Raw genomic sequence first — 72,089 nt, 5'->3', positions numbered from 1 at the left:
TGTTTTACTAACCAAAATACCAAAATATTGCCTTGTGCTTTTGTATGTTTGTGTTTTGTAGGTACCAAGTCAAAGTATCCATCAAAAGGGGCATTTTTCAACAATTTCACTGTGCAAATCGATTTGCATAAGGTGTAAATCGATTTACACAACTGATTCTGCACCAGATTTTGCTTCTGCCATCAGTGCAAATCGATTTGCATAAGACAGCAATCGATTTACATAACTGTTTTTTCCCCAGATTTTGCCTTTTTCAGCTATGTAAATAGATTTGCATAAGATGCAAATCGATTGCACCAGTGCGAATTTGGAAAAATGAAGGCAAATTTCAGCTTTTGAAAGTGTTGACATCATTTGCAAGCATGGGAAGCATGACTTAGTTCTCACATTGGATTTCCTACATCATTTTATCATGAGCCCTCATGTGATTGCATCAAGACCATTGGATTTCATTTTTGGCTCCAAAACCTTTCTCCAAGCCTAATTCTATTTTCCAATCCTAACTCCAAGCCACAAAAATTCCCAAGCCTAACTCCTATAAATTGAGGCATTCCCCTCTTCATTTTTCAAGCTTTGATAGCCAAGAAACTTATTGCAAATTCTCTCCTCACCTCTTCCAAACCCATCACTCAAAGCTCTTTTTCTTCCACACAAATTAGTGAGTCACATCTTGAACCTCACTAATTTAGAGCTAAACCTCAACATAAACACTACTTTTCTTCATCAATTGTGATAGATCAAGGCTTGTGGTTGTGTGTTCTTGAAGAAGATTCAAAGTTTGTGAAAGATTTGGTAAAATTCTAGATCCAATCCATAATTCAAGATGTGATCCATTGTTGTTTATGCTTGATGCACCTTTGGTGCTACATTGATGAGATTTGCTTGCTTAATTGATACATTTTCGTGCACAAATTGATCCAAGATCACAAGGTGTTTGGTTTTATGTTTAAACAAGTTTTCTTCTCTTTATTTGCTGTTTTTTTGAAAACTGTGTTGTGCAAATCGATTTACATCTTGTGCAAATCGATTTACATAACTGAAAACTGCGCAGATTTTGAAAACAGAGTTATGCAAATCGATTTACACTCTGTGCAAATCGATTTACATCTGGGCAGAATGCTTATTTTTGTGGTTTTTGACTTGTTTTTGGTTCTAACTCATCTTCTACTCCATTCTTTTGATATTTTCTTTGAATCACAAGTTAGAGGCCTAATTTCTCTCTAATTTCAATGGACTTAGGGCGTTGATAGGATGAGAATCCAAATCCGCAATATTAAGTGATTGAAATTATGGATGAAAGGAGCTTTTAATGTGGTTCCATCTTTTACTTCTCTTTTATTTTGGTCGATGAAAGTCTTAATGCCTTGAGAATTCTTATGGATTCTTGGTAAAGACTAGATCACTCACCTATTTTCTTTTCGTGCGGTATTGCTTTCGGAAGGCGATCTACATATCGTTCTTCTCGCATGCATTAGCACATAAAGTTTTGACCGGCCTCGTTGTAGGGTGATTTCTATATAAATCACTTGGCGATCTGCTTAACATAGCGCAATATTTCGTGTCCCGAATAAAAAAGATCAAATATGGAAGAGAATTGTATGCGGTTGATTTAAGACTTGTGGAGGTTTTTATCGTGTAGTCGCTATGATTTTATCAAGCTTCTGATAAGCCCCATTGACTTTAAATCCGAGTACATCATTCACTCACCATTGATCTCCTACTAACTTTGATAACATACTTGACAAGCTTCAAGATGGTTATCTTTAACATTTAACAACTAACTTTAATTTCCGCACCTTTACTATATCGTTCTTTATATTACCGCTCTTTATATTACCGCTCTTTATATTTCTCGCTTTATCGCTTTACTTTATCATTTCATCATATTTACTTTCTGTCATTTTCTCTTTGTCCACTTGGACCATACTCTATTTTTTCGCTAAAACACTAATAAATAATCAAAATCTAAAAAATACATAAGGCTCTCTTTGGACTATCAGTTACTATCCCTAGCAATTTGGAGATTCGGACTTATGGACCTAGTACCTTTGGACTCATTCTATTACTATCCTGTGATTGTTCTGTCTGTCTGGCATTGTTCTGTTGTATGTTTATGTGTGCAGGTATTTCCTTGAAAGCCCTTGATGGTTAATTCCAAGGCATTGAGATAAGGATTTTACCCAAAAACAGCCGTTACTCTGCCCAATTTTTGTCAGAATCTTAATGTGCTTAATGAAAAATGGCGCTAAGACAATAAGTTCATCTGGATCCCCAAGTGTTAATGTGTTGGTATTGATAAATCCAAAGGATGGGAAAATTACCTTGGCTCTTAATGTCAAGTGTTGGCTTCTTATTCGGTTAGACCGTTTCTTTCCTTAGCTTTTATTTTATGCATTAGGTTAGCCTCTTCATCTCCTCCCATTCTTAAATTTTCAAAATCTTCTCCCTTTTTCCAAAATATTCTTATGTTTGCAAACCTTTTCAAAACTTTTTTTCATAAAAAATATCTTTCGCCCTTAGTGGCTTTTCTTCAAAAGTTTAGACACCGTTAACTGTCGAAACGAGTGGTTATACCCCACGATTTTGAAATTGATTGATAATAACGAGATCTTTTCCGCGTGAGAGAGCTAGTGGCATACTCGTTGATTTTATCCGAGTTGGAGCCCTTCTTTCATTTGCGATGCAAAGAACTTGTTTGTTCTCATGCTCAAAATCAATGGCTGAGTATTTCTCTCTAACGACACCAAAGTGTTTATTCGTTTTTAAAACGTTTTTCCCAAAAGCGGAACTACATTAGCTCTGACTTCTCCATTGCACCGAGGAGGTATGTAGGCCCAAAGCTTAACGCTTTGCCGAGCTTATTTTGAAAATAAAACAAACCGTTTTTTAGCACACACACAACACAGATTTTCAAAAAGGTTCCCGTGGAGTACCACGGATATGAGGGGTGCTTTAAACCTTCCCCTCATATAATCAACACCCGTACCTGAGATCTCTTTCTTGTTTTAAAAACAAAACTTTGGGTTTTACGTTCTTTTCCCTTTTCCTTTGAAAAAATAAAGCGCGGTGGCGATTTCAAAACGGAATATTGATTCGAGTCAATCCCATGGCTTCGATGTCAGATTTTCCCCGCTACAGAAAAATGGCGACTTCACTGGGGATCCAGTTTTAAGTGTGTTAAGCCTATTTTTGTTTGTCTGTGTGTTTTTATCTGTATATATTGTTGTGTGCTTTGTTTGTTATTTTCTTTTTTTTTTTTGGTGCTCGATGGTTCCTCTGTGATGAGACAAAGTTCTAACCCGAACTTTGGTGAGTAACTTGAGATAGGAGGTGGTAAGACCAATAGTCGCATGTCAGGAGCAATCCTTAACATGAGCGTCATATGGTGGAACCCCAATCAGTGGAGGCCTCATGGAAGGTAGTAGAGGTTGTTACGAACCATCGTGATAACGCTATTACTTTCAATAGTGAGTGTCCGTAGAAGCTGAATGACCTAGAACCCTTTTAACCCATCTAAGCCTTTTTAGGATGTAGTGCAGAAACAAGATCAAGTACCAATTTGAGCTTGTTGTCATGCGATACTACGCTCAGACGAGGTCTTTTTAGGCATATTATTGGCGCCCATGAGCAATTGTGCGTGCTGGTAATATCCGATAGAAGATTGAAAACTCTGGGAACCTTTGTAGAACCCGTTCGGCAGGTACAAAATTCCCTAGTTCATACCTTTGTGGGTGGTTCTTAACTTTGACTCCATGCTCGTGACGTCGAACCTTTGAACCCTGTTTGTGCGACCATGTGTGATCTTGATTGTGATTGATGCATAAACCATGCATCCATGCATTCATTTGAATTCCTTGAAAATCAAATAAATAAAAAGAGACAAAAACCATTGCATCATTTGCATACATACATCCAGGTTGTCCAGAAAACTTATCCTTGTCTGTCTCCATCTTCAGAGTTTGTCTGTCTACTGTCAAGCTGATTCCTCCACACAAGTACGGAACTAGAGCTGCTGTTAGACAAAGAATGGCAGATCAAGAGAAACATAACATGGAAGTCAGAATGGAAATTGATGAGTTGAAATCAGGCATGATTAAGCTTACCGAGATGATGCAAGTGTTGATGGCTAGGACTGATCCCCCTCAGAGGACTGTTATTTCCGAAGTCTCCACTGCTGTTGTTGATCCTTTACAGGTTCAGAAGCCACCTTCTACTTGGCCAGAATTTGGGTTACCTGAGAATTTCTCTCCGACATATGTCAATGCTTCTATGGTGGGTCAAACTTCGAGGCAGATATTCCAACCTCCGGTCTTTTCTGAACCTCCACCTGTTGTTCATACTACTGCTCAAGCTGTTCCAGTTCGCTATGACAATCCTCTCTATGACTACCGTTCTGTTGGTTCTCGAAGTGTTAGTCAAGGAGATTGTGGTGAAGTTGAAGAAGTCCGTGAGCAATATCAGGCATTGGAAAAGAGGCTAAGAGCCATGGAAGGAAGCAATTTCTTTAGTGTGAATGCTGATAATATGGGTCTTGTTTCAAATCTTGTCATGCCGTCCAAGTTCAAAGTTCCCGAGTTTGAGAAGTACAAGGGGCATACTTGTCCAAGGAGTCATTTGACCATGTACTACAGAAAGATGACTGCTTACACCAACAATCAGAATTTGCTCGTTCACTGCTTTCAAGACAGTTTAAGTGGAGCTTCGTTGAAGTGGTACATGAGTTTGGAAAAGGGTTGTGTTCAAAACTTCCAAGATTTAGCTGATGCATTCATGAAACAATACAAGTATAATCTGGATATGGCACCTGACCGTCGTCAACTTCAGAACATGGCTCAGAAGGAAAAGGAATCTTTCAAAGAATATGCTCAACGTTGGAGAGAATTGGCTTCCCAAGTTGAACCACCATTGGCTGAGAAAGAATTGACTGGAATGTTCATGGATACTCTCTCCCCTTTCTACTGGGAGAAAATGATTGGAAGTGTGTCTTCAAACTTCACAGACTTGGTTACTATTGGCCAGAGACTCGAAGAGGGAATCAAGAAAGGGAAAGTTGCTAATGTTGCTGAATCCTCTGGTGGATCGAAGAAACCTTATGGAAACTTCCACAAGAAGAAGGAGAATGAGACTAATGCTGTGTCAGATGACAGAAGGGGATCTCGTCGTAGACCTCAAAATGGTGATCAACCTTATGTAGCTGCTGTTGCTCCTGTGCAAGTTCAAGCTGTTAAACGGAATCAAATTCGTAATAGGGTCGACTTTGATCCTATCCCCATGACTTATACAGAACTGTACCCTGCTTTGGTCCAGAAAGGGTTGATTACAACAAGAGCTATGCCGCCTCCTCGAAATCCTCTCCCTGATGGTTTCAGATCTGATCTCCACTGTCCTTTCCATCAAGGTGCGGCAGGCCATGATTTAGAAAGATGTTTCCCTCTGAAGGAAAAGGTTCAAGAGTTGGTGAGATCAAAGATGCTCTCTTTCAAGGATATGGGTCCCAATGTTGTCACTAATCCTTTGCCAGATCAAAGTGGCTGAAGATAAGTCAAAGCCCAATTTTCCTAAAGCCAAGTGTTTCAGACGAGATAGCTCATCTTTGTTGCTGATTAGTCACTAGGCCTTGTTTCTGTACTGTTTGTATTTCCTTTATTGTGCTGTTTACTTTTAGATCTTGTTTGTTTCTGAATGGTGATTTTAATGAAATGAGCATCGCATATTTTGAATTCATTCACATCTGCTATGTTTATGCTTATGCTTTCTCTTACAAAACTTTTTCTTCCATTTGCTTTCTCTATCAAACTTGTGTTTTATGCAAAGATTGGAGGGAGGATGATGACAACGAAATACCCAAGTTGTTGAACTGTATGCTTTCGAATAAAACTTTGCTGATGATGTACAGGCATTGTTTCAATTCCCAAACACTGGAGAAATAAGGAAGTTAATCCCTTGTCAACCCCTCTGAGCCTTCGAAGTAGGAGTTTCTTTCTGTGTGAAAAAACCCGCATTTTAAACCTGGGGCAGGGTAGTTCTCAGTTAATTTGGCTGTGCATTCTATTTTAAGAGAATCATTCAGTACACCTTTCAACAAGTGCTTCAATCGCAAGCTTTCCTCCGCATACATCAAAGAAATGTTGGAGATGTCAATTAAAAGCCAATGATGGTTCATCTTAATCATTAAGCAAGGCGGTCACTATCTTTCAAAAAAATGAGTATAAAAAAATATGTAATCAAAGAAAAGCCTGCTAAGTCAAAAACAAAAAAAAAAAAAACGACTTAGGCAAGAATCAAGGCATCCCGCTGACTGTAAGTTCAAAAATAAACAGTTCAGGCAAAAGTTAGGGATATATAAAAAGAAAAGATGAAAAAGAGAAGTCAATAATTCCTGAACAACAAAATGTTGAGTCTACCAAAAGGAAGAAGTGACTGCAATCTCAAAAGTTCTCTTTGCTTGTGAAATATCATCATTATCAAAGGTGCAATTCCAGAAGTCTCTTGGAACCTGAATGCATAAGTTGAATTAACTGAGTTTTAGGACTGGAGATCATCACGAAGATGGGGTGGGTTACAAATTTTTTTAGCCTTATATCCTTTGTTTCTAAAACCGTGAACCAGGCCACGTTACAACCTTTGAAAGACCTAATTGAGGCAAGGTTTGTTTGAAAGCATACTACAACAAGGTTGCGTAAGCTGACTCCCATGTGATTTGCCAATCATTTGTTTTGATATCATGCCTTTGCTTTATCTTTCACTTTGAATGTCTTAACCTTTATGTTTTGACCAGTGATTCCATTTGTTTTACATCAATAACATCATTCCAATAATGATTTTGATTTCAAAAATATTCTTTGAGCATTGCATTAAAATTACCATTCTTGAATGAACATTTTATCTGCAAGTAAGCACTCATTTTTCAGGAAGTTCAAACAGTCGAGAAACTTGATCAGTGATCCTATCAGGGGCACGTTACTTCAAGATCCGGTTGTTCAGATGTTCATTCAAGATTTGTTGATCAGAATATCATTTCAATACTTGTACTGGGGCAAGCCATCCCAACATGCATTTCAAGAACTGAAGCCATGATCAGTTAACTTGCAACAATTAGTGAATCAGGGGCAATCTTCTTCAGCAATCCCTAAGCAGTTTTATCAGCCCTTCTTAAAGGATCATCGTTTTGATACAGTTACCGGTGTAATAGAAGTGTGTTTAAGCATCTTCTTCCCAAGCAGAATTGGCAGAGTTCCCGTGTTTAGGAATCGAGTTCCTATCATGCCTCACAAAAGAGTCTCCCTCAGTTGTAACAAACAATTGCATTGCATTGATCATTCATCATGCATAGAAAAATTCAACATCATGCAAATTTCATACTCATTTGCATTTTTCGAGGTCCTGTTGCTATCAACATCTTCACCTTGAGATCAAAACAGATACTTGTTTGTCTTATCTGTCTATTATTGTTCCTTGATGTATCCTTTCTTCATTCAGTGCCATTCCTGGATGTTATGATTTCTCTCTCTTCTTTCAGTGTTATTCCTGAAAGATTTACACCATGTTTTATCTTGTTTCCCTTCAATCATGTTTTATCTTGATTGTCTCTCATCATGCTTTATCTTGATCGCTTTCAACCGTGTTTTATCTTGGTTACCTCCAATCATGTTTTACCTTGATTGTCATTTGATGTTATCCAATCATGTTTTACCTTGATGTTATCCAATCATGTTTTACCTTGATTATCCCTTAATGACATCCAATCATGTTTTACCTTGATGGACCTGTGATGATTATCCAATCATGTTTTACCTTGATTGTCCGTTGATGATTATCCAATCATGTTTTACCTTGATTATCCTTTGACGATATCCAATCATGTTTTACCTTGGTTGTCATTTGATGTTGTCCAATCATGTTTTACCTTGATATTCATTTTGATGTAGCCACATTCATGTAGGCCTCAGATATTCTCTTCTCGAAGTGCAATCATGTTTTATCTTGAAAGCTTCTGTTGACTGTCTCTTTCTCCTGTGGAATCCAAGTTTTATCCCTGGATGACACATACCTTTTCCCCCAGTGGAATCCTTTCTTATCTCCTCAGTGGTGTTATACTCCTCTCTATTCCATAATCATACTTGATGCATTCATTAGCATCGCATTATACCTTAGGTTCAAAAATTGTGTGTTTTATATTTAAGTCTCTTCAATTACGTCGAGCTGAGGATTTTAACCCTCACATCTCCGGAAAGAAGAAACTTAAATAGGGGCATCTGTCATACCCCAATTTTTGACCCTAAGGTCATACATCATTTGCATTTCAATCATCAATCAAGAGTTTCATCTTAAAGCTCTGCTCTCGGTGTTATGCTCACTTCATCTGTAAGAGGGATCATCAAACACCAATGTTTTTCTACTTGTATATGTTTTACTAACCAAAATACCAAAATATTGCCTTGTGCTTTTGTATGTTTGTGTTTTGTAGGTACCAAGTCAAAGTATCCATCAAAAGGGGCATTTTTCAACAATTTCACTGTGCAAATCGATTTGCATAAGGTGTAAATCGATTTACACAACTGATTCTGCACCAGATTTTGCTTCTGCCATCAGTGCAAATCGATTTGCATAAGACAGCAATCGATTTACATAACTGTTTTTTCCCCAGATTTTGCCTTTTTCAGCTATGTAAATAGATTTGCATAAGATGCAAATCGATTGCACCAGTGCGAATTTGGAAAAATGAAGGCAAATTTCAGCTTTTGAAAGTGTTGACATCATTTGCAAGCATGGGAAGCATGACTTAGTTCTCACATTGGATTTCCTACATCATTTTATCATGAGCCCTCATGTGATTGCATCAAGACCATTGGATTTCATTTTTGGCTCCAAAACCTTTCTCCAAGCCTAATTCTATTTTCCAATCCTAACTCCAAGCCACAAAAATTCCCAAGCCTAACTCCTATAAATTGAGGCATTCCCCTCTTCATTTTTCAAGCTTTGATAGCCAAGAAACTTATTGCAAATTCTCTCCTCACCTCTTCCAAACCCATCACTCAAAGCTCTTTTTCTTCCACACAAATTAGTGAGTCACATCTTGAACCTCACTAATTTAGAGCTAAACCTCAACATAAACACTACTTTTCTTCATCAATTGTGATAGATCAAGGCTTGTGGTTGTGTGTTCTTGAAGAAGATTCAAAGTTTGTGAAAGATTTGGTAAAATTCTAGATCCAATCCATAATTCAAGATGTGATCCATTGTTGTTTATGCTTGATGCACCTTTGGTGCTACATTGATGAGATTTGCTTGCTTAATTGATACATTTTCGTGCACAAATTGATCCAAGATCACAAGGTGTTTGGTTTTATGTTTAAACAAGTTTTCTTCTCTTTATTTGCTGTTTTTTTGAAAACTGTGTTGTGCAAATCGATTTACATCTTGTGCAAATCGATTTACATAACTGAAAACTGCGCAGATTTTGAAAACAGAGTTATGCAAATCGATTTACACTCTGTGCAAATCGATTTACATCTGGGCAGAATGCTTATTTTTGTGGTTTTTGACTTGTTTTTGGTTCTAACTCATCTTCTACTCCATTCTTTTGATATTTTCTTTGAATCACAAGTTAGAGGCCTAATTTCTCTCTAATTTCAATGGACTTAGGGCGTTGATAGGATGAGAATCCAAATCCGCAATATTAAGTGATTGAAATTATGGATGAAAGGAGCTTTTAATGTGGTTCCATCTTTTACTTCTCTTTTATTTTGGTCGATGAAAGTCTTAATGCCTTGAGAATTCTTATGGATTCTTGGTAAAGACTAGATCACTCACCTATTTTCTTTTCGTGCGGTATTGCTTTCGGAAGGCGATCTACATATCGTTCTTCTCGCATGCATTAGCACATAAAGTTTTGACCGGCCTCGTTGTAGGGTGATTTCTATATAAATCACTTGGCGATCTGCTTAACATAGCGCAATATTTCGTGTCCCGAATAAAAAAGATCAAATATGGAAGAGAATTGTATGCGGTTGATTTAAGACTTGTGGAGGTTTTTATCGTGTAGTCGCTATGATTTTATCAAGCTTCTGATAAGCCCCATTGACTTTAAATCCGAGTACATCATTCACTCACCATTGATCTCCTACTAACTTTGATAACATACTTGACAAGCTTCAAGATGGTTATCTTTAACATTTAACAACTAACTTTAATTTCCGCACCTTTACTATATCGTTCTTTATATTACCGCTCTTTATATTACCGCTCTTTATATTTCTCGCTTTATCGCTTTACTTTATCATTTCATCATATTTACTTTCTGTCATTTTCTCTTTGTCCACTTGGACCATACTCTATTTTTTCGCTAAAACACTAATAAATAATCAAAATCTAAAAAATACATAAGGCTCTCTTTGGACTATCAGTTACTATCCCTAGCAATTTGGAGATTCGGACTTATGGACCTAGTACCTTTGGACTCATTCTATTACTATCCTGTGATTGTTCTGTCTGTCTGGCATTGTTCTGTTGTATGTTTATGTGTGCAGGTATTTCCTTGAAAGCCCTTGATGGTTAATTCCAAGGCATTGAGATAAGGATTTTACCCAAAAACAGCCGTTACTCTGCCCAATTTTTGTCAGAATCTTAATGTGCTTAATGAAAAATGGCGCTAAGACAATAAGTTCATCTGGATCCCCAAGTGTTAATGTGTTGGTATTGATAAATCCAAAGGATGGGAAAATTACCTTGGCTCTTAATGTCAAGTGTTGGCTTCTTATTCGGTTAGACCGTTTCTTTCCTTAGCTTTTATTTTATGCATTAGGTTAGCCTCTTCATCTCCTCCCATTCTTAAATTTTCAAAATCTTCTCCCTTTTTCCAAAATATTCTTATGTTTGCAAACCTTTTCAAAACTTTTTTTCATAAAAAATATCTTTCGCCCTTAGTGGCTTTTCTTCAAAAGTTTAGACACCGTTAACTGTCGAAACGAGTGGTTATACCCCACGATTTTGAAATTGATTGATAATAACGAGATCTTTTCCGCGTGAGAGAGCTAGTGGCATACTCGTTGATTTTATCCGAGTTGGAGCCCTTCTTTCATTTGCGATGCAAAGAACTTGTTTGTTCTCATGCTCAAAATCAATGGCTGAGTATTTCTCTCTAACGACACCAAAGTGTTTATTCGTTTTTAAAACGTTTTTCCCAAAAGCGGAACTACATTAGCTCTGACTTCTCCATTGCACCGAGGAGGTATGTAGGCCCAAAGCTTAACGCTTTGCCGAGCTTATTTTGAAAATAAAACAAACCGTTTTTTAGCACACACACAACACAGATTTTCAAAAAGGTTCCCGTGGAGTACCACGGATATGAGGGGTGCTTTAAACCTTCCCCTCATATAATCAACACCCGTACCTGAGATCTCTTTCTTGTTTTAAAAACAAAACTTTGGGTTTTACGTTCTTTTCCCTTTTCCTTTGAAAAAATAAAGCGCGGTGGCGATTTCAAAACGGAATATTGATTCGAGTCAATCCCATGGCTTCGATGTCAGATTTTCCCCGCTACAAGTTGGTCTATACAGCTGGGGGTCTGCAGTTCTGGCTACGGTGTACCAATCACTGTGCAAGAACTCAAGAGCTGATTCTTGCACATTCTATGGGTGCGCCCTGTTGGTGCAGGTGTGGGGGTGGTGGAGGATGCCCATACTGGCCCCGGTTAACAATGGAGGTTGGGCCTTTCCGTATGCGCTGAGGTAAGTTTTTAGTATACCGTTTTTTTCGTACACATTCTACTCCATTCTTACTAAATCATAATATTTTCGTTGTAGATTTTGTGTGAAAAAAATGGACTTCACACTTAATCCGCGGTCAAATATCACAATGTACCGCACGCTAATTGATCACCTTGGACCCCATCAAGTATTATCTCTAATCCTTTTTTTTTTTTTTTGCGTATTTTTTATAAATAATTTTTCCCGAGGTAATGTATAAATCTCATGCATGCAGTTCATATGGCGACCGTATCTCGAATGCGAGTATGAGCCTAGAGCCCAGGATGCAGAAATTTGGACGACAAAGTGTTGCCTAATCCGATACAACATCATAGAAATGCATCAAAGTGACCGAGTAATGCTTCAGTTTGGGATGCGTCAACGGATACCCGACCCTCCAGTTGACTTGGGAGTGTGGCACCTCAAAAGAGTTAACCATCAATGGACACACCAAAACTGGAAGGATTTTGCACCCGATCACCGCCAGATGTGGAAGGACCGTCGCCAGTATGTCCTGAACTTCCCCGTCAGTGACCATGAAATGAAACCTTCTCCTGAATACATGAGTTGGTATCGTATAGCTATATCCCCTAACTTGTTTCTTGCAGCTCCATTCTATTTAATTGATCCCCGTGCACAGAACTACATCTTGCCACAACAACAACAACCGGAAGAGGAACAACAACAACAACAACAACTCCGGCAACAACATCGACAACAACAACGACAACAACAACGCCTACAACAACGCCAACAACAACTCCAACAACAGCAACAACAACAACTCCAGGAACAACAACAACTCCAGCAACAACAACAAAATCTTTTCAGTACTCCATCCCGTTCCGGACGCAACTACCGCCAATCAAATATTTTCCAATCCCAATCTCAACCATTACAAGAATATGAAGACCACCATCATTCCTCGGACCAATATCAGACCCATTCACAACCATTCGGATTTGCAGCATTTGCAGGGTCCACAAGGGGATTCGGCCAAAACCTAACTCCCGGTTCATCTAGCCTTCATCTTAGTCCCGACGATGGTCCTCATGGTGAATCCTCTTACCGTGGAACCCCCTCCGGCTTCGCAACACCTTCAAACCAATTCGACTTTAATCAGGGTAGTTCTAGTGTTGCTGGATGCCATGAACCCGAAGTCTTTTCCCAACCCACTCCACCACCACGACTTAACACGTTTAAGGGGATGGGTAACCGACTTTACAACAGCGGTTTTCCGGATAATTATGGGGGCGTCGACGAATTCATAGACAGCGATCCACGAGACATCCCAATTCCGGGCCCAGTGACACAAACCCAGCAAGAAGCACAAAGGGGCAGAGGTAGGGGTAGAGCTAGGGAAAGGGGTGGTGCCAATATTCGCGGCGGGATCAACGATCGCGGCAAACGTGTCATAACAAGACGAAATTGCGGAACGGATGGCTATCTTGGCGATGGACGCCATTGATCATTTTGTTGTATTTTCTTTAATCAATTGTATCGTTTCTCTAATTATTTGTAATCGATGTTTCGTTTCTTTATTATATTGAAGTCGATGTTACATTTTCGGTTTACAAAATGTCAACTTGCGTTTTGTGCACTGCATTTTTTAGGCTAAAAAATTTTTTTGAAAATTTACCTATACAGATATATTAGCAAATAAAATAAAAATGAATTTTTAAAAATAAAACTATTAACAAATCTTAACTAAAATAAATAAAAAAAAATTAAAAAAAAAAGAGCCTTGGCCTTATGCGCCAAATGGTTTGGCAGCTAGGGCAAAACCCTAAACTTATGCGCCATTCCATTTGGCGCAAACACCCTCCATTTTAGGGTTAGCCAAATGGTTTGGCGTATACACCTAAATTCAACACTTATACGCCATTTCAAATGGCGCATCCTCCTAACCGGTATCCCAAACCTAGACAGTTTGGTAAATACCCCGAAAAGTTGGTTTTTTCTGTATTTTATTTATTAAACATGGTTATTTAAATTTTTTTTCTTGTTTTTTAATATACTTTTAATATATCGTTTTAAAAATATATATAATATATTGTTTTTAATATATATTATAATATATATTCTATTTTGGTTAATCATATATTTTTAACTTTTTAACATTGTTTAAGAAAATTAATTTTTTTTATTATTGAGAGTGCAATTGTCATGCTATAATAAAGGGATATAAATGTTATTAGGTTTCTATAGGACAGTTGATTTGCAGAGTTATATTCAGTAAATACAATTGAAGAAAATATTCTTCAAAATCATACAAATGACGACTAATATAATTGACGATAGAAGGAAAAAAATCATGCTATTCTCTTATCCTTTTAGTTAGTTCTTGTTAGTTTCAATAATGTTTTATTTGAATTGGATTGTAAAAATAGGTGTAGATGCACTATTAGTTACAGAAATATAATATATATAAACTAGGATCAATTCTAAGTATATGTTTTGATATTTTGCATTCTTATCCAAACTAGAAGATATTCTTACCCAAACTAGAAGATAAATTTCGCTATAATTCATGTTAATAAGGTTTTTTCTATAGTTGGACCGATATGCCTCGAATCAGTGTGTCAAGCTGGAAGATCCTTTTACTATGAAAAAATTGAAGGAAACTATTTGGAGGTGTGATGGTAATAAAAGTTCTGAATCTGACAGTTTTAACTTGGAGTTTGTAAAAAAGAGTTGGCCTTTTATTAAGTATGATATTTTAGATTTCATTCAAGAGTTCCATAGAAATGTTGTTTTAGCCATTATCTCAGATTTTATTGTTAGAAATATCGGAAAGATCGAATGGATCCAGGCTGAATCGCGAATGGAATCACTTTCCTTAAAAGTATTTCAAGCACACTCTCGATTGTCTTAGAGATGGAACGGCCTGAATACCCAGGATAATTCAGCCTTACTCGAGTCTGCACAAGACCGGTGAAGAAACTCGAATGCAAGGAAGCTGTCTGGAAAATATATTAGAGGATAATTATTTTGTGTATTGATTCCGAAATGAGTTCAAACTTTAGGCAATAATCAAAATCTGGAGCGATAATAAAAACAAATTCGCAGTATTCCGGCCGATGGTCGGGCCGCCCGCCGGAGGCGGCTGGAGCGCCACCGGCGCCGCCTCATTAACGCCGCGAATAGCCCGATCGCTCCGATGCGTGCCTAAGTGCTCAAGTGTCGTCTACAAGCCACCACTAGCGGCTCTACGCCCATGCCCTCGGACCCGGTCCCGGAGTCGGAGCCGCCGGTGGCGACACCGACGAGGGTGTTTTTGGTAGAGACAAGTGGCATAAGGCTTGGGACCACCACATATGTCTATGTGGCACTTTATCCAAGCACTTTATAAATGCTTTTAAAGTTTACTCCACTTTCTATGTGGGACTATTTATGAAGCATTTATTGCCAATTAACACTATTTCACATTTGTCATTTTGGAACATAACTTGATGAAATTAATTATCATAATTTCCAACAATTCCCCACTTGTTCTAATAATGACAAAGTTATTAATTCCATAAATGAGATATAAAGAGTGTTAATACAGTTAGGTATCTTTCGATTTAAAACTTAACCTTAGTGAGGACAACACAAAGTTTAATCAGAATATTAGGTAGCAAAGCTTTTAAACCATGAATCCATATGATTAAACCGGTGTTGCCTTACACACACTCTTTAAAGGTTCTTCCTCTGCATAACTCGCTTAGCACTTATTTATGGCCATGTGCTATCCTGTTTCATGAATTTTTCATGAGAGAAACTCCAACTCTCACTTTGAGACGGCACCATCTCGAAATTCACATAGGTGAAGTTCATATTGTGTCCTTTTCCACAAGACACGTACCCCGGTATTGAACTTCATTAAGAGTTTAAAATAAAACTCAACCCTCGTTTAAGGTCAACATTATCACGAAATGTTCGACAATTATCCAAATCAACGACTTGTTGTTACCCATTGAAAATCTTGAAGTTAATGTTCTGTTAACGTAAGATTGGGTTGCCGCCGCTGTCGAAACTTTTACTCAAGGAGTTTCAACTCCATGCCTCTCGAGGTTGTTTTTACTAAGTCTCTGGCCTGTGGCTTAGTAAACGGATCAGCCAAATTATAGCTTGTTCGTATATACGTGAGTGAAATGATTCCATCCTTAATCAATTTTCTCACGAACGAATGTCTAAGCCCTATATGCCTAGACTTTCCATTATACACTTCGCTGAATGCTCTTGCTAGAGTGGCCTGGCTATCGCAGTGTATCATAACCTTTGAAACATTATCCTTAGCCAATGGAACTTCCAAAAGGAGATCCCTCAACCACTCTGCTTCTTGACCAGCGGAAGCGAGAGCCACAAACTCTGATTCCATGGTTGAAAGAGTAATGCATGTTTATTTCTTGCTCCTTCAAGAAATTGCTCCTCCAGCTAGTGTAAATATCCAACCAGTTGTTGATTTATGATCTCCAATATTTGATATCCAACTTGCATCGGTATATCCTTCTAATATGGCAGGAAACCTACCATAGTGAAGGCCAAGATCTTTGGTTTTCAGTAAATAGCCAAAAATCCTCGTGATTGCCTTCCAATGTTCATTACTCGGGTTGCTAGTAAATCTACTCATTTTACTGACTGCAAATGATATGTCAGGTCCGGTACATTGCATTAAGTACATAAGACATCTGATTGCACTTGCATATTCTAGTTGAGCCACTGCTCTTCCATCATTCTTTTCAAGTTTGACTACATGATAAAATGGAGTGGTCACTTCCTTGAATTTCAGGTGTTTAAACTTATCAAGCATTTTCTCAATATAATGTGTTTGATTAAGTTCATAACCCCCACTATTTCGCTTGACTTTTATTCCTAAAATTGTGTCAACAAGTCCAAGATCTTTCATCTTGAAAGTGGAAGTTAGAAATTTCTTTGTTTCTAAAATTCTATTCATTTTGTTGCTAATTATTAGCATGTCATCAACATAGAGACACAAGAATATTACAGTGTTGTTGTGCACTTTTGTATATAAGCACTTGTCACAAGAATTAGGAATAAATCCATTTGACAATATTGTAGAATCAAATTTTTGATGCCATTGTTTTGGTGCTTGTTTTAAGCCATATAAAGATTTGACAAGTTTGCACACCTTTAGTTCATTTCCAGGAAGCACGTAGCCTTCTGGTTGTTCCATATAGATTTCCTCATCAAGATCTCCGTTTAGGAATGCTGTTTTAACATCCATTTGATGAACTATAAGATCATTCAAAGTGGCTAAAGCAAACAACAATCGAATTGCGGTTGTCCTTGCTACTGGTGCATAAGTGTCAAAATATATACCTTCCTTTTGTCTGAATCCCTTTGCCACTAATCTTGCTTTATAAGTGTTTAAGGTACCATCACTATGATATTTCCTTTTAAATACCCACTTGCATCCAATGGGCCTTGATCCCTTTGGTAAGTCGACAAGTTCCCAAGTGTGGTTGGAAATAATTGAATCCATTTCATCTTTGATAGCGTCCTTCCAAAAAGAGGACTCCCTGGAAGTTATTGCTTCCTCATAAGTTTTAGGATCATCCCCTACTTGAAGAATGACCGGAATACTTTGAACGAATTTTGTACTATTTCCTTCGACTAGATAAAACGAAATGGATTGAGAATCAATTTCGTCTGGTCCTAGATTCTTTGTTTTCCGGACTCTTTTGCTTATTATAGGTTCGGTTTGTGATTCAATGATTCGAGAAGTGCCTTCAGGTTGTATTTCTACAATTCGAGAAGAATCTTCTTCACAAGATTCTTTATTTATGGCCGACTCCGATTCTTTATCCTTAGTGATAAGATTTTCAAAGAATTCTACATCCCAGGATTCAACAATGACATTAGACTATAAATTTAAGAGTCTATATGTGTCATACCCCAAAATTTTCCCACCATATCTTTATACTCAAGCTCATCCAAGTATCAACAGCTCAAGATCTAAGCGGATGCACACTCTCCTAAACAAACAACCTACAACTAGGGTTTTTGTTTCTCTTCAAGAAAAATCAAGTTATGACAATTCAAGTGGACCTCATAACCTCTCGTATGCCTCAAAGAATCCTCGTGCCAAGTTTCAAGCTCTGATTCATAGGATTGCTCAGTCAACTGCTCAAATGATCAATAGTCGACTTGTTTGACCTAAAAGTCAATTGTGGTCCAATTGCAGTCAAAATTTCTGATTCTTGGTCAACATCAACGTTCTAATGTTATATTCATCATTTGATCAAATTTTGATCATGATTCATCAAGAAAAGATCAAAAATCCACAAAAGTACGAAGTTGCTAAAATAGGGTTTCTAGGTAAAAGTCAACTGAACTTTGACCAGCCATATCTCTCTCATACTTTCTCAGAAATTCCTCAACCAAAGCTCATTCTCAAGGAAATTTGATTCTCTACAACTTTGATGTTCGGCCCAAGGTCAAGAAATGCTCCCGCATAAGAGATATGAGCCAATACATTATAGGTCCTTTTTGAAAGTCAACCAAAAGCAGTTTTTTGTCAAAGCCCATATCATCAAGATAAATTCTTCAAATGGAAAAAATCTTCCAAAGTGGCTTGTAGAGGACATCTTGAGGTTTCCAAAAAAGTCCTAGAACTCTTCTATATCTTAAAAATTGAGGGAGATATGCCTTGTCAAAGTTGGACCATTTTAAGGGGAAAAATGTGAAGAAAAAGGCTTCAAAATGAATTTCTTTGCAAATGAGCCCAATCTTTTAAGATCCAATCTTTGTCCTCATAATATTTAGGGCCCCATATCCAAGGCCACGAATTTTTGGTTCAATATTCATATTTTTATTGGATTTAATTCATGAAAAATATAATATAAATCAAATAATGAGGAAAATATTAAGAGGATTTGTTTTGATTCTATTTCCACTTGATTCCAATCATCAATTACACCCCACAATCATTTCAATTTCGTGCAAAGTAGAATGGGGGAGATTGAATCAAATATTGGCCAATTTCAGAAAGAATAAAAATCAAATTTCAAATCAAATTCAATTCTTGATTCAAGGAAGATTCATCCATATTTTAGTGACCTAAATTGCTCTCCTATATATACATGACAAATCAGATGCCGAGGGAGTGGATTGTAGCCCAGGGAATTGTATTGAAGCGTCCACAAACTCAAAGAAAAAACAGAAATCGTTTTTGGAATTCGAGGGAAGTTCAGAAGTTTTTGAAGGTTCAGAGACGATCACTAAAGGTCCAGGAAACTCTTCCAATCATCTTCGACGCGTGGGGGATCCAGAACTGTGTTCATGTTCTCACGGTTTGCTCATATATTTTAAGATTTGATTTCACGAATTCGTTATGCTATCCGCCATTGTTAGGGTTCATAGGTTCATAATTGGGGCTTTTAGTTAGAGACAGAATTGATTTAAATAGAAGCCATAATCGTGTTTGGAAGCCAAATCCCAGACGAGCCATGGGTCTATTTTGAGTTGTTTCTCTGTATTTTACGATTTGGATGTTTGCAGGAATTTACTACAAACGTGGTTATGGTAGATTCGTAGCTAAATGGTGGTTAATCTCTGTGCAAAATGTTCAGGCCAAACGAAGAAGAAGGCTGGGCGCGGTTCTTTTTATTTTGAATCGTTGATGACTTATTTTTTTTATATATTATTTGAGTTTGATTCTATTAACAACATATGAATCCAGCGCATATGGCTAAAGGAGAGGGTTGTTCACCAAAGAGACGCGGGTTCGAACCCTGGCGTCCCCTTCTCTTTTTAATCAATTTATTTGCATAAATATGCTTACAGGTCCCATGCATTCCCATCAGCACGTGCTACGATGCGCCTCTACCTACAGATTCTGATTTTTCCCTTGCCTTCGATTCCTCCTCGATTCGAAGATGTTTCTGGATTTTCTCCAAGGAAAAGTCCTCAGAACTGTGCAGAAATTTCTTTCTATAGCCTTTCCACAAAAGTGGCAACTTTGAAATGATTGCACCAACTTGAAAAGTCTCATGGATGTCTATTTTCACTGCTTTGATTTTGTTCACCAGGACTTGCAATTCGTGCACTTGGGGAAGAATGGGTTTAGTGTCTTAAAAACTTTTTTGTACCTTCTTCTTCGGCCTTGAACTTAAACTCGAGGGCTTTCCATATCTCAACCGCGGAGGGATTATCCGTATAGAGGTCGTAGAGACGATCAGATAATGTATTTAGGATATGTCCACGACACAACAGTTCGTCCTCCTTACGTTTCTTGCGTTCCTTCTTGACTTCGTCAGAATCATCATTTGTTGGTTCTAGAATTGGCGTTAAGTCAGGATCTAAGACATAGTGAACCTTCAGGGGAGTCAGAAGGAATGTCATCTTGTCTTGCCATCAGGTGTAGTTAGTTCCATCAAAATGATCCAATTTGACAAGATCCTGGTTCATAACTTTGATGCTTGAAACTGCAACGTCGGAAGCCATTCAAGAATAAATACTTTTAAGATTGTTAGAAATATCGGAAAGATCGAATGGATCCAGGCTGAATCGCGAATGGAATCACTTTCCTTATAAGTATTTCAAGCACACTCTCGATTGTCTTAGAGTTGGAACGATCGGAATACCCAGGATAATTCAACCTTACTCGAGTCCGCACAAGACCGGTGAAGAAACTCGAATGCAAGGAAGCTGTCTGGAAAATATATTAGAGGATAATTATTTTGTGTATTGATTCCGAAATAAGAAGCATGTATTTATAGGCCATGCAAGTGTTTGTTTCATAAGTTGCAACTCTTCATGAAACAACACCATTTAAATGTAAATTTGCAATGGTTTATAAAATACAATGCACCACTTCATGAAGTGTTATGTATTTTGAATTCAAATTCAAACTTTAGGCAATAATCAAAATCTGGAGCGATAATAAAAACAAATTCGCAGTATTCCGACCGAAGGCGGTCGGAGGGCCACCGGCGCCGCCTCATTAACGCCGCGAATAGCCCGATCGCTCCGATGCGACGTGCCTAAGTGCTCAAGTGCCGTCTACAAGCCGCCACTAGCGCCTCTACGCCCACGCCCTCGGACCCGGTCCCGGAGCCGGAGCCGGTGTCGCCGGCGGCGACACCGGCGAGAGTGTTTTTGGTAGAGACAAGTGGCATAAGGCTTGGGACCACCACATATGTCTATGTGGCACTTTATCCTCTTTGGCTCCTTTGGAAAGTACATTGATCCAAGGACTTTATAAATGCTTTTAAAGTTTACTCCACTTTCTATGTGGGACTATTTATGAAGCATTTATTGCCAATTAACACTATTTCACATTTGTCATTTTGGAACATAACTTGATGAAATTAATTATCATAATTTCAAAATTTTATTGCTCTTATTCCTAAGATAAAAAATCCTCAAGATCTTAGGAATATAGGCTTAAATGTCTTGCACGCTGCACACGCGATGGGACATGGTCCTAACACAATTAACATGGGCTGGTAAAATGTACACCTGACATCGTTTCAAATTTTAAATTTTCCCTTTTTTTCTTGCGAGGGGTATCCCCTCACCAGTTGTTTTTTCAATTTTGTGTTTTGATTTGTGCTTTGCGATGGGGTTATCCCCAAGCAATGATAAAATTTAGTAAGGGGTTAATCACCTCACAAAATTTTCTAGCTAATCAAGCTTTTTCTTGTAGTGAAATAAGTATTCGATGGCGACTATGTTGTTTAGATTTTTTGCATAGTGACACCATTAAGTCAACTCGATGTAATACTGTGAATGAATTGGTAGGAGTTCAACTAGGGATGTTCATGGTTTATGAACTGCATTGAACTAAACCAAATAAATGGTTCAATTCAGTTTTTTAATAACCACATTAATAAAAGTTCAGTTAATTGTAAAACCAGTTTTAATTCAGTTATAAACTAGTTTAAACCGATTTATATATATATAAATTAGTTTTAATTTTTAAACCAGTTTTATAATTACAAACTGATTTTATATTATAAATTGGTTTAGAATTTACAAAAGCTTTGAATAATCTGTTTCTTTCAGTACATATTTTAAGCACTTAGATTACAAAAACTTTGAAAAATTTATTAATCCAAATATGTGGAATGTAATTAAATTTTGAAAATCTTATATTCACTTATCCATTAATTAATATAATAATTTATAGTATATGTATATGTAAGCTTTATCTGCTATGAGACACTAAAATTTTCTTGCAGAAACAACCTCAAAGGACTTAATAAAATGAGATTATGAAATTATTAAAAAATAATTAAACATTTTTCAATTGACTACTCACAATAAAAAGTAAGAATAACTATTTTTATTTTGTTCAGTAAAATAAACAATTATTTTAGAGTTAAATAAGTTTTTAGTCCCTATAAATATGGCACTTTTTACTTTTAGTCCTGACAAAAAATTTCGTTGAATTTTGATCCTCATAAAATTTTCCGTCACAAATTTTGGTCCCCCGTTAGATTGCTCTAACCGGAGGCTTACGTGGCATGACACATGTCTCGCCACGTCAAACAAAGGCAGAAGAATTAAAGAAAAAGAGGCAGATTGTGAGGGTTTTAAACCCCATTTAGATAACTGAAAAAATAATAATTTCTCACAAACAATTAATCAAATAGTTGGTAGGCAAATCGTTTTTGCATTATGAGAAAGATTCAGATTCCACAAATTTAGAAGATATCCTTTTTTTTATAGACACTATTCCTTCAAACTTATTTGAAGAAATATCTAAATCATTCAAATTGATAAGTTGACAACTACTTTATGGAATGAACCCATTAAAAGAATTTTTTGAAAGATTAATAGTATATATATTTAAAACCATAACCTAGTATGGTGAATCCATGTGATTTTCTTCCATAAGAATCCATACTATTCTTTTATGCAAGACAGATTTCCTACCATTTGTATCCTAAAATTCTCGGTAACAAGAAAATTTCCAAAGTATTTTTTTAGAAACAAATAGAAATTGTTTAAATACACGCAGAATAAAAAATATTACGTAAGCTAAATATCACCTCAATGTTGGGCCAATGATTAAACCTAACCCCCAAGCTGCACTCAAGTGTACCAATAATTATGAAAGAAATCAAATAATATAAAGAAAAAATTTGGTTCATTGTTAGGTACTTACACGACAATGATCCCCATAATTATAGCAGGTTTATCTATTAGCATAAGCACTTTTAACAGTGCTTGAAATACGAATCAACTTGTGATGTGTTCATACGCTTTTTTTTGTGTTGCTTATTTTCATAAGTTGTCCTAGAAGCTTATGGAAACAGTTTACACTTTTTATCTTTAATTAATGATAATCACTTTTGTTATAAACAACAATTTTATCCAACCTTATATTAATGGAAGTCATACAATAAATCTTAATAAAGATATATATAGATAAACTCACCATGAAATAAAGGAAGGGAAACAGTGATGATGCAGGCAGTGCTGGAAATTACAACAAAAAAGTTTTATCGGAAAAGAACATAAGACATGTGAAAAGCAAGAAGTTTAATAATGCTTACTAGCAGATAACACAACCATCCAAATAATCAAAAGATTTATGTGAGATATTGGATCGAACTCTAGTATGGTCGAAGAGTAGCTTTCCAGTTCGATAGTTCGACAGGGTTAAGCATGAAGTCGAAGGTTGTTCACATGCTGGTGTCGAAGTGTGCATGTTGTAGTCGAAGATTGGTCTAGCATGCAGGTGTCGAAGATGCTAGGGTTGTTAGCATGTTAAATTAAGTTTTAGTGTTTAAACTCTAATTTGTTAAGTTAGTTTGCTTATTAAGTTGGCTTGTGTAATGGGCCTTGTGGCAAAATCCCATTAGTTAGTATGTTAGGTTTTATTATACATAGCATACTAGTCTCTCATCATTGCTAAGCTGCAAATCCTAATTTAGGGTGAGAGAGGTTATTTGTTATTCTTGTAAACTTGTAATCTTGTTTTAAGAGAAAGTAAAAGAATAGCAGTTATAACCAATTCTTGTATTCTTCTTATCTTCCCTAATTCCTATTATATTTTGTTCTTGATATCGTTTTCACAACAATTTATAATGGATACTTCATGGTTTAGCTCTTTGACTTTTTCCTCCTTACAACCAGAACAAGCCTCTTAGTATTGCTTCTTCTTCAACAGTGGTATACTCATATTCTCCTCCTCCATTTTTGTAAAAGAATTCCACTTCTACCTTTTTTTTCTCTCTATCACCTTTATATGCAATATTATAGAAGAAGATTAATGAGATAGCATGAATCCATCGAACCTAACGTTGTTGCATGCTTGTAAAAAATTTATTATTTTTTAAGTTATTTAAAGGGTTTTAAAACCCCCACAATTTATCTATTTTTAATTAGTATTGACTTTAATTGACGTGGCGTTACACGTGGCGTGCCACGTAAGCCTCTGTTAGTAAAATTTAACGGGAGGGACTAAAAATAGGGACGAAAAATATTGCGAGGACCATTGTTTGAAGAAAAATTTTGCAGGGACTAAAATTGAAAGTTCCCATATTTATGGCGTGCCACGTAAGCCTCCGTTAGTAAAATTTAACGGGAGGGACTAAAAATAGGGACGGAAAATATTGCGAGGACCATTGTTTGAAGAAAAATTTTGCAGGGACTAAAATTGAAAGTTGCCATATTTATAGGGACTAAAAACTTATTTAACCCATTCTTTTAAGTAGGTATAGAGCTTAAATTGAAACTAGAGATTTGCAATTTGAAAACAGAAAACTGACAATTTATTATATCTAGCCCCTCTCTCTATCTCTCTATCTCTCTCTCTCTCTCTCTCTCTCTATATATATATATATATATATATATATATATATATATATATATATATATATATATATATATATATATATATATATATATATATATATATATATATATATATATATATATATATATATATATATAACATACAAACAGAAAATCAACTAACCTTAACTGTAAAACAAAAGTAGTTAGCATACACAAATCCAAAATCCAAAACATTAATTCAAAATTCTGAAATTCGTAACAGCCAACAGGTGAATTAAAAAGATAAAAGGTAAACATTTTAAATAAGTTAAAACTGGTTTATAAAATTAAATTTGGTTAACTGAATTGTTTATAATATGTGGTTCAGTTTAATAACCATTTAAACGGTTTCGATTTTTTTTGGTTCAATGCAATTCAGTTTAAGTATATGGTTCAATTAACTATAGTTTTGCACACCCCTAAGTTTAACCATGTCCATATCAATTGTTTCAAACGTAAAGAGATTTACATTGATACCCGTACCCATAAAGATGGTTCAATTGTCAATGAAAAAGCAGCAAGATGGATTGTAAGAGTTTCTTTCATTCATATGTGTCTTCTGGTTTGCTGCTTTGTTACCTTCTGATTTTGGAGATTTTGTTATTTAGAGATTTTGTGTGTCACTTTGATTCTAACTTTATAAGCTAGCACATCTGACTATATAATTTTTTAGTGTGGTCGCTGCATTTGAGTCAATAACTTATTAATATTTGAATTGTAAATTTTTTCATTGCCTCTTTAGTCCCCTAACATGGTGACTATATCAGTTTTTTAGTTTAGCCTTATGGACCTTATCCTGAATCATATTGCAAGTAGTATTGGCTTGTTTGCAATTACAGTGTCAACTCTTTTGTTCAGTTATATATGATATTTCAATATTAGTTACTTTATCACTGGGTTATCGTGAAATTAGTACAACAAGTGGTATTTCAACCATTTTTTATATTTAAGTTTGTTTTGCATGGTTTTTTTTTTTAATATATATATATATATATATATATATATATATATATATATATATATATATATATATATATATATATATACTTGTGTTGTTCTGCAATTGGTGTCATGATTGGATGAAAGTTGTTATTGCATGTTTTTGTTTCATCTGTTTTTAATGTTTCAGGAAGAACTAAACAAACATGATAATGAGGCTGGAACATCTCAATCAGTTCAAGAGATTCAAAGTCATATGCCTTGGATATATATTCCCAAATACAAGGACCTGAAAAGAAAGGACGTGTGCGTTGTATGGGAAAGATTCCCAAAACCTAAAAAATTGAAATCTTCTTTGTCTGAAAATCAAAAGTTACGCGATATAGTTAAGCAAATGGAAGAAAAACATAAGCAAATGGAAGAAAAACAAGATAGTACCAATGCAATGTTGGCAAATGTGTTGTCATTGATTCAAAATAGATGTGTTGGAGAAGATGTGAATGACATTTTACGAGTTGCAAGACAAGTATATTTTATTTTACTCTTTGAGTTCATATTTTCAAATATTATCAAAATATCACCATAATTGAATTTGTAAATTTTTTGTTTTATTTTTTATAGGTGACAAATGCTTCTAGTTCCCCGACCAAAGGGATTCTCCAAGTCCTTCCACTAACAAAGATCAGAGAGAGAAAAATTAGAAGTTGATTTTATATTGGAAGTGTTTTTGGTCATGTGTTGTGTTGTGAGTTCTTTGTTTTCTTATTTGACTGATTTTGGTGGCTACTACTATCTAGTTGGATTTTGTTGTAAATCATTGCACTTTATTGCTTTGTAGGGATGTCTGAAGGATAGAAAAACACTTAGAAAGGGGGGGTTTGAATAAGTGTAGCTTTAAAACTCTTAAGATAAAAACAATTTGCACAATGATTTTTATCCTGGTTCGTTGTTAACTAAACTACTCCAGTCCACCCCCTTGGAGTGATTTACCTCACCTGAGGATTTAATCCACTAATCACACAAGATTACAATGGTTTTCCACTTAGATAACCTCTAAGTCTTCTAGAGTATTCTGATCACAACCTGATCACTCTAAGAACACAATGCTTAGATACCCTCTAAGACTTTCTAGAGAATCCGATCACAACTTGATCTCCTCTAGTTCTTACAAATTAATGTAAACAAATTCTTATAAGAGTTACAATGCTTCTTAATAAGCTATTATCACAACTGTGATTTTTCTCTTAAGTTTAAGCTTAATCTCACTAAGATATTACAGCAGTAATGAAGTGAGATTGAAGATGAAGTTTGAGAGCTTTTAGAATTTGACAGCATTTCTGTATGTTTGCGCAAAGTGTTGTATTCAGCTTCTCATCAGAACTTCTATTTATAGGCGTTTGAGAAGATGACTGTTGGGAGCATTTAATGCATTGCGTGATCCGTACAGCATTGCGTTTAATGTTTCACTCTTTTGTCAACTACCTCGAGCCTTGCTTTTGCTGTGTCTACTGACGTTGCCTTTAATAGCTTCTAACGTTCCTTTTGTCAGTCAGCGTAGCCTGCCATCTTGTACTTGCTTCTGATCTGATGTTTGTGTAAACAACGTTTGAATATCATCAGAGTCAAACAGCTTGGTGCAGAGCATCTTCTTGTCTTCTGACCTTGAAGTGCTTCTAGCGTGATACCATGAAAACTTCAGTGCTTCTGCTTCTGATCTCAAGTTCTTCTGATGCTTCCATAGACCATGTTCTGATTCTGCTTGACCATCTTCTAATGTCTTGCGAGAGCATGTTCTGATGTTGCATACTTGAACCTTCTGAGTCAGTGCTTCTTGCGCTGATTTTGTGCATACTCTTTGTATATTTCCTGAAACGGAAATTGCATAGAATTAGAGTACCACATTATCTCAAACAAAATTCATATACATTGTTATCATCAGAACTAAGAATATTGATCAGAACAAATCTTGTTCTAACAATGTCATGCACATGTATATTTTGGTGGTTGTTAGTTTTTAGATTTATAATTTTATGATGGATTAGAAGCAAACAATGGCTATCATATTGTTCTACTCTTAAGATATTTGGTGCAATTTTAGTTTTGAAGGATTTACTTAGGTGACATTGTTTTTGTATTCTAAAATACTTTGTTAATTTGAGATGTTTTGTAACACTTATTAGTTTTTAAATAAAATTGAAATTTACTTTTATAATTATGATGGGCATAGGTACAAAAAATATTGACAAACTATTAATATTAATTAAACATAAATTTTTATTATTATTAATAAAATGTAAAAAAAAAATATATAGCCAAAGCTATACCAACAGACAAATATGTGGGTAAACAGATAAATTAAAGTGTTAGTGTCCGTGGGTATAGGACTGAGATTTTGTTCAACAGTCTCAAATTTCCGTAGCTATATATATTACGATGGAAATTTTCCGTGCGTATAGGGTAATCAAAGTGCACAAAACAAAATGTCCGTCGATATAGGTTTTACTGTATATACCCACGGTTTTCCTTCATTTACCTACGGAATTATGCCGTCGCTAAAGTCAAATTTCTTCTAGTGCGTCATAGAGAGAAGTTGAGTTCGCCATAGACTTAGTACCTCGTACTAGACTTGTGTCGATGGCCCCATATATGATGTTTGCGCCAGAATTGGGTGAGCTGGAGAATATGGATTTCAATGATTGAAAATGTTTTGATTGATTTGAAATTTTTTTCTTCTAGTGTGTCATAGAGAGAAGTTGAGTTCGCCATAGACTTAGTACCTGGTACTAGAATTGTGTCGATGGCCCTATATATGATGTTTGCGCCAGAACTGGGTGAGCTGGAGAATATGGATTGAAAATGTTTTGATTGATTTCAAATTTTTTTCTTCTAGTGCGTCATAGAGAGAAGTTGAGTTCGCCATAGACTTAGTACCTGGTACTAGACTTGTGTCGATGGCCCTATATATGATGTTTGCGCCAGAACTGGGTGAGCTGGAGAATATGGATTGAAAATGTTTTGATTGATTTCAATTTTTTTTCTTCTAGTGCGTCATAGAGAGAAGTTGAGTTCGCCATAGACTTAGTACCTGGTACTAGACTTGTGTCGATGGCCCTATATATGATGTTTGCGCCAGAATTGGGTGAGCTGGAGAATATGGATTTCAATGATTGAAAATGTTTTGATTGATTTGAAATTTTTTTCTTCTAGTGCGTCATAGAGAGAAGTTGAGTTCGCCATAGACTTAGTACCTGGTACTAGACTTGTGTCGATGGCCCCATATATGATGTTTGCGCCAGAGTTGGGTGAGCTGGAGGATATGGATTTCAATGATTGAAAATGTTTTGATTGATTTGAAAATTTTTATTCCATGAGTTTTTGGGAAAAGAAAGAGATTCGAGTTTTCAAGGATGGAAAAAAAGACATACATGAGAAAGACATATATACATATATATATATATATATATATATATATATATATATATATATATATATATATATATATATAGGGGACGACTCAAGTGAGAACACTTGGTTATTATGAGAAATGAGAACAATGAATCTAAACCATTAGATTTGATTTTAATGGACTAGATTAGTTTCTCTTTCTGTGTTGATTTAAAATAAATATTAAGGATCATGGAAAGAGAAACCAATCCAGTCCATTAAAATCAAATCTAATGGTCTAGATTCATTGTTCTCATTTCTCATAATAACCAAGTGTTCTCACTTGAGTCGTCCCCTATATATATATATATATATATATATATATATATATATATATATATATATATATATATATATATATATATATATATATATATATATATCTATTCTATTTCATAACCACCTACAACTTTTTAATTTTTAGTTTTTTTTCATCTCTTTAACTATTCATTAAAGGTGCCATAAATTACTATTTTAATGCAATGTTTTATTTCTGTTTTTTTCAGTTACTATTTTTTATTAATGGGTAAAATATCCAACGTAATATTTCTTCTTCCAACTTCTACGGTAATTTCACATTTGGTGCATTCTTCTCCTTCTACACCGGTTACAAAATAGTTTATCTTCCATATGCAAAAAAACGGTTCTACAACCGTTACATACATATCCCATAAATAACAGTAATCTACATAGACTTTTTTCTTCTTTTCACTCCCACCTATATATTTGGATTCAAATCTGTGTGCTTGTCAACTTCATATTCTCACCAAATCACTTTGCTAGGGTTTCCATCAAAACTCATATTCTCACCATCATCTTTCTTTTATTCTTCCTCTATCTTTTTCATGCTCTTTTCTTAACAAGTTTGGGTTATTTAGTGGTGCTGGAAACTAATGTACCTGAATTTTGTTACGGGTTGATCCCAAGTCTATATTATGTGAGTTTTTTAAATTGGGTCAATGTGTTAAGGGTTTCAAATGAAATTTTTTACCTGATTTGAATGCTCGGAAGATAGGAGAATATATATATTATAGATAAGTGATGATGATATATGGTTCATTGATGTTGTTTGTTTGTTATTGTTTTTGTTTTGATGAATTTTTCATTTTCATTTTTTTTTGGCGAGGAATGACAGCCACATTGGAGAGGGAGAGCCTGGAGGAGTCGAACCAAGAATAATCAGAACAATTGGGATTTGCAAGCATGTTATGCAACTGATTTGTCCTATTATTTTCAATATAGTAAAGTTGATTGTCATTTTATTTTCAATATAGTAAAGTTGATTGTCCTTTTATTTTCAATATAGTAAAATTTGCCTTTTATTATTCTAATTAATTGGTATTCGAAATTTGATAATAATGATAATAAATAAAATATTTAATTAATAAAAGTTATATGATCTAATTAATATAATAAAATTAATAATAGTGCTAATAAATAAAATATTTATTTAATTATGATCTAATTAATAAAATAAAATCAATAATTGCATATTCAACCATTTATGTATTATATAGATTTATTACATGTAAATGTTTTATATATAGAATAACGTGATTTACTATAACGTATTTTCATAATTGTGCTTTTGAAATTTTAATAGCTACATATTTTTCGCTACAGTAGTGAATATAATTTTTTTCTCAAATTTGATATTTTTAGTATATTAACTATAAATATGTGGTTGTTGTTGACATAAATACATTTATTTTAATTCTAATTTTTTTTATTTCTACAATATTACGATTATTACAATTATATTCATTTGTACAAAAATTAATATAAATTATAAATTAAATGTTAAACTTATTATAGTTCAAGTAGTAATATTTTTATCTTAATATTTTAATATATAAATGCAACCATAATAGATATTATTTTTTCTAATTAAAAAATTAAAAGTATAATTTCAAACATAAGCTAAATGGACTATTAACTAATTTTATATGCAAATATAAAAATCTAATATGAATTATTATAAAATAATGTAATTTTATTTCTAATATATCCGTGCGGAGCATCGGGTGGACAATCTAGTTATATGCTAAATATAATGAATGAATAAAAACAGACTCTTTATGCTAAAATTATCAAACCTTACTAAAGTATTAGATAATGTCTACTAAACAGCAAGAAAAACCTAAAAAAAAAAAAAACTAAATAGTCTTTGCTAAAATGTCTTCCATGGTACTTTCAAGTGCCTTTAGATGGTCCTCCAGATCATCTAGTTCAACATCTTGGTTATTCTCATCAATCAAATTTGCAGTCGCAGCAATTGTAGATTCCATAATCTCAATTTCTTCCGAGGAGAGCTTTGTATCAATATCCTTTTTCTTTAAAGCATTTCTTATTTTGTAAATGTAGTCATCCAATGCATTCACCGCATTGGCCTTCCTTAGGAATTTCTTGTCTTCAATTTGGTATTTCTCAGCTTCCATAATCGATTTTTTAATTTCTTCAGCTGACATCCTATCTTTGTAATTGGTTATTGTAATTTCATTCCTTTTGCCACTGCATTTTTCCTTACAAGAAACTGTCAAAATGCCATTTTCATCAATAGCAAAACAAACATCAAAAGGGTGGCCGCGAGGAGCAGGAGTATGACCAGAAAGAAAAAAGGAACCGAGCAAATTGTTGTCACTCGCTCTTGTTCTCTCACCCTCATAAACCTCGATCAAGGATTCCGATTGGTTATCTTCAATGGTAATATATCCTCGTCTATTTTTGACAGGAATGCAAGTGTTCCTCGGAATCACCACGCTCATGATATCTCCAAGCACTGACCTGCCAAGAGACAAAGGTGTAACATCCTGCAGCACCAACTTTGGAACATTCATAATTCCTTCACTCAACAACGCATCCTGAACAGCTGCCCCATAAGCCACAGCCTCATCAGGATTAATGCTTTTGCACAACTCCTTCCCATTGAAAAACTCCTGTAATATTTGTTGTACTTTAGGAATCCTAGAAGACCCGCCAACAAGGACAACATCATCTATCATGCTCTTGTCCATCTTAGCATCCATTAGACAACTTTCAACAATCTTCATACACTCATTAAAAAGGTCCATATTCATTTCCACAAATTTGGCTCTATTGATGGATGAACAAAAGTCAATGCCTTGAAATAAAGAATCTACTTCAATAGTGGCAGTAACGAGGAAAGAAAGTGATCTTTTTGCCCTCTCACAAGCACTTCTCAACCTCCTCAAAGCTTTTGAGTATTTCCCACTACTGTCGCCTTTATTCTTTCTCGAACTCCTTAAAACTCTTGAATTCCCACTTATGTCAACTTTGTTCTTTCTCTTGATCTCTTGTACAAAGTAGTTCACCATTCGGTTATCCAAGTCCTCTCCCCCGAGGTGAATGTTTCCTGCAGTGGCCTTAACTTGGAAGACGCTGTCCTTAATAGTTAGTATAGAAACGTCAAATGTGCCACCACCAAGATCAAACACTAAAATATTCCTTTCTCCAACACAACCAATTCTCTTGTCAAGGCCATATGCAACTGCTGCAGCAGTGGGTTCATTCATTACTATCATAACATTGAGGCCAGCAATAACACCGGCATCTATAGTTTCTTTTCTTTGAGAATCATTAAAATAAGCTGGCACAGTAACAACTGCATTATTAACTTTTGATTCTAAATATGTCTCAGCAATCTCCCGCATTTTGGCGAGTACCATAGATGATACTTCTTCGGGATATAGTTGCTTTTCTTGATCCTTGTACTTAACCATAATCATGGGTTTGTCATTGTCCCCAGCAATGACTTTGAATGGCCATAAAAGTATATCATCTTGAACAATAGAATCACTAAACTTCCTACCAATTAACCTCTTAGCATCTTAAAAAAATAAAGATATGAATAAGGTTCCCTAAACTAACCTGAGAATTCTAAATAGATCATGAACTTGTTATAAATAGTTTGTAATTAGATTTTGGAAGAGTAAAAGAATAGAAGTTTATACCAAAGACGGTGTTTTGAGGGTTGGCAGAAGCTTGATTCTTAGCAGCATCACCGATCAATCTCTGATTTTCTGTGAAAGCAACAAAAGAAGGTGTAATTTTATTGCCTTGATCATTGTGAATGATCTCAACTCGATGATGTTCTTCCTGCCATACTGCAACACATGAACTGTTCAGATATTAACAACATTATATCTAAGTTAACAACACAGTATATAGACAGATTGAGTACCTGAAGAAATTCTACAAGTCTTCAAAAGCGTTAGTGGAATGAAACACCAAACTAAGCTGCTGGAAAAAATTCTACAAATCTTTAACCGAGCTTGAGTAAAGCAAGCTTCAAAGAACAAAATGAAATCAATTAAGCTAATGGAAAAATTGGAGATAATCACACATAACAACCAAGTTTTAATAATCACACATAACAATTTCTAAACATGTATTAGTAAAGGAAATAATCACACATAACAACCAAGTTTTAATAGATAACTACAAAGAATAAACATTCATAATAACAAAACTAACTAAAACAAAGATTAAAAGTGTTTAAATCAGAAAGAGTTAGAACAATTTCAATAATTTATTCTAAGAGAAAAAGCCACTTTCAATAATTTATTCTGATTCATTATGAGTAACTTATAACAATAAGTATAACATTACCAGTGTGTTCTCACATCAGTATAGAAGATATTTTCAAACCTTTCAATTGTTACAAAACGAAAAGCTGAGTTTAAATACGTTAAGGGTGGGATTTTTAACTACAACTATAAGGGAATTTGCAGTCAGATTAAAATGGTGACTCACATAACAATTTCATCAGATTCTTCCAGGTAGAGAATATGTAACATGAAACACAAAGCATGTTAAAATTCATTATTTATGTAAGAATGAAAATAAAATGGTCTTTGAAATGTAGATAGGCAGCCGTTTTCCGATCAAGAACAAATTAAAAATTGAAGCCAAACTTATCTATCAAAAAAAATTGAAGAACTACAGAAATACCGCAATCCCTAATCCCAGTCAAGAACTAATCCCAATCAATCCCTTAATAACCCCATTACATCAGAATCAACATAGAGAACCAGCATACAAACGTAAATGAAGAATTGAAATGAAAATGGAAGAACTTGTACGTTTCTTCAGCTTCAATATCTCCTTCGTCTTCTCTCGACTTCTTCTTTGCGTGAGTTGTGGGAGAATGGTTTCTGCAGATTCGAAGTGAGGGCGACGACGGTTGAATGCGTGAAGTTTGCAAGTTGAATTCGTGAATGCGTGTGGGAGATAGATTTTCTGAGTTTCCTGGGCAGCGTCGATGGCAGAGAAAGAGGAATTAGGGATTATGAAATGCGTTAGTATAATTTTGTTTTTAAAAATTTTAATTTTAAAAAGGTTATGACAGCGCTTTTGAAAAGCGCCTTCGTACCCATGCCTTTACCAGCGCTTTTTAGGGTAAAAGCGCTCTTGTACCCCACCCCCTATAGCAGCGCTTTTGAAAGCGCTTTCATAACCTCCTATAAGAGCGCTTTTGAAAAGCGCTTTCGTACCCATGCCTTTACCAGCGCTTTTTGAAAGCGCTTTCGTAACCCCCCCTATAAGAGCGCTTTTTTTGCGTGTTTTTTAATTTTGTTTTTAGCGAAACCTATACCAGCGCTTTTTTCTAAAAGCGCTTTCGTAGGGGTGCTGCTAAAACACAAATTTGGCATAGTGTGTTTTCTTTTCATATTAGAGATAAAGTAATATTAGGGTTTCTTGTGTCAAGAGAAAAGATTTAGGATATTTGAAAAGCAAAATACTCTGAAATTTGTTTCTAAAAACTCGAGCGCCTAAGTTGTTTCTACTTCTTTTTTTGGTAGGTTTTCGATTTATACTCATAGTTATGGACTTGACAGTAAGGACTCGATGAGGCGTCTTTATGTTGTGTTGAAGATTTTGTCTAATCGTTGATGTATTAGTTACCTAGTTTATATTGATCCACTTTCAGATATTTACATTGATATATTCGGTATTAATTATTAATGCCGCTGGTTATTGTTTTACACATATAGCTTGACGGTATTACACAACCTTTAGCTGGACACAGTCCCCCGAGACGCGTCAAAGCAAAATAGACACCCAACTCGTCCAAGTCGTTGTTATGATGAAATTAATTTATGAAAAACTATATAATCAAATAAAATAATGAAAAACTATATGATCAGATTAGATTATGAAAAACGTAATGAACAAAGTCAATCCAAACAAGGGAAATAAGTATATCAATTATAAAAGCAAAATGATGAAATATCCATGAAAATGTTGTTACAGATGCTCATTCCTCATCATCGACCAAATTCCACCTATACCACTTCCTCTATATTGAGTAAATTTATGAGTTTACCAATCAAATGAAATTGCTCATTTGCTCCAATTCCTGTTCCAAAGTAGAAGAGATGAGCAAAGAGACTTGTAAACTTAATGAATCAAAGAGTCCTACATAGTTTCAGTCGTTGTTGCATGGTTAAGAAATATAGCAAAATGCCAATAACAATTTAACATGTCGACTCTAAACTTAATAAAAACTAAATAGTCTTAGCCATAATGTGTTTCATCCTACTCTCAAGCCCTTCTAGGTGATCTTCCAAAACTTCTATTTCAACCTGCTTGTTATTCTCGTCGACGAGCTTTTTAGCCACTGCAATTGCATCTTCAATCATTTTGACTTCTTGTGAGGAAAGCTTCGAATTAGTATCATTTTTCTTTAAAGTATTTGTCATTTTGTATATGTAGTCATCCAATAAATTCAGTGCTTTGGCCTTTCTTAGGAATTTCATGTCTTCAATATGGTAAATCTCAGCCTCTTTAATCAATTTTCTAATTTCTTCGGCTGATATCCTCTCTTTGTGATTGGTTATTGAAATCTCATTCATTTTACCAGTGGAGCATTCCTTAGCCGAAACTGTCAAAACACCATTTTCATCTATAGAAAAACAAACATCACAAGGGTGGCCACGAGGAGCAGGGGTATGACCAGAAAGAGTAAAAGAACCAAGCAAATTGTTTTCACTTGCTCTTGTTCTTTCACCCTCATAAACCTTAATCAAGGAATAAGATTGGTTATCTTCAACCGTAACATATCGTAGTGTATTCTTGACAGGAATGCAAGTGTTCCTAGGAATCACCACACTCATGATATCTCCTACTACTGACCTGCCAAGAGACAATGGTGTAACGTCCTGCAGCACCAAATTTGGAACATTTTTAACATCTTCACTCAACAATGCAGCCTGAATTGCTGCCCCATAAGCTACAGCCTCATCAGGATTAATGTTCATGCACAACTCTTTTCCCTTAAAAAAGTCTTGTAATAGCTGTTGTACTTTAGGAATTCTAGAAGATCCACCAACAAGAACAACATCATCTACCCTGCCCTTATCCATCTTAGCGTCAGTAAGACAACTCTCAACGGTCTTCATACAGTCATTAAAAAGGTCCATATTCATTTCCTCAAACTTGGCCCTATTGATGGATGATGAAAAGTCAATGCCTTGAAATAATGAATCTACTTCAATAGAGGCAACAACAAGGAAAGACAGTGATCTCTTTGCCCTCTCACAAGCAGTTCTCAACCTTCTCAAGGCTTTTGAATTTCCACAAATATCCACTTTGTTCTTTCTGTTGAACTCTTGTACAAAGTAGTTGACCATTCTATTATCAAAGTCTTCTCCTCCAAGGTGAGTGTTTCCAGCAGCTGCCTTTACTTTGAACACATCACCCTTGATAGTTAGTAGAGACACATCAAAAGTACCACCACCAAGATCAAAGACAAAAATATTCCGTTCTCCATCATAATCAGTCCTCTTGTCAAGACCATACGCAACAGCTGCCGCAGTAGGTTCATTCATTACCCTCATAACATTAAGGCCAGCAATAACACCGGCATCTATAGTGGCTTTTCGCTGAGCATCATTAAAATAAGCTGGCACAGTAACAACAGCATTCTTAACATTTGATTTTAAATATGTCTCAGCAATTTCTCGCATCTTGGTGAGTATCATAGATGATACTTCTTCGGCGTATAGTTTCTTTTCTTGATCCTTGTACTTAACCATAATCATGGGTTTGTCATTGTCACCAGCAACTACTTTGAATGGCCATAAAAGAATATCATCTTGAACAATAGGATCACTAAACTTTCTACCAATTAACCTCTTGGCATCTGAAAAAATAAAGATATGAATAAGGTTTAATTGTTCGATTGGTTCCTAAACTAATATGAAAATTCTAAATAGATTTATAAACTTGTTATAAATAATTCGTAATTATGTTTTCAAGGTTTTAAAAGACAAAAAGAGTAGAAATTACCAAAGACAGTGTTTTGGGGATTGGTAGCAGCTTGATTCTTAGCAGCATCACCGATCAATCTCTGATTTTCTGTGAAAGCAACAAAAGAAGGTGTAATTTTATTGCCTTGATCATTGTGAATGATCTCAACTCGATGATGTTCTTCCTGCCATACTGCAACACATGAATAAGTTGTGCCAAGGTCTATTCCTACGGCACAATGTGCTTCTTGTTTCCTTTTCATATTAGAGGTATTGTAATATTAGGGTTTCCTGTGTCAAGAAAAAGGTTTATAGAGTTTCTTTTCTCGAGAAAAAAGTGATAGGGTTTCTTCAAAAGAAAATTACTCTGAAACTTATAGGGTTTCTTTTCATATTAGATATATAGTCGTTGTTTCTTCTTTTCAAAGCATAATATATTTTTTAAATAGAAATCAATTTTAAGAGAATATAAATCAATTTTAAGAGAATATTTACACAAAATATAAATCTATATAAAATAAAATTGATACAAAACAAAAATATATTTGATTTGTCATGGTATATCAAAAAATGCGCTTGCTATAAATATTTTCCGATATTGTATCTCAACAAATAATATTTAATTGAATCATAGTTATATAAATATTTGAAATCTACTAAAATCAAATATATTTGTTAGTTAAATTAGTTTTTTTATTGATAAAATAAAATTTGATGTGAAGATGTTATCTCCGTCTAAAGTATTAACTAAGGAATATGTTAGAACTCAAAAAACACTCACAAATGAATACAAATTTAGAAATCTTTTGAGGACCCATAAAATTAAATTCAATATCAATTCTAGCATTAGAATCCTTTCGAATTTGATAAAATTTTATTTGTGGATATCTTTAGATTAAAAAATATATTACAACAAATTTTTACAGAAGTTATAATTTCATAATTATAATAATAATTTTCGGTTTAAAAAATAATTCATATCCGAACTCATATCAGCCTGGCCATTAATATTTGTACCTATATGCCCATATATATAGTTATTAATTACATTTCTAGTAAAAATAAATCCATCAATTATGAAATATCATATAATACTTTAAAAAAATTCAAAATTTTTATTATTGAGAGTGCAATAGTCATGCTATAATAAAGGGATATAAATGTTATTAGGTTTTTATAGGGACAGTTGATTTGCAGAGTTGTATTCAGTAAATACAATTGAAGAAAATATTCTTCAAAATCATATGACGACTAATATAATTGACCAAATACAGGGGAGAAATAAAGTGTTTGTTTGTCCTTTGTGTCATAATGCATTATGTCTTGATCACATTCAAGTGGAAAATATTGCTTGCTACTCGCGCTTGAGAGGAATGAAGTGTTAGTTTATGCTTTGTGTTGGAATGGGTAACACGTCGTTCTTTTATGAAAAAGTTTGAAGTCGTGTTAGGGCAGAAAATAGGTCTGATTGGTTGATGTTGGTTTTAGGTGGATGACAAATATCCGACCATAAACAAGATGTACATCTTGCATCCGTGCGTTCGAGGGTAAGATGATGTATATTCGTTCACCCATTTTCATCCTAATTTTGAATAGAATATCTTTAGTGAAAGACGAATAACCAACCTTAAACAAGATGTACATCTTGCGGCTGAGTAATTGAGGATAAGATAGATGTACATTCGTTCACCTCTTTTCATTTAAGTTTTGATTAATATATATTTTTAAAACTTAAGACAAATAACCGACCTTAAACAAGATGTACATGTTGAAGTGTGTTTGATTATGAGGTATAAGTGCCTTTTTTATTTATTTATTTGGGAAATTGTCTTGATGTTGATCAAGTTAAAATAATGGATTTTTAATTTGAAAGGGATTTTAATTTGAAAGTGATTTTAATTTGTGGTTAAAAAAAGTTATGTTTAATTATCAAAAATTATTTTTTAATTGGGATAATAAGGACTCTTAGTTGTAATTTATTTTTTTGTCAAATTAATTAATTAACAAAACAAACAAATTAAAAAAGAAATGCAAAATGAATAAAATAAAAAAATAAACCACGAATGGGGAGCACTAAACACATGGAGGGGTGAAATAGAAGATAAAATAATGGGCTGAAGACCTAACTCCAAATAAAAGTAAAAACAAAAAGAAATAGAAAATAGGAGTGTCAATCTAAAGAGGGGAAATAGGAGTTGCGGACCTTCGACAAGGGGTGATATACAAATAACTACTTTCAGCTCATGGTGGATTGGACTGTACTGAGATCTTCGGCTTAAATTGCTAACCCTAGGGTTAGAGGCCTTGGTTTTGGTGCTGCTTTTTGGCCCATTGTGAATCTCTACTGGTTCTTCTTCTTCAACTATTTTTTTGGGTTTCTGAGTTATGGAGTGGCAGCGAGTAGTTAGGAAAGGTAATCGGTTTCAGCCTACCCGTCCTCGGTGGGATTCCTTCCCTTTCGGAAGGATGCAGGTGGGACAGGAGGACGTTATTTCTTCTTTTTTATGCTCTGAGTTTCCTGAGAGGTGCAGAGCGGAAGATTTATTCAAACTTTTCGGTTGTGTTGGGGAAGTGGTGGAAGTTGTTATACCTGCAAGGAGAAACAGGTTTGGCAAACGATTTGGCTTTGCGATATTTAGAAAGGTGGAGGACGGAAAATTGCTAGCGATTAAGTTGGATAACATCCTGATTGATGGGAAAAAAATACATGTAAATCAACCAAGATTTAATAGGAACGAAGGAAAAGGAAGGGATATCCCGAGGCATCAGGAGAAGGTTTCGACGAAGATGTTTCGAGCTCAAGTTTTCAAAATGGTAGAGAAGAACAAGTCTTATGCTGATGTGGTATGCAAAGGAAAGGATATAGAAGATAAGGTAGAGGGGGGAATTCTAGTTTTTCTTTCACTTCTAGTGAAGTGGTCAAGAACAGGTGGAAAAAGGCCTTTATAGGAGAGGTCCAGTTTGCCGGAGATACGTATAATATTAAAACCCATCTTGAAGTGGAGGGGTTTTTTTCTGATTAAGGTCCATCCCTTGGGAGCAAATTTGTGTTTATTGGAGGAAGTAGAGGAGGGGGTTATTCATGAACTGCTAAATGATGCTTCTTCTTGGTGGAAACAATGGTTTAAATCAATCAGACCGTGGCAAGAAAGAGATATCGATTCTGACAGGGCTATGTGGATCAGGGTTTACGGTATACCTTGTCATGCTTGGTGTTTCGATTTTTTTGAATCAATAGAGAAACGTTTTCGTTCATACATTTGTGTGGATGAGGATACGATGTCAGGAAACAAAATGGACATAGTTATAATTCTGATCAGAGCACCGTTTTCTTTCATTCTGAAAGAATCTATGGTGGTGAACATTGATGGCATGGATTTTCAGTTGACGCTGCGAGAAGACACGTACGGACCTTCGAGTATTGTGGCCCAGAAGGAGGTTATGAAGAAATCATCTATTTCATCTTCCAGTTTTGGCGATTCTGATTCTAATGATGATGAAGTATTTTATGGCGAGAAAGATGATACCAGTGTCGGTGATACCCCGATTATCTTTTCTAAGAAGCGGCCGGAGGAAGAGGCAGATTTCAGTCGAAAAGAGGCGGAGCAGTACGATAAATGGAGAAGGGAAGAAGCATTACTGGCGCCGGCGCTTTTCAAGGAAAAGTTTTCAAAGTCACTTAATGAGATAACAGGTTTCAATGCGGCATTGAAGGTAGTGTGGGAGGCGAAAAACAGCTATCATGAGACAGGAAGTAACAAATCTGATTCTATCTATGAACCTAGTTTCTCTGTGTCAAAAGTAGAAGACTCTATGGAGAATTTTGTGGGGGCCATGAAAGATACATTCTGCACCGAGGAGGAGGAAGACAAATTGCTTTTACTTAAGAAAAGACCTAAAATTAAAAGGGCCAAATTGCTGTCTGATTTAAGTGGGCCTATTTTTCGCCAATATCTTAAGCCCAAGACTAGAAAGACGTTTTTGAAGAAACCTCTTAAAAAACTTTTGGTGGGTCCTAGCGATTCTGAAGGGAATATTTTAGAACCTATTAGTACTCCTATTTCGCAAGAGATTTATATAAAGAAGGATAATGTGGTTTTATCTTTTTCTGGAAACAAACCATCTGAATATGATATTTTGAGGTGCAATAATCGTTTACTATCGAACTTTGGTCTCTCTACGGAAGGCGAATTGTAGAGTTTGGTTTCTAAACTAGGAGTTGTATCAGGAGATGCTAGGAGGGATCTTGTGAAGCCTTTAGAAGAAGGAAACCGAATTGTGAATGAAGAATCGGTGGTCCAGGAGGAGCAATAAAAAAGGTTTAAATGATTGTGGGCACTTATAAGATAAGGGGAGGCGGCAGTAAGATCAAGAGGAAAAGGATTAGTAGCATTATTCGAGGTGGGAAGGCAGACATGTTTCTCATTCAAGAAACTAAAATGAAGGAGGTTTCAGTTTTGTTGGATAGCAGTTTTTGGGAGAAGGAAGACATTGGTTTCTCTTATTCTGCGGCGAACGGAATGTCGGGAGGTCTTTTGACTATTTGGAAGAACTACTCGGTCACGGTAGTAGCGAGTTTTTCTGGCGATGGATATCTCGGCAACAAAGTCTTGTGGAATGGAGGTACATACTATATTGCTAATATTTACTCTCCTTTTTCTGTTCGTGCTAAACGCATATTATGGGATCGTTTGTTGGAACTGAAACATATTCATAAAGATGGTGAATGGATCTTTGGGGGAGATTTCAATGCGGTTAAAAAAAGGAGTGAGAGAGTGGGTTTATCTTCGGGAGGAAACTATGTGGAATACAGGGAATTTTCGGAGTTCATTGATGAAAGTGGTTTGATGGATGTTCCTAGCAAAGGAAAGAAGTTTAGATGGTATAGTGGCGATGGCAAATCTAAGAGTAGAATCGATAGGTTTCTTGTGTCTAACAACATTGTAACGTCTGGAGTGTTGTTGGCCAATTGATTTGTTTGAGGGACATTTCGGACCATTGTCCAGTTTGGTTGATTGTTGAAAAAGAGGATTGGGACCCTAAACCGTTTTTATTTAACAACGAATGGATTTCCGATAAAGGTTTTATTCCCTTTGTTAAAAAGGAGTGGTCGGATTTGAAGATACAAGGAAGAGGGGACTTTGTTATGAAAGAGAAGCTCCGTCTAATTAAGGATAGGATGAGATGGTGGAATAAAAATGTCTTTGGCAAGTATGATATGGAGGTGGAGGAAGGAATTAGGGATTTGAACGTTTCGGACGATAATGAGCTATGGGATGAAGAGGTGCATGCTAGAAAAAGAAGGGCTAGTAAGAAAATATGGTTGAACCTTAAGATAAAAGAGAATGTGCTTATTCAAAAGGCTAGGTTAAAGTAGTTGAACGATGGAGATAATAATAGCAAGTTTTTTCATAAAGTTATGAAAGAAAGGAGGAGTAGGAAACATATAAGTCTTATTAGCAATAGCGGTGGAGTGGTGGAATCGGTAAAGGAGGTGAAGGAGGCGGTTAAAATTCATTTTGAAGAGAAGTTCGAAGAAGAGAGTTTTGCGAGACCAACCTTAGATGGTATCTCTCTTAGTTCGTTGAGCACAGAAGCTAGGAATAGTTTGGAGGTTCCTTTTACGGAATTGGAGGTAAAGGAGGCGATGTGGAATTGTGATGCATCTAAGAGCCCGGGACCGGATGGTTTTTCTCTCTTATTTTTTAAGAGATGCTGGGATTTTATTAAGGAAGATATTCTAAAGTGCTTTAGAGATTTTCATAATGGTGCTAAGCTTTCAAAATCTATAATTCCTCGTTTCTTTCTTTAATCCCAAAGTCTTCTAATACTTTGGGGCTTGATGAGTATCGCCCTATTTGTTTAGTGGGTAGCATCCACAAAATTATTTCTAAAGTTTTGGCTAGAAGGATTAAGAGGGTTCTCTCCTCTATCATTTCCAATTGTCAAAGTGCTTTTGTTCCGGGAAGACAAATGTTGGATGGTGTTCTTGTGGCTAACGAATTGGTGGATTATGCTAACAAGGAAGATAAGGAATGTTTACTCTTCAAAGTGGACTTTGAAAAATCTTATGACAAAGTAAGTTGGAACTTTCTTAGAGATATGATCAGGAGAATGGGTTTTGGTCCTTTATGGATGAAGTGGATGGAAGCTTTGGTGTTTTCGAGCAAGATGTCGGTTATAGTCAATGGAAGCCCCACTTTGGAATTCGAGGTGGAAAGGGGTCTTCGTCAAGGTGATCCTATTTCCCCTTTTCTCTTTGTCATAGTGGTGGAAGGTTTGAGAGCTTTGGTTAATAAGGCGGTTCAAATCGGAGTCTTTAAGGGTTACAATTTGAATGGTAGGTGTTTCATAGATATTCTTCAATTTGCGGATGATACCCTTTTGGTAGGCGATGTAAGTTGGAATCATCTTTGGGCTATTAAGTCAATGTTGAAAGGTTTTGAGATGGTGTCGGGTCTTGGCATTAACTACCACAAGAGTAAGATCATTGGCATTAATATTAATCCGCATTTTTTGGAAGTCGCAACGTCTTTTCTTTCTTGTAGAACGGAGGCAAAAGAATTCAAATTTCTTGGAATTTATATTGGTTCGAATCCTAGAAGGTTTTTATCTTGTAGACCACTATTGGATACTTTTAGAAAAAAATTGAATTCTTAGACAACGAGGTGGCTAAGTTTTGGTGGGAGGATTACACTTTTGAAATCGATGTTGAGTAGCCACTAGTACAAAAACATTAATATAATTTTAAAATTTACACCCAATATATTAAAAACGGGTGTAAATGAGAAATATGGTGGCAATTTTGTAAATAAAATGTCATTTTAAGCATTATCAGGTGACAATATACACCTTATTTTCTAAAAACGGGTTTAAATTAAAAATATTACTATAATCAAATCTCAATTACACCCTTTAAACTAAAAACGGGTGTAAATTTTTATAAACTAAAAATTTTTATTTAATTTTACAACTTAAAATATGTAATCTATATGACATTTTAACAAATAATTTAAACATTATTAACAATTTAATGAGTCTAAATTTCTTAAGTTAATAAAATAATTTAAACATTATTTACAAATTAATAAGTAAATATTAACTTATAGGATTGAACAAAACTCTCAACGTTATTCTAATTTCATAGCAGTTTTCAACCAAACTCTTCTAAACCCAGTTTTCAACAAATTTCATAGTCTTCTCAAATCTTCCATTCTCCTTCTCCAACATTGAAACCCTAACCTTCTCTGAAACATAGTCTTCCCAAATATTCCCTTAATCGAAATTCCAAATAACATTCAGAAATAACAGAAAACCCTGAATCGTGAAGAACCATGGCGAAGAGTATGTTTATCCAAACGCAATCCACTCCGAATCCAGAATCTCTCATGTTTCATCTCGGTAAGGCGGTTATGGATATCGGAAGCGCCGATTTCCCTAACGCTCGTTCCGCCTTGAATTCTCATCTCGCCAAATCACTCTTCGCTATTGACGGTACTTCCCTCGCTCTATCTTCATTCCTTCTAATTCTCTCGACAATGCCCCATCCTCATCAGTAGTATGAGGAGTGCTATTGAGTTCACTCCCAGAGAGGTACGAGAAATTACACGTTCAATTTCACAAACGTTAAACGCAAGGAATCCAATTTAGAGTAACCGGATTGAATTTCCTTTTTTTCTGATTCAGTCATTTGATTCCTCTCCTAATCGATTATTTTTATTTTGTTTTTTTCTTTAGGGTTGGAATAATGAAAGGGTTGTTATGCGGTGAAGGTTGCTGATGATGGATGTTGTAGTTGAAGCTCAGAACTGAGTTGTGGAGGAATGTTTGGATGTTGCAATTCAGTGAAGTAGATGCAGATTGTTGGGAAGTTGCGAGTTGATGTGTTTATTTTTGTTGAAATTGGCAAGTACGGGTTTCGGTTCTGATTGCATTTTGGTGACACTAAACGCGGGTTGAGTTCGATTGGAAAATGGGTGAGGATGAGAAGTTTGTTGAAGGTGAAATCGAGTCCAGATGTGAAGCCTAGGAAGAATCAGGTGCGGATTACTGTGAAGTTTATTTTGGTAAGCATTTGAAAGTGTATGCATAGAGTGCAGTGTGGACAACATTGATTTTTAAAGTTGTGACCTATAAAAAGTTTTTCTTTCTTAATTTTCCTAATTGAAATACTCACAAAGGCAAAGCAAGTTATTTCTATGTCATTCATGTATATATTTGCAACTTTATCATGCTGATGTAAGTAAGTTTCTGCACCGCTTCTACTTGTGGCATCCGTTTATCATATAACTGAACTTCATAAGCTCCAAAATGTACGCAGGTGGATGCAAGCAACACTAGTTGACTTTTATATCAATGTTGTGGCTCTAGCAGTAAATCTACATTTTATTAATCTTAGTAGCTCTAAATTTTTTTCACTGACTTTGCGGATTAATATTCAAGAAGTTCTGTTTGTCCACAAATAGATTTTAAGACACTCTGTTGACATTATTATTATTTTTGTGCTTATAACAGAAAGACTTATTCTATGAAATTGTCAATACTCCTCTCCTTGACCTATTTTATGACTGACTAGGGGTCACAACATTGTTATTTCAGGGTGAAGATTGGATTGATGAAGCTGAACTTGATAATTGCAATGAGAGAACAAATAACTGAATTCCCTTAATGCAAATAACTTCTCACTTAGCTATGTAGTATTAGATAGATACATAATACTCTGTTAGAAGGTATGAAATGTAAATGATTTCCATCAATAGAAAAAAACTGATGTTTGGTTTATTTTAAGTTTTCATTTTCAGTTGATGATAAGTTTTCACATAATAAGAAAAATGCTATCTATTTTTATTTTCACTACCGTGCCTCAAGATTTTTTAGTGGTGAGAATGACACAATCTTGTTTCCATTCCAATGTTTTTCTAAAATCACAAAACAAGGAAATAGAATATCAAATTTAAAGTGAAAACTTCATCAACAACAAATTAATGCGAGTAACATTGACTGTGTTGGATACAATATCTATAGTGTCAGGCTTCAAGTATTAACTTTAGTACAATTCTTTATTTTACAGGCTTCGGAAAACACAATTCTCTCTCATTTCTTTGGGATTCTTTTCTCACTAGAATTGTTGAGATCAGTCACATTACCGCCTTCAGAAGCTCTTCCATTTCTCAAGTCTGCATAAGGTGTGTCTCAAGTTTGCATAATTGTTTCTAGTGGTTGTTTTCTAAATGAATTGTGTTGAGTCTTGATGCAGCATTTTAAGGCCCTCTTTGTTGGTGGTTGCATCTTATATTTCCAAATTGAAAAGTTGTTAATAAGTGTGAATCATGATAGCTCCTCAACAATTCAAGAACCATGAGCAGATTATCACAGTATCGGGGTTCACCGCACTGTCGACAGTTTGGGAATGTTTGAGTTTGAACCTTGTCACCCTCATAATTGGTCCACAGTAAGTGTAAGAATGGGGAAATTTCAAATTGCAACTCTGAAACTGTTGTATATTAGGCCTGTCATGCAATATAATAGCTTTTTAAACTCAAAATACTGGTTACATGTCTGTCTGTTTAATAAGAGATATTTCCTTCTAATTAACTAGTAGTTGTTCAATGAAGGTTGTGATTAGAAAGCTATCTACGACTCTAAAGTGACATGTATTGATAGAGAATCTGCACTAGAAAGAACATTTAAATTTCTATCTATACAATTTTGTCAGGCTTTAAGAATTAAGTGTTACTATTACTCCTATAGCACACAGTTTGAATGCTTATAAGAACTTATTTAGAGAAATGGTTTTGATGTGTCTTTCTCTTGCAATTGGTTATTAATCTCACATATTTGGCATGCTATTGATTCCTAAACAGGAGTATAACTACCTCCTCAACTTATTTACCTTAAGTACGAAAGGAAAAAGAAAAGAGGGAGACCTAGGAAGTATGGTCCTGATGTACCTGTTTCTTTGAGGCTCTCTTCTCCTATGTCTGCCACTGATAATTCCATGTCTTCTTCGGAGAAACGGCCTAGAGGATGCCCACCTGGAAGTGGAAGGAAACAACAACTAGCTGCTCTAGGTAAGCATAGATACTTGATTGTATGTATTGTTTAAGGATTTGGCATTGGAATTTGGCATGTTCATTTTAGAGAGAAAGTGTGATTAGTTATTTACGATTATCTGTTAATACGAAAATGTGAAGATATGTTGCTTTTGTTGCTGAAAGTTTTTGTCTATAAAATTGGTCATTGTGAAGTTGTTCACCTGCTAAAAGTTTACTCTATTGAAATTATCGATTTACTAATAGATTAATTTCTTTAGAATTTAGATAGACTGTGACTTTTAGGGACAAAGCATCCTAAGTAGCACTTTCATGGAACTAAATTCTATTTATATTCCAAGATAATTGACGGATGAGGGCAATGATAATTGATAAAATACATGTGCATGTATAATGAACTATTAGGTTGTTGAAATTTAGTGTTATGTTTATTTCTTGAAGTCCTCGTTCAAATTTCTGATATAGATTAAAGCTTCATAATGAATACAAATTAGAAACCATGTGCATGTATAATGAACCATTTTTTTTTCAAGTGCTGGAAGAACTGTAGCTTGAAGAAATGTGAATGTTACTAGCCACCCATTTATCAAATAAGACTTTCTTTTAGGAAGTGACTCACAAGACTAACTTTTCTAATATCTCTTTTTGATCTAGAAAACTCAACAGCATTTACAATCATAAGCACAATCTATTCTCGGTTCTAATATCGTTGTTGTTTATTGCCTTTTTGAAATTGAATTTTCAGATTTGTTTTGAACAGATTTTGCAAATTGTGTGTGATCTGTTATATTTATGAGTTAGTATAATTAGTTGTCATTTACTTATACTAACTTGTCACAAACTTACATTGTTGTAGGTTAGCAGTGAAGATGCAGTTAACATGGCTAGGACATTGGCCGTAAAAGAAGGACTCATGGTAATCTTGAAATGTCAATTTCCTACACTTAAAACAAAAAATGTCGGAGAAAACTTCAATCTTTATACATTGGATACATGATTCTTAAATAAATTGCAACAAACTGTTTGCGAATTGCAATTGGAAGTTTGATAGTTTAAATTTTTTTCTAGGTTGGCATATCGTCCGGAGCTAACACGGTTGCACCACTTAGATTGGCTAGTCTTCCTGAGAACAAAGGAAAACTTATTGTGGTAAGAACAATTATTCTTAAAACAGCGTGAAACTTCATTATGCGAGGTCTAATTAGAGATATTATTAAAATATTGTAAAATTTCTGATGACTTGAATTTCAGACTGTTCATCCAAGTTTCGGGGAACGATACTTGTCATCTGTCTTGTACCAAGACCTTAGGACAGAAGCTGAAAACATGCAGCCCGTGTCCATCGATTAATTCTTTCCATGAGTTCTGATTCAACTAGAAACTATAATTTGAGTTTGAAGATAAGATTATACCCGAGAAAGTAGTTTCAATAGGATACATTTGTAAGTGTGGTATTCTATTAATCAGACATGTTGTTTAACATATGGCTAATGTGCCATGAACAATAGGGTTTAGTGCCCCTAGCTGGCTCAAACAATGAATCATGGTGCCAAGGTATAGACGATCTTGCTTCTTGTTCGGCTGCATACTACCAGCAAGGTGCCAGTTTCGCCAAATGGTAAGTGTATGCTTGCATTGGTACTACTTGTCATGATCATTTTATTAACCATACGAGTTTCTATCGTATATTAGGCGTACTGTCGTGAGCATCCCCAACGGTCTTTCTGCTCTTGCTGTCAAGGAAGCAGCCCGGGATCTTGTTCGCAATGCTACAATTAGTCAGGTGAGAAAATCACTCCAGTTATATAAATTCTTTCTTTTAATTCATAGTTATTAGTATCACATCAATAAAAGGCAAAAATATGTTCAGGAACCGTAGTTTGTTTAAAACTAAAGATGTGATACTAATAAACATCAATAAAGACCAATAACACTTCCACCCATGACTCTTGTGAGACTTCTCAGATTTGAGAAAGATTTGATTAAATCGTCTTCGACTACTGTCTTTAGTTCGGTTGATCCATCATTCGACTAATAGAAAAGTGATGTACTTCATATTTCATTTGTTTGTACTGAATCTTTAATGCAATAAATTATTGTTTTAATATTGTTAATTTATTATATGTTGAACTTGTAGATATTTACAGACACGTCACCATATGAAAAAGAGACAATCGACCATATTCGGCAACTTTGGGCTCAAGTATTTTTGCAAATGGTTGAAAATCAAAAGGTTGAGGAGCAAAATCTACCAGATCAAATGCAAATGGTTGAAGAGGATAAGGAGATAGAAATGTTGCCAAAACAAAAGCCAAAGAAGAAGAAGAAGAAAACTTATATATGAAGAAAGTGTTATGACTTAGTTAAAATATAATTTTGATGTACTTGAAATATTATGACTGCACATGATTTTGTATACTTTTTGGTTAATATTAAAAATATTTTGACTTAGTTAAAATATGATTTTTATAAGTATGATTTTATAGTATTTGTGACTGAAAATAAAATTTAACTAAATGGTGTTTATGAAATTGGGTGTAAATAGATATAATTGCTCATTCATAAATGGCGTATTTACACCCGATTTTTATTAAAAATAATGGGTGTAAATTTAATAAAAAACGGGTGTAAATTAACATTTTTGTACTAGTGAGCTTAGCGATTTTTACTTTATCTTTTTAAAAAGCCCCTAAGAAGATAGTTAGTGAGATTAATAAATTGCAAAGCAATTTCTTGTGGGGGGTGTAACTCGGTGAACTGACTTTTATTTTTTATATGCAACAATGTTGCGGTGAGCATGAGTCGCCACCGACTTTTATTTTGTCCAATGTTAGGAAAGGTAAAAAGTACAGAAAAAGACCTTTTTTTGAAAGAAAACGGGCTCGGGGGGTAAGTTATGAAAAGGGAAGGTGTAAGCACCCTTTTCATCCGTAGTTATCTACGGGCTCTTAACTTGCTTAGCTCATGTTTATTTGTTTTGAATTGAAAAGAAACATAAGGACTTTAGCGTAAATGCGTAGCCTTAGTTTTTTTTTGAAATAGTAGTGAAAAGATGTCTTTTATTGAGCCAAGCAGGTTAAGAGAACTACCCTAATTACTTGGTCCTTTTCTATATTTTTTACAATTCCCAGGATCATCCATACTATATAAGTAGGAAATCCTTGTTATATTGGACGTGTGGGTCATCGAAGGATCATCGAGGTCGTTTGAAGGCAACAAGTAGAGGTACCTTTAGCAATATTCGAAGAGACGGTCATCACTTTCCGTAGGCAACAATCGAGGGACAAGATCATATATTCATAGGCAACATCGAGGGACTTATGACCTTTGTGATGATTTTTTAATCGAGGGACATTTGCTAATAGGTACCTCTACATTTCGAGGGACGCGACCTTTTAATCGAAGGCAACCGAAGAGGGGCGTACCCTAAGGGTGAGTGCGTGCATGTGTGTTGGATTCGATTATATTTTATCTTATATCTTTTAGTTAGCTAACGTCCGATTAAGTTATCTTGCCGTACACGCCCTAGTTAGCATACATCTAAGCAATATATATCATCAAACTGGAATTTAAAAGTGCAGAAACGTAAAGATGTTCACTATGATATTTACATTTGGCCTATGTACATTCTAATATCTAAATAAAAGCAATAAGATAAATAAAACATGCGTCATACACGGGATTTAGAGATGAGAGAAGAATCGGGGGTAAAATAAAAATAATTGATGGTTAATTAAATTATTCGATTAATTCCTAAATAAAAAATTAACTATTTATTTAATTAGTTATTCTAAATATATTACCTTAATTAAACTAAAAAAACTAGGTTTAAAATTACATATATATAAAAAAACTAATTTACTAACTTGTTTAATCCAAATAAATGAGAAAATAAATTAAGGTTAATTATGATGTTGATTCTATTTTTATAATAATGCACTAATTTACTTAAATTTAATGTCCTAATTATATAATAGTTAGTTTAAATTATTGATTGATTAATTAATTAAGAAATTAGGTGATAAGTTAAAGGAAAAAAAGAGTTTTCTAAAAACGGGGAACCCAGGTTCCCAAGGTGACATGCAAGGACCTTCTGCCAACTGCGCTGCATATGATTCACTGAAAGTGAATCACACAAAAAACAAAAAATAAGTACGTAAACAAACGTTAATAGGAGACCAAGTAAAAGTGACCAGAACTGGGGTCCACCATCACCGCATATAGCCAATCGGAATAGGAAAGAGAGCGCTGAAACATTGACCAACCACTAGTGGTCGAACACGCGTGCGGTCAAAGTCCATCTGCCCAGTCATCATCTTCATCCTCATGCACCTGCATTTGCTACGAAATTTGCTGCGAAATAGCGGCGAACGCCATGGTAGCAAAGCCTGCAAAAAATCCAAAATCGCACACCACGAAAAAATCACGAATAAAAGGAACCCAGATCTTATAATCAAGCCAAGGCGAGTTCAATGGTGGATTTGTTTAGCCGATGGTGGCCTGGATAGATGAAACCGAATCAAGAAAGTGTGTTGCCCTAGCCATGGTGTTTCCTATTTCACACGTTAAATCTTCATGCCAACAATTCAAACCTTCTCTAAATGACACGCAAAACTCGATTATGCAGTTATTTTGAATTAAAACACACAATTATGCCATATATGAAAAAAATAAAAATACATGAAGATGATGTTCATGGTGTGCGTGTTTTAAACGTATTCACGCACAGTGGATGATCCTAACTTACCTCTTGATGCCTTGTGGAAAGGATGGAAGGGTTTGTTGGCTTTGAAAACGGCTGCAAATAAGAAAACGAAACTTGGTTTTCTTTGTGAGATTTTTGAAATTTGAGAGGATCGTTTTGAGGCTAGGGTTCGTGGTGAGGGAGGCTGCACGAGTTAAGTATATATATGGGACAAATTAGGGTTGAGAGGTTTAAAGAAAGATTGAGTAACTTGATTGAAAAAATATCTTGTTTTGAAGGTGCATGAAAAGTTTCCTTTTTTCAATTGAATCCTATTTTGATGCTTTTTCTTCACGTGTAAATGAGACCCTGGAATGAACTTGGACATGTTTACATGAATGGAAAGTTTTTGTATGATTTGATTTTATTTATTTTGATTTTATTTGATTTATAGTGAATTTAAATGAATAAATCCAAAAATAAATAAATAAAACGATAAAATAAATAACCAAATGACAAATGGGCCTTTAATAAACTTGGAAATTCGTGGATGGTGCAAGGATTATGGCCCATTACTCAAAAATATAAATTTTGTCACTTAGGTTTTCACGCCTTTCTTGAAAATCGACCACCTTGTACAAATCATATCTCCCTCATTTTTTATCATATGAAGGTGTTCTTGTACATTTTAGAAAGCTCAAAGAGTCTTCTAAAAGATATTTTTGGTTTCACCTTCATTGAACTTACCATGTTCATTTACCATCCTTTGAGAAAAAACGTCTTTTTGTTGACTTTCAAAAGGACCTATAATGTATTAGCTTGTATCATCCAACTGGTGCATTTCTTGACTTTAGACCCAACATCAAAGTTGTAGAAAATGAAATTTCCTTGAGAATAGGCTTTGGTTGGGCAATTTTTGATGAACCATGTGAGAGTTATGATCGGTCAAAGTTCAGTTGACTTTCCCTTTAAAACCTTAATTTAGTAACTTCTTCCTTTGATGATTTTGGACCTTTTTCCTGATAAATCATGATCAAATTTTGATCAAATGATGAATATAACATATAACTATTGATGTTGCCCAAAAATTGGGAGTTTTGACTGTACTTTGACCATAATTGACTTCTAGGTCAAAAATAGTCGACTGTTGATCGTTTGAGCGTTTGAATGAGCAATCTTGTGGATCAAGGCTTGAAATTTGTCATGAGGGTCCTTTGAGGCATATGAGAGGCCATGGTGCCTATTTGGGGTCTCAAAATTTGATTATCCTTGAGAAAATTCAAACCCTAGTTCTGACCTTCATTGCTTAGGAGGAGAGTGAACATGTTTTCAGTCAGGGATCATATGAGCCTGTGGAGATTAACTGAACTCAATTATCTTGAAATGTAATGGACAAATTTTGGGGTATGACAGGGGGGGAGATGGAAGAGAAGAAAAAACTCCATTGGGTGAGTTGGAAATAAGTTTGTCTTTCGGAGGAAAAAGGTGGTCTTGGCATAAGAAGTTTGGAAGAGTTCAATATCGCGCTTCTTTTGAAGTGGAGGTGGAGAATTCTTGAAGCAACGGATTCTTTGTGGTATAGGGCCTTGAAAGCAAGATATGGAGATGTTAACTCAAAAGCTTTAATCGGTGAAAAGAAGTTGGGCAATAAAAGTAAAAGATCTATTTGGTGGGTGGACATTATTTTGTTGGAGAAAAATTTATCGGAGGATTTTCTTGTTAACAACATCAAGTTTAGTGTTGGTTTAGGACACACTAGGCTTGCTAATTGGTCGGAAGTGTGAATAATCAAAAACTCTTTTCCGAAATTATTTACTGTCTCCCATTTGTAGGATGTATCGGTTTCGAGTTTGGGAGGTTGGACGGACGGAGAGTGGAATTGGGGAGACTTCGGAGTTCACCAAGGAGCGATTTCGGGTGCTGCTGTCTTGCGGGCAGCCTTGGCAGAGCTGCTGCCAGCGCCTAACAACACTGCAGTAGCGGCTGATACGGTGTTTTGGATGTTGTCGGACGACTGTGTGTTCTCCGTTTCTTCGTGTTTTAGTGAGCTTCGCAAGACTTCATTTCCTTATGGTCCGACAAATAGATTTGATAGAGTTATGTCTACAATTTGGAAAGTGGAAGTTCCCCTTAAAGCCAAGGCTTTTGGTTTGAGATGTACCTTTCTTCTTTCTACTCCCTTGACAATGGATGCAACGTCCTATGATATAGTTGAGGACCAGGGAGGTGAGGTTAGCAACTTGTGGCCCACTATTACTTGACAAGCCTATTAGAAATATAAGAATTTCTAGCAAGTTTCAGGATCATGTACTCTTCAAATGATACCTTGTTTTATTCCATTAAGTTATAGAAAGTCGTGACTCAACTAGGTTATGCGATTTGTTGAGTTGTGATATCTAGGCTAGATTCTCTGATATCAAATTTGGAATATTTTTCTATTTAAGTTGTATGCATCATCGTTAAAATTCTCTCTCTTCCTATCTTTCCATTTTCTTAAGGAGGTATACTAAGACCTTAAAAATGGAATGTTATCATTTTAGTGCTTTCATTGTGTTGGTTCCTTCCTCCATGAGTTCTCAGCTTCCACCGCCACACCACATTTTTGAACTCACGCGTTAAGTTGCGTTCCTCACCACTCAATTTGACGCATTCTGTAAACGCCTTAATAACAATGCTTCAACTGCTTCGTGGCGTTCATCCAACGAATCCAATTTTCGACCTCGTTTGAAACTTAACATCCCTCGTTTTAATGGATCTGATACACACAGGTGGATCTTCAAAATTTCTCAAGTTTTTAATTACCACTGAACCCCTGAAGAAGAAAGCATCACAATTTCTTCTTTCTACCTTGACAGTGCTGCTCTGGCTTGGTACCAATGGATGTACAGCAACATCCAGATCGCTTCATGGTCCCAATTCCTAGAGAAGTTGGAAATTCGTTTTGCTCCTATTACGCTCGACGATCCTCACGGAAACTTGTTCAAGCTCACCCAAACATCATCTGTGATGGCGTATCTCACAGATTTTAAAGCTCTCGCCAATCGCATTGATGGTTTATTGGAGGCTAATCTTCTCGGTTGTTTCATTTCTGGGTTGAAGAACGAGGTTTGCCATGAAGTGTTAGCCCAAAAACCAATGTCCATCTTGCATGCCACCGGTCTTTCTCGTTTACAAGAAGACATGTAGCAAGACATTACGCGTTCTTCGCGTTCTCGACCGTCCCCACTACCGTGGCAACCTACTTTGGGGTTTTTCCCTTCTCCCAAACCTACCTCTGATTCCTCTCCCATGGTGAAACTGCTGCCAGGTCTTCTTCCTACACCACCTGTCAAGCCTCGTTTCTGGCATCTCTCGGGTCTTGAAATGGATGAACACATCACAAGGGTCTCTATTTCAACTGTGAACAACCATGGTCCAAACAACACAAATGTGGTGCTCGTGTTTTATGAATGGTTGCTAACGATGAAGATTCCCCTATGACAGGGGAATTAGAGTCTTTCGTTGCGGAATTGATTTACGGAGTTGATTCTCCTGCGGAAACCTCTGCTCACGCTGCCCAGTAAAGTTTGCAGTCTCTTTCTAGGACCACGCTGCAGACATATCCGCCTCTTGGATCAGATCTCTTCTGAACCCGTTGGCATTTTGGTAGATGGGGGTAGTACCCATAATTTCATTAAAGATATTGTTGCTTCTGTTTTATGCTTTACCTTGGACTCAATTGACCCATTTCAAGTTTTAGTTGGCAATGTACAAGAGTTGTTGTGTTCTCACATTTGTCACTATGACTTTCTGTCATGATAATTCACTATCACTTAAACTTATAAGTGATCTTAAATGGAGTTTCACTTATTGATGAACAAGGGGTGATACGATAAGCCCATGTAGCTCTTTAACCCTACTATCTTTCACACCCTCAAGCCCATTTCACTTTGATGATTTTGTTTGAATGCTTATTTGAGGATGTTCCACCAAAGTGAAATGTTTCACAACACGAAGCTCGTCAATTAGAGCGTGAAATCTATTATAGATGAATTGCGTCTCATTCTCTATAACTACAAAGGACGTTCTCACTTATTATCTTATCTAGGGTCTTTTCTTCGATCCACTTGGTGACATAATCAACCATCTTAATTTGATACTTCAATCAGTTGGGCCTTAATATGATAAGTATGCCTTAATTTGAACTTGAATAAGTAGGTCTTTAAGACTCAATGTATTTCATTACCAAGAAGGCTTCAATGGCTTTTGTTAATACCGACAAATAAAAAAACAAAGTTTCCAAGTCCTTGGATCTAGTTATGATAAGAGGTCGGGACAATACTTCTCTGAGTTTGGAGAGTACTACCTCATACTCAGCAAATCATTCATAATACGCCTATTTCCTGGATAACTTGTAGAACCATAGTGCATGGTGGACCAACCTAGCATGAAAATGTGAGAGGGAGACCAACACCCTGTTTAGTTTTTGTATTCGTGTTTTGTCTTTGGAGCCACCATGTCTATTAAGACTTTACACTTGTCAAAGTTGATATTAGTCTTTCTTCGTGAAGTAGTATCCCGAAACTTCCTTATCATAATGCCAAACGTGCATTTCTTGAGGTTTAGTCGTATGTTGTATCTCCATACCTTTTTAAAAACTATCTCTATATTGGCTTTGTAAGCTTCCTTCCTATTGGATTTCACTATCATGTCATTCATGTATACTTCTACCACGAAACTGATCTAGTCTTTGAAAATTTTGTTCATCATTCGTTGATAAGTTTCCCATGCATTATTAAGTTCGAAGGGAATCATTTCTTATAAAAAATTTATCCTCTATTGGTCATTAAAGTCCTTCTCACGCAGCTCGTAGGCTCCATTAGCTAATTTCCATTGAGCAACTTTACTTAGCATCTGTTTGGAATCGCGGTGGGAGGCATAAAAAACGCACGTCTAGCAAGAAGCTACCTTTTGTAGCTTTTGGCTTTCACGGTGGGGACAGTGAAAAACATGGAACCAAACACACGCTTAATGCATTACATCTTCTTCACTAGCTCTCCTGACTATTGATATTTTACAAGTATATTTAAACATTTCTATTTTAAGATTAACTTAAAAATATAACAGAAATTAGGAAGAAAGCGATTCTTTAACTGTCACATATTCTTGTAACATTACTACATAATTAATCCCTATTTTGACAAAAAATAAACATACAAGTTTAAATAAGTGACTATCAATAACAGTTCACAATATGCAAATTTGAGTGTTCAGATGACTTTTTTCTCAATTATTAATGTCAATTACATTAGTTTATATAGTTGGCCTAAGTCACATGATAAGCTACTATGTACTATGCTCTAGTGTATAATAGCTTGTGTAACAAGTAACAACAAGCAACTAACTTCGAAACCAACAATGCAACTAACTAACATCTCTTATGTAACAAACTAGCTAATAAACATCATTGCATGCTTTTGTGTTATCATCTTTAACCACTTTTTCACTTTTCTGTAATATTAAGTTCCATGTCAAATTGCCATGCTTTCTTTCCATTACAAATTCCTTAAGCCAATTACATATCAAGTTTCAACCGATGGTAGTAATTAATCTTCCAAAAAAACACTGATTTATAATCTAAAGTAACAAGATACATAATCAAATCTAAGAAGAATAAACTATAATTTGACAAGTATTGATGCTTAGAATTTACTAGTAAATTTTGGGAGTTATCATTATCATGCAAATTAGATAATGAATACTAAACAGCACGACAATACTTAACAGCAAGACAATACTCAAAATCTTGATTCAGAAAAAATAAATAAAAAGCTAAATAGTCTTAGCAATAATCTGTTCCATTCCACTTTCAAGTTTCTTTAGATGGTCCTCCAAATCATCTATTTCAACCACATGGTTATTCTCATCAACCAAATTTGTTGTCACAGCGATCGTTGATTTAATCTTCTCAATTTCTTCCGAGGAGAGCTTTGTATCAATGTCCTCTTTCTCTAAAGCCTTACTCATTTTGTAAATGTAATAATCCAATGCATTCACCACCGTGGCCCTCCTTAGGAATTTCTTATCTTCAATTTGGTATTTCTCAGCTTCTTGAATTAATTTCTTAACTTCCTCACTTGACAATCTTTCTTTGTGATTAGTTATTGTAATCTTGTTCGAACTTCCAGAAGCATTATTCTTAGCTGAAACAGTCAAAATACCATTTTCATCGATATCAAAGCAAACAACTGAAGAAGGGGAACCGCGGGGAGCTGGGGGAATGCCATGAAGAATAAAATAACCAAGCAAGTTGTTGTCACTCGCTTTTGTCCTCTCACCCTCATAAACCTTAATCAAAGTACTGGTTTGATTATCTACACTTGTACCATAAACTTTAGTCTTGTTGACAGGAATGCAAGTATTCTTAGGAATCACGACATTCATGATATCTCCTATTAAAGATGTGCCAAGAGACAGAGGTGTAACATCCTGCAGCACCAACTTTGGAACATTCGTAACACCTTCACTAAGCAAAGCAGCTTGAACAGCTGCCCCATAAGCTACGGCCTCATCAGGATTAATGCTCATGCACAACTCTTTTCCCTTAAAAAAGTCTTGTAGTAGCTGTTGTACTTTAGGAATTCTAGAAGATCCACCAACTAGAACAACATCATCTACCCTGCCCTTATCCATCTTAGCGTCAGTAAGACAACTCTCAACAGTCTTCATACACTCATTGAAAAGGTCCATATTCATTTCCTCAAACTTGGCCCTATTGATGGATGATGAAAAGTCAATACCTTGAAATAACGAATCTACTTCAATAGAGGCAACAACAAGGAAAGATAGTGATCTCTTTGCCCTCTCACAAGCAGTTCTCAACCTCCTCAAGGCTTTTGAATTTCCACAAATATCCACTTTGTTCTTTCTGTTGAACTCTTGTACAAAGTAGTTGACCATTCTATTATCAAAGTCTTCTCCTCCAAGGTGAGTGTTTCCAGCTGTTGCCTTTACTTTGAAAACATCACCCTTAATAGTTAGTAGAGACACATCAAAAGTACCACCACCAAGATCAAAGACAAAAATATTCCGCTCTCCATCATAATCAGTCCTCTTGTCAAGACCATACGCAACAGCTGCCGCAGTTGGTTCATTCATTACCCTCATAACATTGAGACCAGCAATAACACCAGCATCTATAGTTGCTTTTCGTTGAGCATCATTAAAGTAAGCTGGCACAGTAACAACTGCATCCTTAACTGGTGATTCTAAATATTTCTCAGCAATTTCTCGCATCTTTGTGAGTACCATAGATGATACTTCTTCTGCATAGAGTTGCTTCTCTTGATCTTCGTACTTAACAGTAATCATGGGTCTGTCGCCAACACCGGCAACGACTTTGAATGGCCATAAAAGAATATCATCTTGAACAATAGGATCACTAAACTTCCTACCAATTAATCTCTTAGCATCTGAAAAAATTAAAGATACGTATAAAGTTTAATTGATCGGTTGGTCCGTAAAGTAATATACTAATATGAAAATTCTAAATTGATCCATGAACTGGGTTATTAAAAATTGTAATTAGGTTTTGGAACTTTAAAGGAGTAAAAGAATAGAAATTACCAAAAACAGTGTTTTGAGGGTTGGCAGAAGCTTGATTCTTAGCAGCATCACCGATCAATCTCTGATTTTTTGTGAAAGCAACAAAAGAAGGAGTAGTTTTATTGCCTTGATCATTGTGAATGATCTCAACTCGACAGTGCTGTTCTTGCCATACTGCAACACATGAATAAGTTGTGCCGAGGTCTATTCCCACAGCACAATTTGTTTCATGTTTTCTCTTCATATTAGAGATCGATATAGTAGTAGGGTTTCTTGTTGCGTCGGAGAAAAAAGTTTTTAGGGTTTCTTAAAAAGTAAAATACTTAAAGTATATATAGTTGTTGTTTCGCATGTGTTCGGAATCTCAGTTAACTATCGGGTGTGCACTGCGAAATAAGCAACTTTTTGATTTGGTGGTGTGTTGAAAAAAAGGTGAACACCCAAATCTTTGAATTTAGTGGGATATCATTACCTCCATTTAAGGACATGTCATGTTTTAATATTATTTTATATTTTAATTTAAAATAAATTAAAATTTTAAAAATAGGTGAGTTTTGGGATGTGTGTAACAATAGTTTATCTTGATAATTTGATATCGGGAAGAATTTAAAGAACGAAGAAAGGTATAAGAAAGTGGTTGTGACTCTGGGAGATAGATTATTAACATGAAAGAATAAATATTTTTCATTTGGGGGATAGTAGTTCTTTTATAATTTGTCTTGTATGCAATTTTAATTTACTTTCTCTTATTCTTCAAGGCTCCAATATGTATAATTTTTAAATTAGAGTCTATTTTTAAGAAATTCTTTTGAGGTAGTAAGTAGGAGAGGAAAATCAATTGGATTAGTTGGGACAAGGTGTGTAAACCCATCGTCAGTGGAAGGCTGGGAATTAGAGACGAGATCATTCAATGAAGCCTTATTAGACAAATGAGTCTGGAAGGTGAAAAAAGATAAGAGGGGTATGTGGTATAAGGCTTTGGTTAAGAAATATGGTGAGTCTAACAATTCAAATAGAGGGAAAAAGAGAGTTCGGTTTAGTGGAGGGATATCAATCAAATTGAAATAACTAGATTGAGTTATTAGAGGAGTATTGAGAGAGTAAGGTGTACAAAGGAATAATGTAGTATGTTCAAAGTAATTCGAATCATCCTTGGAGTAGGGTGTGGAATAAGGCGATTCCTTCGAAAGTGGCGGGGATGATATGAAGATTGCTTGAAATAGATTACCAACAATAAATAATTTAATTAGAAGGGGGTGATTGATCACTGTTTGGGCATGTGTGTTGCGAACCCGAAAATCGCAACTTAGAGAATATAGAAGAAATGGATTAAAATGCACAAATATGAAAAATAGTGTATTATTTCTGAAATTGAAAGGTAAATGCAAGAGGATGAATATCCTAATGCCCACAAAGCAAAGCTCCTACAGAGTCATGAAGCCAACTGTTCATAACAAACTATGTTCTTCCATGATAATCCCCAAACTCCCTCACCTCACTCTATATACTACTAAGAGGCATAACAAACTTGCCAACTAAGCAGCCTACCCCACTCATTATTTACCATATAACCTCACCACACTCTTTATTACAATAATAGCTCTTTTTCCCATATAACTTATATTCGTGTCTCTATCAATACCCACCCCTTCAAAACAACCTTGTCCCCAAGGTTGAAATTTGCATTCATCAAACTTGCCTCTATAAAATCCAAAGTTGAGCAAATCGTTCCAACAGTAGTCACAAGTTGTAGCTGCCATAGGAAAATTGAACTCTCCTGGGTCCCATTGTCGGATCGGTACAAAGTAATACAACGACATAATTGCCAAACCTAATGGCCCCCTTGCAAAACCATCATTCCTCTCTATAGATTTATTTAAATCAGGTCCCATATAAGACAAAATTCTGGAAACCAAAGGATATATAAAACCCAAACTTCTTTTGATTGCCTCAAGAACTTGAAGTGGGTCAATACTGACTAAAATTGTTTTAGGCACCATGTAATGGACCACAATAACAGACCTTGTACTTGTTACCAATCCTTGATCATACCCCTCTAGTTCCATTGCAGACCTATGAATACCCAGAACATAACATACTGCAAGTGCTACATTTCCAAACATGTGGTGTCTTGATGGCTTTATCAAAGCACAATCAGTAGGTGTACTTGTCTCTTACCTTGAAGCTGCAAGTATTGAGTCAATTAAGACTAGCTCAACACCCAATGCTTGTATTTCCTCCTCAATATCAAGTAATATGTTGGTCAATGATTTTATTCTTTGGCTATTATAGGAAAGCATATTCTTATCATTCTTAACCATTTTAGGTGTATGGTCTGCAGCTATTAGATACTTCTCCATGAAGGGAGACTCTACATTTATGAGAAGAAGAAATTCTGGCTCATTTTCATCGAGTTCCAAAGGGACATCATTTGCACTTTGACCAAAATTAACAAGTGTTTTTCTTGTAGCAACATGTACTGATTTACTACTCTCATACCTGGATATCGCCCTTGTTCTTGTAGCCACATAAGTCCTCTGTTTCTCTTAATCTTCAGTTTTAGAACCCATGATGCTCCTCTTCCCAAAAATTCTATGAGTTCCTTCCCGAGACTCCTCTGCGACCCATTTGTGAAAATAAGAGAGCTCATCCCACTGCCTTCATGATTAATATTTGGAGCAATGGATTGGAGAAAATACTGCTTAGCAGAAGTCAAGCCTTCTCGTTGCTTAGTCACTAGCTCTGCATTTTGTAAGTGTGAAAAACAACACACGTAACCATTTTTTATTTTTATGATATGTACCCCCATCAAAAATAACATCCCGCTTGTCAAATCCAAACTGGGTGTGAGCCACTTTACATTCTTAACATGAAGAATTGGCAGTGGCGGTGGTGTGGATTGTAGTAACATAGGATTGGAATCCAAATACACAGGTTTCTGCGTTATGTGCCTCTTTGTGTAGATTCTATAGGATTTCCCTTGCATACAACCCATTGCAATTGGGCCCAGTACTGATATGACCTCATCTAATTGGACCAGGCTCATTATGTTTAAGTCTTGACCTAACTTACAAAATGACAGATTTGCCCTTATATCTCCCTCTTTCATTCGGGTCGGATCTTCTATTACACGCACCCGTTCTAACTTGTTCTGCAGTGACTCCATCATTATTACACGGTGAACTATGATTGAATATTCCGATTGAGGAAGAATTGTCTCACATATGCCTCCAACCAGAATCGACCCATCTGGAGGTTTGGGTGGCGGTTCTCCCCGTGGATGTGTTGTCGTAAGTTGATCAGAGTATCGTAAATTTGACGGACTTAATTCCAGCGGGAGTAGTTCAGGTGGCTTCGGTTCAAGTAAAGTCTTACTTGATGAACCCAAGTCTGGCAGTTCCGGCGATAGAGGAGGCTTAAACACAAACACCTGATTCTTTCCTCTTTGTACCTCATTCACTTCTTTTGTCTTCGTCACCGTCTTTGCGATTTTTTCTGACTGAGGTGTTAACCTTGGTCGTAATTCATTGCAAGACGTCATTTCTCCAATGTTGTTCATCACATCTAGCACCGATTGATTCTCGGCACCCTTTGGCATTGAATTGTTCTCTGCAGTCTTATTCAAAACATATTCATGGCTTTCTTCCTCCTCAACTTCTGCAGGATCCATCATCTCCCACAGATCTGGGATGAATTTCATAATGAAAGCCCTTTCAAAATTCTTCCACGAGACATCCTATTTACCTTTCTTCCAAGAGAGCCACCAAGTAAAAGCATCCCCACTCAACCCAAATGCAGTCACCCATCCCACTTTTTTTCCTTCACAAAGCCAAGTGTTAGCCTCAAAATATCGATCCAATTGGATCAGCCACCAATATCCATCTTCTGTTCCGTCGAATCTAGGAACCACCTTCGTAGATATCACTAGCTCTCCGTCGGATCCGGTAGGTCAGACTATTGTTGCGAACCCGAAAATCCGCAACTTAGAGAATATAGAAGAAATGGATTAAAATGCACAAATATAAAAAATAGTGTATTATTTCTGAAACTGAAAGGTAAATGCAAGAGGATGAATATCCTAATGCCCACAGAGCAAAGCTCCTACAGAGGCATGAAGCCAACTGTTCATAACAAACTATATTCTTCCATGATAATCCCCACACTCCCTCACCTCACTCTATATACTACTAAGAGGCATAACAAACTTGCCAACTAAGCAGCCTACCCCACTCATTATTTACCATATAACCTCACCACACTCTTTATTACAATAATAGCTCTTTTTCCCATATAACTCATACTCGGGTCTCTATCAATGTGCGTCATAGAGTGTCGGGGGGAGGGGGAGAATCAATATCTAATTTGTTTTTTGAGTGCTTTGTTTTTGCAGGGTTATGGTGTTCCATTTTTAGGTGGCTAGGAGTTAAGGCAGCATTGCAGTCCGACGGGTAGCAGCATTTGGTTCAATTCGAAGGTTGCTTTGCCGAGATAGAGCAACATCGTTGAAGTTGGCAATTATCTGGTTTTCATGCATATGGACCATTTGAAAGGGTAGAAAGGAAAATATATTCCAAAATAAGGAAATAAACTTAGGATAAATGGTGGAGGATGCGAAGATTGTATCTTTGAAATGGTTACATATTAAGTCTGGATCGATAACAAATAATATTGCGCAATGGTTCTCACATCCTAGGGCATGTTTGGGTTACACTGAGGATTAATATTAAGTTTTTGTTGAAGGGAGGCGTCTCCGTTTTTTTCCAAAGCAGAAGCGGTGCGATCGTAATTTCAGTTGTCTGGTGTAGCTGGGAGCTTTCAGTCTGGTTTCAGTAGGGTGTTTTTCTGGTGCAACAGTGTGATTGTAGTTCGGGCAGTAGAGTGTTTTCTTGTTTCAGTACAGAACCATGTAGCGCTTCCATTGGGGCATTGAGTTTTAGCGCTGGAGCTTATTTGCGTGGCGGCTCTTCAGGCTAGCTTTGGTTCAGGTGTGTAGCTTTTTGGTTTTGGTCGGGCGGGATCCGCAGTTTCATGATGTTTTAGTTCTTTTTTATTTTTTTATTTTTTGAAGAAAGAGATATATTATTCAACAAAAACAATAATACAGTGGTGATTTATAGATCCACACACAAGGAAAAGGCCTATAACAACAATTGACCTATGTAATTCCTAAGCTTTATGTAATTCCAACACCTATACAATATACAATCTATGATATCCTGTACACAATCAGTATAACTAGTATGTTTGAAAACTTTGTCATTTCTTCTTTTCCAAATTCCATATACAGCTTCAGTGAAGGCCATTTTCAACAACTTAGCTTTAGTCCCTTTCTTTGATGAAGCATTGAGAACCCACTTCAATTCCTCCTGCCATTTCAGTGGTTGATGATTATAATTCATCCAGTTCAAAACCTTCTGCCAGATTTCAGCATTAGATTCACATTCAAAGAAACAATGCTCTCTACTTTCATATGCTTTTCTGCAGGTGCTGCAAACACTATCATCAATCATTTTGAATCTCACTAGCCTATCTTTTGTAGCTTGTTTCCCGTGGCATACAAGCCAAGTCACAAATTGAGCCCTTGGTCTTGCTATATTCTGGTTAAACAAGAATCTCCACTCAACAGCTTCTCCACCTTCACACATAGCCATGTAAACTCTACTCATCTGAAATTTACTTTGAGTTTTCATGCTATTCCAAGTGGTGAGATGTTGCTGAGCTATTTCTCTCATGTCTAGAATTCTGCTCAATATCCAGGTTCTTTTCTATTTTTATTGTGCAATAGTTGTTTGTTTATTTTGTATGTTTTTTTTTTTTGGAATGTTATTATGACACTATTTTCTTTACGCATTATATGATACTAGTTTAATACTACAAAGCAAATATGGTTTGACACAAAATTCCAAAATAATAAACTACTTAAAAAAACAAAAAATGTACATGAAAATGTAGAAAATATGGTGCATGTGTCAAAAGTGGGTGTCAACTTAGCTTTTCTCTATTCTTTAGTGATGTATCAAATGATCGATTACACCATATCTAATAACAAATTAAATTTTAAGAAAATAATAAGCACCATAGCCTCGGCTAAGCCGTGTCTACCTCATCAAATAAAAATAATTTAACCTCGATTAAATAAAATCTAATAAAACAAATAAATTAATATAAGAAACACAAAACAGTTGACGTCTGCTCATCCATGATTAACTCATTAAATATCGATATTTAACAACTTAATAGCAACCAAAAGACTTATTCATATATTTACGGTGTAGAAATACGGTGTAAAAAATTAAGTGTCAACATAGCACTCCTCCTCACACGTGAAAGATATAGCTACAAACAAGTGGTAGATTTTTTAAATTTTTTATCAATCGTTATATATAATATTGTAAAACTACTGTGGCAAATAAAGAAAAATAGATTATGGGGGAGGTTCTGCAGAATTTTTAAGTGCTCAATATTACTTAAATGGCCAAATACACTCTATCAACAAGTACTTCTCATTTCAATACCATGTTGACACATTAAACATGCAGAATTATGAATGCTTTGCTTTCCAATCATGTTGAAACACATAGCCAACCAAACAAGGAATTTCCAATGCATTTCACCATGTTTCATCTATTTGGCTGTAATAACCTATAAATATATGTTGATATAAATTAATCATAATGGAAACAAGAGGGACTGGATCATGGTTTCAGCACACACTACTGTTGGCATGGTTTGTATAACATATCTGTACCAAAATATTATCAAACCTTACTAAAGTGTTAGATAATGCCTACTAAACAGCAAGACAAACCTCAAAGTCTTAGTTGAGAAAAAATTAAAATAAAACTAAACAATCTTAGCTATAGTGTCTTCCATGGTAATCTTAAGTCCCTTTAGATGGTTCTCCAGAACATCTATTTCCACCTTTTGCTTATTCTCATCAATCAAATTTGTAGTTGCTGAAATTGAATATTGGATAAACTCAATTTCATCCGAGGAGAGCATTGTATCAATATCCTTTTTCATTAAAGCATTTCTCATTTTGTAAATATAGTCATCCAATGCATTCACCGCATTGGCCCTCCGAAGGAATTTCTTGTCTTCAATAAGGTAATTCTCAGCTTCCTTAATCGATTTATTAATTTCTTCAGCTGACATCCTATCTTTGTAATTGGTTATTGTAATTTCATTCGTTTTGCCGGTGGAACTTTCTGTAGCAGACACCGTCAAAATACCATTTTCATCTACAGAAAAACAAACATCGTAAGGGTGACCACGAGGAGCTGGGGTGTGAACGGAAAGAGTAAAAGAACCGAGCAAGTTGTTGTCAACGTCTCTTATTCTCTCACCCTCATAAACCTCGATCAAGAAACTGGACACGTTATCTTTAACGGTAACATATTTTCGTGTATTTTTGACAGGAATGCAAGTGTTCCTAGGAATCACCACACTCATGATATCTCCTATTTCTGATGTGCCAAGAGACAAAGGTGTAACGTCCTGCAGCACCAATTTTGGAACATTCTTAACGTCTCCGCTCAACAATGCAGCCTGAACAGCTGCCCCATAAGCCACAGCCTCATCAGGATTAATGCTTTTGCACAACTCCTTCCCATTGAAAAACTCCTGTAATAGCTGCTGTACTTTGGGAATCCTAGAAGACCCGCCAACAAGAACAACATCATCTATCCTGCTCTTGTCCATCTTAGCATCCGTTAGACAACTTTCAACAATCTTCATACACTCATTAAAAAGGTCCATATTCATTTCATCAAATTTGGCTCTATTGATTGATGAAGAAAAGTCAATGCCTTGAAATAAAGAATCTACTTCAATAGTAGCGGTAACAAGGAAAGAAAGTGACCTTTTTGCCCTCTCACAAGCCGTTCTCAACCTCCTCAAAGCTTTTGAGTACTTCCCACTACTCTCGCCTTTATTCTTTCTCAACATCGTCAAAGCTCTTGAATTCCCGCTAATATCAATTTTGTTCTTTCTTTTGAACTCTTGTACAAAGTAGTTCACCATTCTGTTGTCAAAGTCCTCTCCTCCGAGGTGAGTGTTTCCGGCGGTGGCCTTAACTTGGAAGACGCCGTCCTTAATAGTTAGTATAGACACATCAAAAGTGCCACCACCAAGATCAAACACTAAAATATTCCGTTCTCCAACAAAACCAGTTCTGTTGTCAAGGCCATATGCAACCGCTGCAGCAGTGGGTTCATTCATTACTCTCATAACATTTAGGCCAGCAATAATACCGGCATCTACAGTGGCTTTTCTTTGTGAATCATTAAAATAAGCTGGCACAGTAACAACTGCATTCTTAACGTTTGATTCTAAATATGATTCAGCAATCTCTCGCATTTTAGTGAGTACCATAGATGATACTTCTTCGGCATATAGTTGCTTTTCTTGATCCTTGTACTTAACCATAATCATGGGTCTGTCATTGTCACCAGCAATGACCTTGAATGGCCATAAAAGAATATCTTCTTGAACAATAGGATCACTAAACTTCCTACCAATTAACCTCTTAGCATCTGAAAAAATAAAGAGTTAAATAAGGTTCCTTAAACAAACTGAAAATTCAAAATAGATGCATGAACTTGTTATAAATAGTTTGTAATTAAATTTTGGAAAAATATTAGAATAGAAGTTACCAAAGACGGTGTTTTGAGGGTTGGAAGCAGCCTGATTCTTAGCAGATTCACCGATCAATCTCTGATTTTCGGTGAAAGCAACAAAAGAAGGAGTAGTTCTATTGCCTTGATCGTTGTGAATGATATCAACTCGACAGTGTTGTTCTTTCCATACTGCAACACATGAATACGTTGTGCCAAGGTCTATCCCCACAGCACAATTTCCTTCCTGTTTTCTCTTCATATTAACAATTGATAAAATAGCAGGGATTCTTGCGTCAAGAAAAAAAGTTATAAGGTTTCTTGAGTCAAGAAATTTTTTAAGTATACTTTAAAAGGAAAATACTTGTTGGTATTAAAGCACAATAAGAAGGTGCACCCCAATACAAAGGGAACCAAACAATAAGAAACAACCACCAAGGAAAGCAAAAACTCAAAACAAATTCTACTACCTAAGGTACAAAGAAGGATTGGAAAACCATAACTCCCTAACAAAGGTACAAAGAAGGAATGGAAAACCATAACTCCCTAACAAAATACTGGTTGTTAAAATGGAGATCCAATCCCAACCAAGAGTTTTTAGAAACTAAATTATTGTTAAAAACTAAATTATTCCTATACTAACTCAAATACTCCAACAAATCAATAACCATAAGAAAACAAAAGAAGAGGAATCAATAAATCCAATCAACTTTTCCAAAAAAAAAATTTTAACAACTCTTAACAGAAAAACGATCCACATCCCTCCGTCGAGCGCTCTTTGAAAGTATTAATTTTTTTATTTTTAAATATTTGATTTATTTTTTAAATATATATCAGTTTCGTTTATTCATATATATTTTTTCTTTTGGTAAAATTTGATTTATTACTTACTGGAAACTTTTTTTTGGTCGAAAAGACAAAACTTACCATTAATAATAGTAATTATTATTATTATTATTATTATTATTATTATTATTATTATTATTAATTATTTTAATAATACAATTTACAAAAAAAATATAATATACTCATCAGAGTTTTTTTTGATAGAAAACAATCTCAAACAATCAAAGTTGAGTGGGTGAAAATTAAGAAAACATAATAAAATTTGGTTGATGCAAAATGAAAATGTATTTGATATGTCAAATTTGCATATAAAATAATTATGATTGGTAATAATATTTTTTCGATATTGTATCTCAACAAATATTATTAAAATTATTTGAAATCGACTCAAATCAAATATGTTTGCATGATATAGTCTACAATTCTTTTGCCCAGGGAGAAAGAATGTCAGAAGAGAAAAATATTATTAAAATTATTTGAAATCGACTCAAATCAAATATGTTTGCATGATATAGTCAACAATTCTTTTGCCCAGGGAGAAAGAATGTCGGAAGAGAAAATCGTTAGAAAAATTCTCAAATCCCTGCCTCAGAAGTTTGACTTGAAGGTCACAACCATTGAAGAAGCTCAAGACTTAAGCTTGAAGGTTGATGAACTTTTTTGCTCTCTTCAAACCTTTGAAGTTACCTTAAACAGCGGATTAGAATAGAAGAACAAAAGTGTAGTTTTTGTATCAAACACTGAAAAGGATGAAGATCAAAGAGAGAAGGGTATTGAAGAAAACTTTTCAAATGTTATAGCTCTTGTTGGCAAAATGTTCAACAAATTTTGAAGAAGCTAGATAAAAAAATGGAGGACAAATGTGTAAGACATCAGGTCCGACATTGGTCTCCAAAGTAAGATCAAAGAAGAAGAAAAAGGAAAGAAAGTGAGATACTTTGAATGTGAAGGTTTTGGACATATCAAAGTTGAGTGTCCTACTCTTCTCAAGAAGCAGAAAACGTGAATGATTGCTATGTGGTGTAATTCTGATGATAATGAAGAAGAAACAACAAAATTTGTGACGATTTTCACTAGGAAATGTGTATCGAAAGATGAAGACATGTCTATAGTAGAATCTATTGTAAAATATGGAATTTTACATACAAATTGGGAGGAATCTTGTTTGACTGTGGAGAATCAAAAGAGAACCATATGCGTGTTTCAGAAGGAAAAGGAGATGCTTATCTCACCATCACAAGTGTGGAAGAAGAAGTTTCATTACTGAATTTCAAATTGGATAACATGATAAAATCTAAAAGTACTTTGATCAATGGTTCAAATACATTGATGAAATATTGGAGGTTGGGAAGATGTCCAGAAATACGAAGGGAAAGGTTTTTGAGTCTAGCATGAACAAGAAAAATGATAAGATTCCCCATAGAAGTTTGTTCTTCTTGAAAAGAAGAATAAGTTTTTGATGGTGGACCATATGTCACAACATTGTGTACAACATGTGTTCTCTCACCCAGCAGTCCTAAGAACCTAGCTTTGAGATGTCACCATTGTGGTAGATATGAGCATATAAGGCCTAATTGTTGCAGATTACATGAATATCCTTAACATTATTGTCAATTAAAGATGAAGGATATAGGAGGCAAGCAAGTTCACACTAAGAAGGAGTAAAAATCCAAGGCTACTGTTGAATGCAGTATAGGGCAAGCAACAAAAAAGATTTGAAAATATTGATCCGGGAATTATCGTCCTCAGAGATGGAGAGATGCCATTCAACAGTTTCTACGGTTTCGAGCTTGGGTTTGAAAGAGCAAAAAGTAAACAAAGATATAGACAGGAAAAGAATAAACACATTCTTAGAAGAGAAATAACTTATCAGGAATGTAAATATATTCACTCTTCACAAACATACACTTACCAACCCATTATACTCAACCTACGATACTCATCTATGTTATCACGTATCTCTCACATAAGCGTCCATCTCTGGAGCACAAATGAGATCATCTCACAACTAAGGTTATCTCTAACGCAAAGTCGCGAGTACATCCGTATTCTCGCGTCGGCGAATTCTCGCGCGCCGCTCAAACACGAAAGCATTAAGTACAGATACCCACAGTGAATGCTAGCTCTAAATCTATCTCTAGAGTTCAGAACCAACAGATAATCATCCTAGATAAGGATTCAAGAAGTTTATCTCTAAAGCACCCCAAATCCCCAGCATAGAGCAAAAATCCAGGATAATATCAACACAGATTTGTAAAGCAAGTTAAATATAACATTATAACCGGTAAATATACATAAGATTCAAGTAAATATACAAACAAAACACAACCAAAGAGAAATACACAAAGAAGATGAGAAATGAACCGAAAATCTCCCGGTTTGTCAGCTCCGTTCGCTCTCAATCCACCCCTGATCATCCTTATGCAACCTCCGAAGTTGTTTTCTAAGCTAATCTACCCTAAGAATGAAGTTGATGGTGTTGGGACTCAAAAATACCCAACCCATAACCTAAAAATGTGATTTTTGCCCCTTTTAACGAGTTGCTGTCTTAGCAGGTCCGCTTAGCGGACCCCCTCCGCTCAGCGGACTCAAAATTGCATCCAGACTCTGATTTGCTCCGCTGGAGCTCCGCTCAGCGGACCCCCTCCGCTCAGCGGACTGACAGCAAAAGTGAAATCTTGTTTTCGCCATAAGTTGAGAACCGTAACTCCGAATTGCGCCCGGTTCGAAGCGTTGGAAAGCTTATTCAATGCTCTATCCAAAAATGAATGAATGAAAACCAAAATGATGATTTTTATCATCCTTATCTTGAGCCTTATTCTTTGATGAATTGGTAGAATTTGCATTCTTGAAGCTTAGCCTTTGGTCTTTATTACTCAATGCTCCAAATATGCATGAATACTTATAAAATGAATGGAAAACTATTAATTGGTATAAAAGTATATGAAAATACAATTATTCACAAAGTATACGTATTTATACACAAAACGAGGAATTATTCAAACGGTATTAACAAAAGTATCGATAAGTGCCATTATTTACATACACAAAATAAGTACATTTTGGCACTTATCAAACTCTCCCCAACTTGAAACTTTGTTTGTCCTCAAACA

General features: G+C 35.5%; 6 protein-coding genes across 6 annotated transcripts; 1 reads left to right on the top strand and 5 right to left on the bottom strand.

Annotated features, from left to right (window-relative positions):
• Positions 1 to 31,081: 31,081 nt before the first annotated feature.
• On the bottom strand, positions 31,082 to 33,952 carry LOC131597972 (heat shock cognate 70 kDa protein-like). Its single transcript, XM_058870629.1, has 3 exons — positions 33,948 to 33,952; positions 32,897 to 33,063; positions 31,082 to 32,772 (listed from the first exon to the last, which is right to left on the bottom strand). Exons 1-3 carry the CDS (start codon positions 33,950 to 33,952, stop codon positions 31,082 to 31,084), a joined length of 1,863 nt encoding a protein of 620 aa, XP_058726612.1.
• A 1,500-nt stretch (positions 33,953 to 35,452) lies between these two features.
• LOC131599793 (heat shock cognate 70 kDa protein-like) lies at positions 35,453 to 37,458 on the bottom strand. The gene is made up of 2 exons (XM_058872047.1): positions 37,236 to 37,458; positions 35,453 to 37,089 (listed from the first exon to the last, which is right to left on the bottom strand). The coding sequence occupies exons 1-2, from the start codon at positions 37,456 to 37,458 to the stop codon at positions 35,453 to 35,455; spliced, it is 1,860 nt and encodes a 619-aa protein (XP_058728030.1).
• Positions 37,459 to 41,520: 4,062 nt separating this feature from the next.
• LOC131597971 (uncharacterized) lies at positions 41,521 to 42,572 on the top strand. The gene is made up of 2 exons (XM_058870628.1): positions 41,521 to 42,138; positions 42,300 to 42,572. The coding sequence occupies exons 1-2, from the start codon at positions 41,521 to 41,523 to the stop codon at positions 42,570 to 42,572; spliced, it is 891 nt and encodes a 296-aa protein (XP_058726611.1).
• A 15,045-nt stretch (positions 42,573 to 57,617) lies between these two features.
• LOC131599792 (heat shock cognate 70 kDa protein-like) lies at positions 57,618 to 59,775 on the bottom strand. Its single transcript, XM_058872046.1, has 2 exons — positions 59,537 to 59,775; positions 57,618 to 59,382 (listed from the first exon to the last, which is right to left on the bottom strand). Exons 1-2 carry the CDS (start codon positions 59,757 to 59,759, stop codon positions 57,743 to 57,745), a joined length of 1,863 nt encoding a protein of 620 aa, XP_058728029.1. The 5' UTR covers positions 59,760 to 59,775; the 3' UTR covers positions 57,618 to 57,742.
• Positions 59,776 to 64,653: 4,878 nt separating this feature from the next.
• LOC131597970 (uncharacterized) lies at positions 64,654 to 65,247 on the bottom strand. The gene has a single exon (XM_058870627.1). The coding sequence runs from the start codon at positions 65,245 to 65,247 to the stop codon at positions 64,654 to 64,656; it is 594 nt and encodes a 197-aa protein (XP_058726610.1).
• A 1,111-nt stretch (positions 65,248 to 66,358) lies between these two features.
• Positions 66,359 to 68,392, bottom strand: LOC131599789 (heat shock cognate 70 kDa protein-like). Its single transcript, XM_058872044.1, has 4 exons — positions 68,170 to 68,392; positions 67,461 to 68,049; positions 66,721 to 67,406; positions 66,359 to 66,675 (listed from the first exon to the last, which is right to left on the bottom strand). Exons 1-4 carry the CDS (start codon positions 68,390 to 68,392, stop codon positions 66,359 to 66,361), a joined length of 1,815 nt encoding a protein of 604 aa, XP_058728027.1.
• Positions 68,393 to 72,089: the final 3,697 nt, after the last annotated feature.

This window comes from Vicia villosa, linkage group LG4, assembly GCF_029867415.1.
Source record: "Vicia villosa cultivar HV-30 ecotype Madison, WI linkage group LG4, Vvil1.0, whole genome shotgun sequence".
NCBI lineage: Eukaryota > Viridiplantae > Streptophyta > Magnoliopsida > Fabales > Fabaceae > Vicia > Vicia villosa.
Note: the sequence above shows the minus strand (reverse complement) of the source record. Positions and strands in the feature narration are given on the sequence as shown.

Coding starts and splice junctions, on each gene's coding strand:
- LOC131597972 (XM_058870629.1), bottom strand. Junction 32,773..32,896: donor CCCTCAAAACACCGTCTTTG/GTATAAACTTCT, acceptor TATTTTTTTAAG/ATGCTAAGAGGTTAATTGGT.
- LOC131599793 (XM_058872047.1), bottom strand. CDS start 37,458: ATGAAAAGGAAACAAGAAGCACATTGTGCCGTAGGAATAGACCTTGGC. Junction 37,090..37,235: donor TCCCCAAAACACTGTCTTTG/GTAATTTCTACT, acceptor TTATTTTTTCAG/ATGCCAAGAGGTTAATTGGT.
- LOC131597971 (XM_058870628.1), top strand. CDS start 41,521: ATGATTGTGGGCACTTATAAGATAAGGGGAGGCGGCAGTAAGATCAAG. Junction 42,139..42,299: donor TTCTTGTGTCTAACAACATT/GTAACGTCTGGA, acceptor TTTGTTAAAAAG/GAGTGGTCGGATTTGAAGAT.
- LOC131599792 (XM_058872046.1), bottom strand. CDS start 59,759: ATGAAGAGAAAACATGAAACAAATTGTGCTGTGGGAATAGACCTCGGC. Junction 59,383..59,536: donor CCCTCAAAACACTGTTTTTG/GTAATTTCTATT, acceptor TAATTTTTTCAG/ATGCTAAGAGATTAATTGGT.
- LOC131597970 (XM_058870627.1), bottom strand. CDS start 65,247: ATGAGAGAAATAGCTCAGCAACATCTCACCACTTGGAATAGCATGAAA.
- LOC131599789 (XM_058872044.1), bottom strand. CDS start 68,392: ATGAAGAGAAAACAGGAAGGAAATTGTGCTGTGGGGATAGACCTTGGC. Junction 68,050..68,169: donor CCCTCAAAACACCGTCTTTG/GTAACTTCTATT, acceptor TTATTTTTTCAG/ATGCTAAGAGGTTAATTGGT. Junction 66,676..66,720: donor GACGGTGTCTGCTACAGAAA/GTTCCACCGGCA, acceptor CCAATTACAAAG/ATAGGATGTCAGCTGAAGAA.